The sequence below is a fragment of the Erinaceus europaeus genome, chromosome 17, assembly GCF_950295315.1.
Source record: "Erinaceus europaeus chromosome 17, mEriEur2.1, whole genome shotgun sequence".
In the NCBI taxonomy this organism is placed as follows: Eukaryota; Metazoa; Chordata; class Mammalia; order Eulipotyphla; family Erinaceidae; genus Erinaceus; species Erinaceus europaeus.
This window is the reverse complement of record NC_080178.1, coordinates 49792984-49865072: the sequence shown is the minus strand read 5'-3', so window position 1 is coordinate 49865072 and position 72089 is coordinate 49792984. Positions and strand designations below refer to the sequence as shown.

The 72089-nt window shown below is 45.9% G+C and overlaps 1 pseudogene; it reads left to right on the top strand.

Annotated features, from left to right (window-relative positions):
- The first annotated feature begins 24419 nt into the window (after positions 1-24419).
- LOC132533982 (NADP-dependent malic enzyme, mitochondrial-like) lies at positions 24420-61736 on the top strand (annotated as a pseudogene).
- The last annotated feature ends 10353 nt before the right edge of the window (positions 61737-72089 follow it).

The window sequence follows — 72089 nt, the reverse complement described above, 5'->3', positions numbered from 1 at the left end:
GGTCATTTGCTTTTTTTGTGCTAAGTTTGCTGAGCTCTTTATATATTTTGGTGATTAGTTTCTTGTCTGATGTATGGCATGTGAAGATCTTCTCCCATTCTGTGAGGGGTCTCTCTGTTTGTTTAATAGTTTCTTTGGATGTGCAGAAGCTTTTCAATTTGATGTAGTCCCATTGGTTTGTTTCTGCTTTAGTCTTCCTTGCAATTGGGTTTGATTCATCAAAGATGTCCTTGAGGTGTATGTGGGAAAGTGTTTTATCAATGTTTTCCTCGAAGTATTTGATTGTTTCTGGTCTGACATCTAGGTGTTTGATCCATTGGGAGTTGATTTTTGTTTCTGGTGAGATAAAGTGGTTCAATTTCATTCTTCTGCATGTTCCAACCCAGTTTTCCCAGCACCATTTATTGAAGAGAGCCTCCTTTTTCCATTTAATCCTTTGGGCCCCCTTATCAAAGATTAGATATCCATAGGTGTTGGGATTTATTTCTGGGCTTTCAATTCTGTTCCACTGGTCTGTGTGCCTATTTTTGTTCCAGTACCATGCTGTTTTGATGATGATGGCTTTATAATATAGTTTAAGGTCTGGGAGTGTGATGCCTCCATTTCTGTTTCTTTTCCTCAAGATGGTTTTGGCAATTCTAGGTGTTTTCACGTTCCAGATAAATGATTGTAGTGTTTGTTCTATTCTCTTAAAGAAGCTTGGTGGAACTTTTATGGGTATTGCATTAAATTTGTATATGGCTCTGGGGAGAATATTCATTTTGATGATATTTATTCTTCCAATCCATGAGCATGGCTATTTTGCTAGCTCTTTGTGGCTAAACCCACTGTGCTGGCTCCTGATTCTGGGGTGTCCGCATCAATAAGGATTGTATTATCACACTGCCACGAGTTCCTCGTCTCTTTCTCCAGTGAAGCAAGCACAGCAAGTTGGGGAAGACAGAAAGAGGGAGAGAAATATATACACCTGCATACCTGCTTCACCACTTATAAGGCTACTCCCCTAGAGGTGGGGATTGGGGGCTGTGAACCATGATATTTATATGCTTTGTGCCATGTACACTTAACCCACTGCACTACTGCCCGACCCCCTTCTTTCCCTCTTTATCCCCACTGGCCCTTTCAATTTCTGTGACTGCATTCAATAAATAAATAAATAAAAAGTTGAAAAGGATTTATAAAATATTTAATTTATTTCACAAGGTAGTGGTGGGGTGGGAGATCCAGAGCATCCTATTGTTTCTGAGTGACACTCTCAGTGTCTCAGCAGATTATGTTCAGAATACAAATAGTAGAGCTGTCTTCACAAACTATTGAGTTCAGTTTAGCTACCATGTACCTGAGAGAGAAAGAGATGTCTGATTCTCTCTCTTAACATCTGGAAAGAAAAGTCAGGTGATCACAAAATACAAAGACTGATTTTTTGACAAGTTTTTTTTTTTAGGCTTATGGCCCTTATTTATATAACAACGATCATGATAATACACCATCTTGCACATTTATTTTTCCTTTTTGAAAATTGTGATTAGTAGTGGTTTACAAAATTCAATGCACTCTCCCACCGCCCAAAGAAAATCACGATAGGTGATTGTGGAAGAGCTTGGCACATGCCCCTGAAGTACTGGTCCCCAGGGCAGGTAGCTAGTTGTGAGGGAGGTCAGAGGTCATGCACTGGGTGGCCCTGTAGTGTGGGCCCTAGAGCCTCCTGCATCTGCTGGACAGAATTCCTCCCCTCCTGGCCTGGCGTATCTGCGACTCATCAAAGGTTTCAGTTGCCCGACAGTTGGCGCAGGGTCTCCACCTTGTTCACTGCTTAGTGGCTGGGAGACTGGTGAGGAAGGGCGGGGTGGGGGTGGTGGTGAAGCCAGGCTGGGCGGGGAGCAGGGATGTCTGGCCCCAAGCCTGGCCTCTGCAGGTGCATCCTGGCTGGGCCTTTCTTTGCTCATCACCCTCTCCAGGAGCTGCAGTTCCCACCCAGGTCAAGCTGCGTGGCTGGCAGTGTAGACGTCTGCTGGAGCTCCTGTCACCCAGCGGGCAGTCGGGAGTTCTCATCTGGTCTGAGGACCCTGTTTTTTTAATGACCCCGGTGCTCGGACGGTGTAGACCTACCGGGCCGTGTGTAGCCTGGAGGACTCCAGGGCAAGCCGGACCTGAGGTTCTCCCCAGTCGCCCGTGTTGGTCGGTAGCAGGCCTCCTTGTAAGGTCCCCAAAGAGGATGCCCACTGGGCTAGATTGTGTGACAGGGGCGAGGTCACCCCCTGAAATGGTCAGGAATACTCTGGAGGCAGCCTGGCTCGCCACCTTGGAAGACGCCTGGAAATGTCCCAGAGCTCTGCTTTCTTGCTGCTGTTCAGTGTTGCAGCCTTTTTGTTGAATGGTGTTAAGGACCACAGTAGCGTGCCTTCCTACAGTGCACTGGGCCAGGCCTCGAACCTGGATCGTGAGCATGACAAAACTCTGTACTATCTGAGTCAGCTGTTTTAGAGACTCCTTGGATACTTATAAATCTGTTTTTTATTTAAAGATTTCATTCACTCGGTGATATCTTAAATACTTATTTTAGATCACCTGGGACTTCAGAGCCTCAAGCATGAGTCTCCTTGCATAACCATTATGCTATCTACCCCTGCCCTGTATGTCATTTTTTTAAAAAAAGGTCATTGTACACCTGAGAGGTGATGTTGTTGGACTCTCATGCAAGAAGTTTTGAGTTCAAGCCTTGGCATCTCATGCCAGAGTGATGCTCTGGTTCTCACTCTGTCTCCCTCTCCTCCTCCTTAACCTCTGTCTTACTAATAAATAAATAATTTAGGTTTTCAGAAAAAGTACAGAAGTTGAGTTCATTTCCGTTTAACATCCTCCAAGAATAATGCTTCTTTTAAAGTATTGATATGAAATTATGGGTATATGTTATGTGTGCGCATGTGTATTCATAGCCTCTGGTATACTGTCTGGTATACTGTCAGCATCTGTTGAACCATTTATACATAAGGGAAGATACCAGTATTTTAGGAACTTTTATGCAAGGAGACTCAGTAATACAGTGTCTGCTTTCTTTTTTTTTTTCTTTTGCTTTATTTTAGTTTTCTTATATTTTATAGGACCGAGAGAAATTCTGAGGGGAATAGAAAGACACCTGCATCACTGCCTTACTACCCCTAAAGCTTCCCCCCTCCTCCACCTCCTGCAGTTGGGGGCTGAGATCTTGAACCTGGGTCCTTGTGCATGGTCATGTGTAATCCAAGTGTGCCACCTACCCGCCCTTGATGTGTATATTTCTTTTTTTTTAAATATTTTTAAAAATATTTATTCATTTTTCTTTTTGTTGCCCTTGTTGTTTTTATTGTTGTAGTTATTATTGTTGTTGTTATTGGTGTCACTGTTTGGATAGAACAGAGAGAAATGGAGAGAGGAGTGGGAGAAAGAGAGGGGGAGAGAAGACCTGCTTCACTGCTTGTGAAGTGACTCCCCTGAAGGTGGGGAGCCAGGGGCTTGAACCAGGACCCTTATACCGGTCCTTGTGCTTTGTGCCATGTACGCTTAACCTGCTGTGCTATCCCCCAACTTTCAATGTGTACATTTCTTAACCTGCCCTGATAATCTTAGTTGTCATGGGTCAAGAAGCTCTGTTGATAGAAATGCAGTTGGCATCAGGTTCTGAATTAATCTACTGTGACTTTCAGTTTGACTGAGAAGATTATTTGTAACATTTGGATTCTGAAAAGGAATTTTATGATGGTTTTCTTTTCCAGTTAACGGTAGTTCAACTCTGATAAAGCTCATTGGCTATGATACTCCCACAGCTCAAAGTTTGATGAAATTGCATTTTTATTTTTATATCTGCACTCACTTCTTTACTATTTCATTTCATTATTCATTTGTTGGATAGAGACAGACATTGAGAGGGAAGGGAGAATTAGAGAAGAGAGGGAAGGAACATCTGCAGCACTAACATACGCAGCAGTAGCATCAGCAGCACTGCTTCATCACTCATGACACTTCCCTCCCTGCAGCAGTTAGGGTCCAGAGGCTTGAACCCAGGTCCTTCTACACTGTCATATGCACTGTACTGGTGTGTCACCACCTAGTTCCTGAATTACATTTTCAGACTGAAAATAGACTGGAATAGTCAGACTGGAATAGTCTGGGCATGATGATTCAAAACTACGATGAGGGCCAGGCGCTGGCGCACCGGGTTAAGCGCACATAGTGTGAAGCACAAGGATGTGCACAATGATCCCAGTTCAGTTCCCTGCGGGGGGTAGGGGGGAGTCATTTTGCAAGCCATGAACCAGGTCTGCAGATGTCTGTTTTTCTCTCCTCCTCTCCAACTTCCCCTCCTCTCAATTTTTCTCTGTCCTAACAGCAGTCATAACAAGAATAACAGCAGCAACAATGGACAAAAGATGGCCAACAGGAGCAGTCAATTTGTAGTGCCAGCACTGGGCCCCAGCTATAACCCTGGAGGCAAAAACAAAAACAAGCAAACAAAAACTGAAAAGGTGCCTGCTTTGCCATAGATTCAAGATCTGAGAGAAAGGAGGAAAAAAGCTAGAATTCTATGCACTACTACACAGAAGCCCCCAGCTTCTAGCAGAGCTGAGGGAGCAGAAAATTGTTCTTTGTTCCCACGGAGCATGATGGTATTGATTCCAAAAATTTTTGTTGAAAAAGGATGGGGGAGTTGTACCCCTATTATCCTATGGTTTTATCAGTGTTTGATTTTATAAATAAAAAAATTGAAAAACAACAACAACACAAAGCTGTCTTTCGGCTAACTGCAGAAAGATAAAGGTTTTCCTAAAAATGTTTTAAGTGGAAAAAAATATTAGTTTGCTGCAAAATATATACCTGAAAGCAGAAGTACACTAGAGTTTGCAGTGAGTATCCCCCTCACACTTGCTCTCCACTATTCCAAGCTTTGGGTCCATGATTGCTCAACAATTTGTTTGGCTTTGTATGTGAACTCTCTTTTCAGTCATCAGGTTCCAGATGTCATCAGGATGCCGGCCAGGCTTCCCTGGACTGAAGACCCCACCAATGTGGCCTGGAGCTCCACTTCCCCAGAGACACACCCTACTAGGGAAAGAGAGAGGCAGACTGGGAGTATGGACCGACCAGTCAACACCCATGTTCAGCGGGGAAGCAATTACAGAAGCCAGACCTTCCACCTTCTACTACCCACAATGACCCTGGGTCCATGCTCCCAGAGGAATAGAGAGTGAGAAAGCTATCAGGGGAGGGGGTGGGATATGGAGATTGGGTGGTGGGAATTGTGTGGAGTTGTACCCCTCCTACCCTATGGTTTTGTTAATTAATCCTTTCTTAAGTAAAAAAATAAAAAATAAAAAAATATTAGTTTGGAACAGAAAAGGATAGAGATTCTTTTCAACTGTATTCTGTCAAGGTATCCTCCCCCCCAAGAAGTTGATAACTATTGTATAAAGGAGAGAGGAGACCTCAAAGACAGGGTGATTGTGTACAAGGGGAGAGAAAAAAAACAGAAAAAAATAAAGACTGCAACTAGCTCCCAGGGACAGGAGAAAATTTAAAAATGCAGGAATTAATCAGTGTTTCATTAGTCATCTCCTTCATCTTCCTCTCTTTCCTCCCCCTCATCACCATCTTCTTCTCCTTCATCCTCGTCTCCTTCTTCATATCTTCTTTTTCTAAAAAAATATTATTTTTATTTGTTAATTGGATAGAGACGGTCAGAAATCAAGAGGGAAGGGAGGGATAGAGAGGGTGAGAGACAGAGAGACAGCTGCAGTACTGCTTCACCACTTGTGAAGATCTCCCCCCTGCAGGTGAGAATTGGGGGCTTGAACCCAGGTCTTTGTGCATTGTAACATGTGAGCTCAACCAAGTGCACCACCACCAGGCTCCCACTTCTTCATATCTTCTAATCTTTCTTCCTCTTCTTCTTCTTCTTCATCATCATCATCATCATCATCTTCCCCCTCGCCTTATTCATCATCCATAATAGGAACCAAGTAGTATTGTAGTGGATTTGGCCAGATACCATCTTTAATGACCTCTCTTAACTCACCTGCATCTGCATGAGAATGGTCAATAAAGCAGGTGAAGAAGGTCTCTGGTTCCTCATGTTGTCTCTTCCTGTTGGTTTTATATTGTGTTTGACTTGAACATTTGATCAAATCCTTTCCAGATTTCCATTTGATTTCAGTGGATCCTTCAAAAGAAGGATCACCACTCTCATTCAGATAAAATTCTTTGAAGAGAACTTTATTTTCAAAGTAAGGGTTTTCAACAAAATAAAATTCTGTTCTATTACCTGATTTACTATCTTTGAATACTGCCACTTCAACTCTTGTCAAGTAATGCAGTGCCTCTTCATCCTCTTCCCCAAGCAGTGTAGACACTTGTGGGTGGTTGACAAATGTTACCCCAAACTTTGGCATATTGGCCAACAATTCTGATCTCTTCTGAAAAAGTGGTTGGCAGAGTTTTTTATATTTCTGTTCTAACTTCAAAATTGTCACTCCCCAGAAATCAGCTTGGTAAAAAATCAACAGGATTCAATTGAATATATCCACGAAGTACAGAATGAAATAGACTTAAGGAACAAGCCAGCTAGGAGATTTCTGGAATTTTCTATCTCACCTTAACTCTAATACCTGAGAGCCTCATCTAAGACTCTTTGCTGACTCTCTGCTACTTAAAAGAGTCAAAGTTCAGATATCTGCTAGGTAAGGAGGATGGCCTAGGTAGATAAAAGCAATTCATCAAGTGAGCTGAATGTACTGTGTTCCATTATATATATCTTGAGTTGTAGTTCTAAACTGAGCTATGTGGCTTAATAGAAAATAGTAGGGTCCTCATGTCTGTGGCTCATATGACTTTGCTTGAAGTTTTTTTTTGTTGTTGTTTGTTTTTTTTTAAGGTGCTCGAGATACCTACAAGTTGTCAGACAACCTTTTGATGACTGGTCCTTCGATTTAGAGATTTTCTTTGTTATCTTAAGTTGCTATTTATGCAATCTTCTTTCATTCTCTCCTATCTCCCCTATTTCTCTCTCTCTCTTCCTCTCTCTCTATCTCTCCCCCCTCTGCCAGGACCTGAACCTGTCACCTTCTTCTTCTTCTATTGTTTGCCCTTCTTCTGTAACCAGTAAACAGCATCAGGTTGAGCCTGATGTAAAGTTTCGAGACCTCCTTTGAATCTGGAGAGGTGGCAGTCGTTGACTATGTGGGTCATAGTCTGTCTGTAGCCGCAGGGGCAGTTCGGGTCATCTCTGGCCCCCCAGCGATGGAACATAGCGGTGCACCGGCCATGGCCTGTTCGATAGCGATTGAGGAGGGCCCAATCATAACGTGCTAAGTCAAAGCCGGGTTGACGCTTGCAGGGGTCTGTGATGAGGTGTTTGTTCTTTACCTCAGCTGACTGCCAACTCTGTTTCCAAGAGACTGGAACAGAAAAGTTCAGTGTAGGCATAGGGGACCAGATTGGGTGACGAGACGTCAAGCGTTGGACAGGGTGGGCGAAGATATCCACATATATTGGCAGGTCCGGTCGAGCATAGACGTGGGAAATGAACTTAGATGATACCGCATCCCGACGAATATCTGGTGGGGCGATGTTGCTAAGAACTGGCAGCCATGGAACCAGGGTGGAATGGATAGTTCCAGAAATTATCCTCATGGAGGAATATAATTTGGAATTGACCAAGTGGACATGGGGGCTATGGAACCATACTGGGGCACAGTATTCTGCAGTGGAATAGCATAATGCCAGAGATGATGATCGTAGTGTGGAAGCGCTCGCGCCCCATAAGGAGCTGGCCAGTCTTGCAATGATGTTATTCCTCGCGCCCACCTTTGCTGCAGTTTTTATGAGATGTTTGTGAAATGACAGAGTGCGATCGAGAGTAAAGCCAAGATAGACTGGCTGGGCTTCATGCCGGATTCTCGTATCGCCAAGCTGCACATTAAGCTCATGCGAGGCCGAGGCATGGTGTAGATGGAAAACAAATGATACCATTTTTGCAGTGCTAGGGATTAGTCGCCATTTTTTACAGTAATCAGATATCAGAGACATGTCTTTCGTGACTGTTTCCTTGAGGATGTCGAACTTTGATGCCTGAGTTGCACAGCAGATGTCACGTATTTCTCATCTTACAGAGAAATTCCTATCACCCGCCCAAGCTGGTTTCCGCCCAGGAAGATCTACCTGCGAACAAGCCCTAGCCCTCTCAACTTACACTGAAAATGGATTACAGAAGAATTTAAAGACGGGTGCTGTCTTTGTTGATCTCACAGCAGCCTATGACACGGTCTGGCACCGGGGTCTCCTAGTCAAGATCTCAAGATGCCTGCCTCCATGGGTGGCCAACACTATATCATTTCTTCTCCAAAACAGAAGATTCCGGGTGCATCTGGGTGACAACTCTAGCAGATGGAAACTTGTCTCAAGTGGCCTCCCCCAGGGCTCTGTTCTGGCTCCTACGCTATTTAATATTTACATTAATGACCTCCCAGAAACTTCTTCAAGGAAGTTCATCTACGCCGATGACCTGTCACCTCAAAGCATCAGACACAAAAAAGAATTTTGCATAGCCACTTATCCTCTCTCCTTGGCCCATTATGCATTATATTAAGCACTTAGCACTGTTGTTGTAGAGTAAGAATGTGTTATACGTTCCTATTGTATTATTCTCTCTTCAGTGTATCTATAGGACCTCTAAAGCCTCAAATAAAAAGATTGTAAGGAAACCAACTCTCTCTCTCTCTCTTAATTCTGCAGTCAACTTTCTACCTAGACTTCTAGGTTAAAAACCCATAGCAGCCTCTGGAAATATTGCACCTGTAACATTGCTTATCACATTGGAGCTTCATAAGTCTGTCTTTACAAAAACAAGAACCAAAAGGTAACAGGCTGTTTTTTTTTTTTTGGGGGGGGGGAGTGCACACTATACTAAATGTACTTTGAGTTGTATCTTGATTTAGGAATATTAGATATTTCCACTCATGCCTTCCTATAGTGTCCCAGCATTTGTGCTCCAAAATGAGGACAATAGGGATGTCCAGGGCTCACAGTCTCTCAGGAGGAAGCTAGGGCTGCATGGTCGTCAGCAGTTCCAAATACACTAGAGACTTCACTTACCTTGTTTAGTAACTTTGCTTTAGAATTTTAATTCCACAGGCAGAGTGTGTGTGTGTGTGTGTGTGTGTGCTCACTGCATTTCCTATGCCTGAGACAGTGTTGTCTGTAATGCTCAAAAGTCAATTGTAAGCAAGCATGCTGGGATTGAAGTCCAGGCTTATCAGACACATAGATCCCTAACCTCTGCAATGCAGATCCCAGAAAAGAACCACTGAGACAACTTCCATTGGCTATATTTGCTTCTAAGATGATCATTGCTCTAGATGTGAAATTGTATAGTTGTTGTTTTCCTATAGCATACAACAGTCCATCAAAGAACACCAAAACAGAACCTAAGACCTCTGAGACTACAACTTGTAAGGATCCTGAGAAAGCAGAACAGGTACTGGTCTCTCAAGACAAGCAAAGGATGGGGTGTCTGCCTCTGAACACAAATAGGGCTGGGAGAACAAGGAGTCTCAGTTGACATAGACCCTGAACTTCAAGCAGAATTGTGGCCACTCCTGCAACCGGAGGTCTCAGCCTATCAAACGCATTGTGCTGATTGTTGTTCATACATCTTTTTATCAAACACAGTCCTGGAGTAATCCAGTCTTGGGAGAGCACAGGAAGAATTCTGAAGGTAAGAAAGAAAAAGGTAAGAGCAGACCCTTGGTGTCATTGTAGGAGCTGTGCTATGGGTGCATGCATCGTGCCAAGGCCAACAGTCTGCTGTACTGCTGAGAGGAAACATAAAAAAAAGGATCCAGAGACCAAGAAGATTCTATGGAGATACCAGATAATGAAGACAAGGACGCTGTGTTAAGGAACCAGGTGGTGCAATGCTTTGACTGAGAGGTGGTGCAGCGGGGGCAGCAGACAAGACAAGGCCACTGCAGATGTCCCGCGCATGTCTGCCTGGCAGTGTGCCAAATCATGCATTTCATGTGAGAATTAAGTTTGGGTCATGACCTGGTTTCCAGGAAAAGACTAAAGGCATGTTTGATGCACTACATTTTGGAGCTGATGCTACTTTCTGATCTCTTCACAGCTTATATAAATGCATTGGGGAGGGGTTTGGAGAATGAATGGAGGGTTTACTCTACTCTGTTGCATGAGTGCAGGGAAGAACATAGACAGTCACACATTTTCAGGTGCCATTCTGCTTGGCTTGCTTGAGCCAGACCTTATGTTTGAAAAACAAATACCTTGACTGAAAAACCTCTTCTCAGCTAGGAAAAAAACAAAAAACAGAAAAGCTCATAATTTGGACTCCTATGAAACATAGCCTTTGTAGAGAGAAAGACTAGTAGTCCACAAAAAGAACTACATTTCCAGCATGTGATTTATTTATTCATTAATTTTTTATTTATTTTATTTTCCCTGTAATGTTGGGCTACAGTAAAAAAAAAAAAAAAAAACAGTTCATGAAGAATGCAGCTAAAAACCTCGGAATCCCAGATGCTGTGAAAGCACACAGGAGGGAGTCGGGCTGTAGGTCAGCGGGTTAAGCGCAGGTGGCGCAAAGCACAAGGACCGGCATAAGTATCCCGGTTCGAACCACGGCTCCCCACCTGCAGGGGAGTCGCTTCACAGGCGGTGAAGCAGGTCTGCAGGTGTCTATCTTTCTCTCCTCCTCTCTGTCTTCCCCACCTCTCTCCATTTCTCTCTGTCCTATCCAACAACAACAATAATAACTACAACAATAAAACAAAGAGGGCAACAAAAGGGAATAAATAAATAAAATAAATATTAAAAAAATAATAAAAAAAGAAAGCACACAGGAACCAGAAATGCCACTTTTACATAAGAGTTGTTTCTGCCTCTCTCTTGCATATAACCCTGTCTGGGAATGTTTGAACCCACCCTCTGGAGGGAAGATTGAAGGGATGCCAGTGGGCTTTACAAGAGTGACACTTCCTCTCTGGGTGGGAAATCATTCCATAGAATCTTGGGCCCCTCCCGCACCCCCAGAACTGAGGTCTCCACCTGAGTAAGACCCTCAGGTGAGCTGTAGGTGCAGAAGGTGCAAGAAAACTCATTTTAGATGTTTGACCATCATTTTCATGTTTTTAGTCACTATGGCTTCTTTTTTTATTTGCCTAAATTGTCCTATTTTCAAACCATTATCTAGTTAAACTGACAATTCTGGACATACTAGATAGTCCAGAGTATTGCCTTTGTTCAACATGCAGGGCTTTGGGCCAGCGGAATAGCTTAGTGGAAGACTCTGTGGTTGCGCACCTGTGGACTTGAGGTTTGATCACACACACACACACACACACACACACACACACACACACGTACAGGCACAGACACACATGAACACACACACGCACACACATACACACACACACACACACACACCATAGGGAAGAAAAAAAAAAGAACTATGACCTCTGATCAGTTTTTCTCAGAGTCACATTTGAGCAGGTGAGCTCAACATGTAGCTGCTTTATTGGCACATATAAACATTATTATTTTTTCTTTTGATAGAGAATGCAACCAGAGTACTGAGGCTTCCTTCAGTGTGGAGGGGACGGATCTGAAACCCAATTCTCACCAATGACAAAGCAGCCACTATAAAAGCCAGCTATTTTACTAGCCTATCAGTTGTTTTCTTGCTTAACTCAAAGAAATGAACTGCCCCTCTTTTATCCTAGAATTTATATATCTTTGAAAACCGATCACCAATGCTGCTGTCATCTCTACAAAAACAAGAAGACTATTCTCAGAATCTGCTAATACAAGATGCCAATTGTGAACTGACCAAGAAAGAGCAACAAAGCCAGGAAGTCTTGGAGCAAGTAGAACTGCTGCAACTCAAACAAGAGTGAGTTTTGGTGGACTTGCAGGGAGACTCCAGTGGGGAAGGTTGGGGCAGCACAGCTAGTGCTTCAGCACATCTCAGCCAGCCAACTGGGGTCTCCACGCAGCCCTTCATCGCCACCATGCTTAGCGTCAGGACAGCCTTCGTGGCCAGAAACAGTTGTCAATCAGCTCCATGGCCTTTGGCTTTGTGGTCAGTGGTGTTAGTAGAGGAATAAGGGGCCAGTCTGAAGCAGGAACCCATCCCAGTGTAGGTTTATCATCAGTAGGTTGGGAACCCAGGACCCAGGGTCAGGAGTGTGGGGTCCCAAACTGGAAGCAGGGCTAGGCCATCATGAAAAGCCTTCCCTATACTCATACCTGCCATTCTCCTACAGCTCAGCCTGGGATGAACATATCTCTCATTTCCATTTCCTGAGGAAAGAGAGTGTTTAGTTGCTCTTGGCCTGAGGCTGAGCATTTGGGTCAGGGAGCAGGTTAGGAGAGCAGTGAAAGAAACTGCTGTGAGAAAGACTCCCCCAAATGGAGGTAGTTCCTTCCTCCATAAAGCTAGTCTCTCTCTGTCTTCCTCCCTTGCTCCCTTTTTCCTTCCCTACCTTCATTCCTTCTGTATTTACTACTATATAATGTGGGGCTTGGTGTCCTGATGCTCCACTATTTCGGGCAGTCCTTTCTTTGATAGAATGTATGAACTAGAGGGAAACAGAGAGCAGGAGAGGCACCTGCAAAACTGTTCTACTACTTGTCAAATATCTCCATTGCGCATGAGGACCTTGAACTCAGTCTTTGCAAATGGCAGAATGTGTACTCTTCTAGATGAGACACCACCAGGTCCCAAGTCCTGTCATCATCAAGTGCAATGGAATCTGCCCACTATCACCAGTACTATTCAACATACTATTGGAAGTTCTTGTTATGGCAATCAGGCAGGAACAAGGAATTAAAGGCATGCATATTAGAAGAGAAACAGTGAAACTCTCCCTATTTGTGGAAGTCATGAGAGTATAAATAGAAAAACCTAACCGGGGAGTTGGGCAGTAGTGCAGCGGGTTAAGCTCACGTGGCACAAAGGACAAGAACCGGCATACAGATCTCGATTCATGTCCACGGCTCCACACCTGCAGGGGAGACTCTTCACAGGTGGTGAAGCAGGTCTGCAGGTGTCTATCTTTCTCCCCCCCTTTTGTCTTCCTTTCCTCTCTCCATTTCTCTCTGTCCTATTCAACAACAACGTCATTAATAACTACAACAATAATACTACAACAATAAAACAAGGGCAACAAAGGGGAATAAATAAATATTAAAAGAAAAAAACTAGGGAGTCGGACTGTAGCGCAGCGGGTTAAGCGCAGGTGACGCAAAGCACAAGGACCGGCATAAGGATCCTGGTTCGAACCCTGGCTCCCCACCTGCAGGGGAGTCGCTTCACAGGCGGTGAAGCAGGTCTGCAGGTGTCTATCTTTCTCTCCTCCTCTCTGTCTTCCCTTCCTCTCTCCATTTCTCTCTATCCTATCCAACAACGACAACAACAATAATAACTACAACAATAAAACAAGGGCAACAAAAGGGAATAAATAAAATAAATATTAAAAAATTTTAAAAAAAGAAAAAAACTAAAAAAAAAAGAAAAACCTAAGGAATGCAACAAGCTTTCAGATGTTAACATGCAATACAGTAAGGTGTCAGGCTACCAAATTAACATTCAAAAGTCAGTGGCATTCCTCTATGCAAACTCTAAGTTAGGAGAAGTTGAAATCCAGAAGTCAATTCCTTTTACTATAGCAACAAAAGCAATAAAATATCTAGGAATAAACCTAACCAAAGAAGTGAAAGACTTGTATACTGAAAATTATGAGTCACTACTCAAGGATATTGAAAAAGACACAAAGATGTGGAAAGATATTCCATGTTCATGGGTTGGAAGAATTAGCATCATCAAAATGAATATACTACCCAGAGCCATACACAAATTTAATTCTATTCCAATCAAGATGTCAATCACATTTTTAAAGGGAATAGAAAAAATACTACAAATGTTTATCTGGAACCAGAAAAGACTTTGAATTGCCAAAACAATCATGAGAAGAAAGAACGGAAGGAGGCATCACACTCCCAGATCTCAAATTGTATTATAGGGCTATTGTCATCAAAAGTGCTTGGTACTGGAACATGAATAGACATACTGACCAGTGGAATAGAATTGAGATCCCAAAAGTAAGCCCCCACACCTATGGACATCTAGTCTTAAACAAAGGTGCCCAGACGATGAAATGAGGAAAGCAGAGTCTCTTCAATATATGGTATTTGAAAAAAAAATGGGTTGAACCATGCAGAAGAATGAAACTGAATCACTATATTTCACCACATACAAAAGGAAATTCCAAGTGGATCAAGGATTTGGATATTAGACCAGAAGCTGTCAGATACTTAGAGGAAAATATTGGCAGAACTCTTAAAATTCTTCTCAGCATAAATTTTAAAGACATCTTCACTGAAATGAATCCAATTACAAAGAATATGGCAAGCAACAGACCTATGAGACTACATCAAATCAAAAAGCTTCTGCACAGCAAAAGAAACCACTGCCCAAACTAAGAGACCCCTCACAGAATGGAAGAAGATCTTTACATGCCATACATCAGACAATAGGCTAATAAACAGAATATATATAGAGCTTGCCAAACTCAACAACAAGAAAACAATAACCCCATCCCAAAATGGGGAGAAGACATGGACAGAATATTCACCACAGAAGAGATCCAAAAGGCCAAGAAACATATGAAAAAGTGCTCCAAATGTTTAATTGTCAGATAAATGCAAATAAAGACTGCTATCAGATACTATCGTCACTCCTGGGAGAATGTCATACATCAGAAAAGGTAGCAGCAACGAATTCTGGAGTGGTTGTGCTGTCAAAGGAACCCTCCTGCACTGCTGTTGGGAATGTAAATTGGTCCAGAATCTGTGGAGAACAGTCTGGAGAACTCCCAGAAGGCTAGAAATGGACCTACCCTATGATCCTGCAATTCCTCTCCTCGGGATATAGCTAAAATATGAGAGTATAAACAAGTAATTAATAAACAAATTACTAAGATCCCAGCAGTAAACCAAGTTCTAATATTGCACTTAAACTTTTTAAACAGCCTTAAATCATACTAAAAAAAGAGCTTCCAAAATTATAAAGATATTTAAACCAATTCTAATTATCCAGTTATCAATTATAGTAAACTTCTAACTTGGTACAAGTTTTTTTCTTCACAAGTAAATGCTTACAGCTATGTCAAGCCTTCACATGAAGAACCAGCAGCTCATACGGAATCCCCAAGACCATTTGGACTCTGCCCTCTGACATTGTCCACAAGATGGCCCAACCGGGAGTCAGGCAGTAGTGCAGCTTGCTAGTCGCACGGGCGCAAAGCGCAAGGACCCGCATAAGGATCCCGATTCGAGCCCCCGGCTCCCCACCTGTAGGGTAGTCACTTCACAGGTGGTGAGGCAGGTCTGCAGGTGTCTGTCTTTCTCTCCCCCTCTCTGTCTTCCCTCCTCTCTCCATTTCTCTCTGTCCCATCCAACAATGATGACAACAACAACAACAAAAAATATATGGCACAACTACAATACCCTGAAACCCATGATGTGACCTGGCCCAATCTGAAGAACCTGATTCACAGAGTCCAAGGACAAAACTTTCCTACTGCCCTTCTCTTGCCCATCACTGTCTGCCCTTCCTGCTTCTGCATCACCTGTCACCTTTTGGCAGTTTCAGCACACTCTCTAAAGAAAAACAAAATTCCAGTGTCTGTCTTCCCCCTCCAAGTTAAGATGTGTGGTGTTTCTTCCCCTGGTTGATGGCATTGGACAGACACTTCTTTTTTTTTTTTTAATTTTATTTTTTTAATTGGGGAATTAATGTTTTACATTCAACAGTAAGTACAATAGTTTGTACATGTATAACATTCCCCAGTTTCCCATATAACAATACAACCCCCACTAGGTCCTCTGAATCCTTCCTGGACCTGTATTCTCCCCACCCACCCAACCCAGAGTCTTTCACTTTTGTGTGATATGCCAATTCCATTTCAGGTTCTACTTCTGTTTTCTTTTCTGATCTTGTTTTTCAACTTCTGCCTGAGAGGGAGATAATCCCATATTCATCCTTCTGTTTCTGACTTATTTCACTCAACATGATTATTCCAAGGTCCATCCAAGATAGGCTGAAAACGGTGAAGTCACCATTTTTTAGAGCTGAGTAGTATTCCATTGTGTATATATACCACAACTTGTTCAGCCACTCATCTGTTGTTGGAAACCTGGGTTGCTTCCAGGTTTTGGCTATTACAAGTTGTGCAGACAAGAGTTCAATAACCAACATATATAAATAGCTTGCAAAAATCAACAATAAGAAAACAAACAACCCCCTCCAAAAATGGGGGGAGGACATGGACAGAATATTCACCACAGAAGAGATCCAAAAGGCTGAGAAACACATGAAAAAATGCTCCAAATCTCTGATTGTCAGAGAACTGCAAATAAAGACAACAAGGAGATACCACTTCACCCCTGTGAAAATTTCATACATCAGAAAAGATAATAGCAGCAAATGGACTGACAATTCTATCAGATTTGCTGGTGGAGCTCTTAGAAACTCCCTTTACTCTGCTATTCTTCTCGAGGACCAACTGTAGCAGTCCATGCAATTTACAGCCAGCTGTCTCAGGACCCTGCAATGCCAGATCACCCCTCTCGCCCCTTGGCCTATCAGGCTCCTGCTCCTCCACCTAACAGGAAGCGCTTCTTCCACCCACTAGGCAGCCCCTCTCCACCTACCAGGCCTCCCCTCAGCATCACACTGGCCCTTGCTACTCTTACTTATCACTCCCTGTCTTATCCCAGTTCTTTTAAAAACACCTGCACTATATCACTCAGGTTTCTACACAAAAGGTTTCTGTTCACCCCTACACTGCTATTCCTCTGAGAGAAATGGAGTCTTTTACAACATTGACCCATTTAAATATGACCATTAGATAAAATGAAAGGGGAGATGTCAGAAAATTGTGAGGATGTGGTTGAGCTTGGCAGGGCTTGATATGAGGAGTACATCTATACTGTCAATCTCTCTCTACCAAGAGGTTGAGCAAGAAGGGACAGGAGTAAGCCCTAAGGTTTGCCCCATCTTAGCAGACTATGGCCATACTGATACTATGGCCATTAGATAAAAAGAAAAGGGGTGATGTTGGGAAATTGTGAGGAGCCTCACAAAGCACCCTGCATTTTTCTGCCTCCAGGAACCTGGCATTCCTCAAAACATTAAGCCAGCTCCACCTGTTCCACCCTGAATTCCTGATACTATGGCCTCTCTACATAATCATTGTTTTGGCTGAAAGATCCCCACCCATTCCATTCCTTAGATCTATTTTCTTTCAACTCTCAAGACCCTTCCTGCCTGCATGGTAGCATTACTCCTACCAGATAAAACTTTCACAACAGTTGCTAAGGGAAGTTCCTACCTTTCCAGTCCCTTTTGCCTTTCTCCACCCCTTTCATAGCCATTTCCGTTTCCGAGTTGCCACTTCCGGGTCTGCCCTTTAAAAACCTGGGCTCTCTGGTCAATAAATATATTGCATTGCCTCACCGACAAGTGTCTGACTTGAGTCCTTCAAGTCGCTGAGTGAGTAGCAGCCCAGGCACGCTTCAGTTGAGTTCTCTCCAACCTAGAGATTATGCATTCAGGAAGAGGTACTGCTATGCTAGCCTTGCAAAAAAGATCAGAAGGGAAAAAACAAGTAGAACCTGTACTGGAATTGGTGTACTGCACAATAGTAAAAGATGTGTGTGTGTGTGTATGTGTGTGTATGTGTGTGTGTGTGTGTGTGTGTGTGGATCAGGCCCAAAAAAGATGACACAGGAACCAGTGGGGGTTGTATTGTTATATGGAAAACAGGGAAATGTTATGCATGTACAAACTATTGCATTTACTGTTGATTGTATAACATTAATCCCCCAGTAAATAAAAAAAATTCTTGTGTGGAGGGTAGAATACTGGGCACCCACAAACCCACCTGGTTTCCTCATGTGAGTTTAGGATGCCCTGACTCTTTCCTATAAATAGTGGGTCTGTCAGTGTACCCCAATCCTGCATCCTTCACTGTGTCTCTCTCTGTTCCAGCTGAAACACAGACCTTACAGACTGCCTGTATATGAGCCCATGAGCACCTTCACTATCTTTGGGATGAATGAGATGACCCTGGAGGTGAGAAATGGCAGTGAAACATAGATTGTATGAAAGAGCAGATAGAAGACACTACAGGTGACAAAAGAAAGACTATCCTGAGCCACATTAAAAGTCGTCAAAAAGGCAAACACATGCTACAGAAAAAACAAGAAAAGTAAGGGGCCTGGGCCTTCCTTCCCCACCACAATACTCTCCTCCCTTTCCTCCCTCTCCTCCCCGCTCCCCCTTGACACCTTACTAGAAACATGGGTGGACACATGGAGAGTTCATGACTGGCCCTTGCTCACCCCACCCTGCTTTCTCATCTCACTCTCCCCAGTCACCTCTGAGGCTGTTGCATGCCACAATCCACCCTATGATATGAGTTTTTGTGGGACTATGTGAAAGCTTGGTAGAGCTTAGGGAAGCTCTCCCATCATTGGATGGAGGTCTGGAAAGACACCACACTTGTTAGCCTCTCTCATCAAAGAGATGAGCCAATATGGAAAAGTCTCCCAGACTCAGTTTCTTCTTGTTAGACTCTCAAGCTCGCAGAAATTTTACAGTTTCTCCCTGCTAGCAGCAGACCACATAGCTGCCTGATTTAAGGTTCATTCAAAGTTCACATACTCACTCAAAGTTCACACATCCACTTCACCATTTAATCAAAGAGGAGAAAACACTCTATCATATACCTCCCCAACACCAGACAGAGAAAACCCCAAAACTCCATTTCCTGATGGTTTTGGATATCCATGGTTTACATCAAGCCTTGATTCTCTTCTCTCTATCTTACCTTACTGGTTAACCCCTATGCTTCTCTCAAATGCCTTTGGATAATTAACTTGACTGAATCTTGGAGGAATAGTTGTCTTGACCTTTATGTATCACATCAATTCTTGTCATACTAGCCCCCTACCATAAGGGCAAGCTGACCTTTAAAAACCTGTAATTTCAGACGTATTTGAAAAATGTTCTTTGTTTAACTTTCTATATATACTCAAGCCCACCCTCAAATAAAACAAGTGTTTGTACCAAGATGCTCCCTGAGCCCTTTTTCTTTTTCTAATCCAGCGTGACATAATTTTATTTTTATTTTATTCGTATAGATCTACAAACTTATAAGGTAACAAGGATATAATTCCGCACCTTTCCCACCACCAAAGTTCTGTTTCCACATTCCTTCCATTGAAAAATTTTACTTGTTTTCCTAAGATTATAGATATGGATTGACTATTACTTCTATAATTATACATCTATACTTTTCTTTATCACGCAGTCACTAGAACTGGTGAGAGAGGAACGGTAATCTTACTTCCTGGCTGGATCCACCCAACATGAGCCCCAACAAGTTTTTAGATCAGTTAAAAGAAATGAACAGCTTTTGGGTGGGGATGGATTGACCAGAAGAGGGTCTTTGCTGAAAGCAAGCAGTCCTGGACTCCTCAGTTATCTGAAAGCTAGGGTTCTTTGTATTTGCTCATGCTATTGACTCTTTTTCTTTCATTCTTCCCTTTTACTTTTATTTATTTATTTTGGATAGAGATAGGGAGAAAGGTAGAGAGATACCTGCTGCACTTCCATCCTGAAGCTGAGGAACTGAGGCTTGAACCTGGGTTCTTGCACACTGCAATGTGTATACTTCAAGTAGTTGCACCACCACCTGGCCTCTGCTTTTACCTCCTGTTTCAAAGAGTGAGAGCAAAACCAGATTTCCTACTGAATCGAAGGGTACAAGGACTTTGGGACGGTGGTGGTAGTGGATGGAGTCAGACTCTTGCCTTCCCTCCAGGTATTTAGCAGGAAGGTGTGCATAACACGATTGAAGGAACAAAATAAATTTAAGCCTACAGAAAGAATGGGATGAAGATGTGCAGAAGCAGCAGCGAGATGAAGATGCCAAGGCTTTTGACAAGTAATTGCCCTCTGGGGTTGCAAGTTCCCTCCTCTCCCAGTTTCCTCCCTCTGATCTCGGGGTCTATAGAGCTTCATGAAAATATATGGGGATTGCCAATGGAGCTCCATGAAGGATAGAACTCTGGGTTTAGTGTGGGGACAGTTGTGTTGCCTGTTAAATGTCTACCAACAGTGCTTTGGTCTGCCTCTACTCAAGAGATCCTTATTTTCCTTTTGTGGAGGGTGGGAAAACCTGGGTGGAAGAAGGGGCAGCACATTTCTCTTTGGAAATAACAAGTTGGAAACAGGGCGAGTGACTTTGCATCCCAAAATTATGGAGTTGTCAGTCAAGAACAGAACTGAAGAATCTTGGGTAAATGCATGGACAGTTAAGAATGGATCTGTAATGCACCAAAGCAAAAGACTCTGGGGTGGGTGGGGAGAGTACAGATCCTGGTACAGGATTGCAGAGGATCCCATGGGATTGTATTGTTGTGTGAAAAAATTAGAAATGTTATACATGTATAAACTATTGTTGACTGTAAAACATTAATCCCACAATAAAGAAATAAAAATAAAAAATTATAAAAAGAAATGCAATTTCTCCTCCTCCTCCCCAATTTCTCACATAGACTGCCCCCAGATCCCAGGCTTATCTTAGCTTAAGATACAAAAGATACAAGTTCTGCCTTCACATCATCTCAATGCTAAATTATGAGAGAAAGAATAGGATACTCCAATTGGAAGGAAGGACCACACATCTTGGTGTGACATACTGGAGTGTGAGCTGGATGGTGGTGGAGACCCTGAGCTGGCAGACACTCCAAGGATGTCCACTACATTTACAATAGGGCATTTTTATTTCCGCCTATCCACAATGCATCTGAACACACAGAATACTTGGTGACTGCTGTTGAATGGGAATATCCATCAGAGGTACCTATGAAAGGGACTATTGGGGGCTGGATGGGTGGTGCCGCTCATAGAGTGCACATGTCCCTGTGCATGATGTCCCTGGTTCAAGATCCCAGTCCCCACCTATGAGGGGCAAGGAGGTTTCAGAAGTGGTGAAGCAGTACTACAAGTTTCTCTCTCCCTCTCTCTCTTTCTCTTCCTCCTCCACCTCCTCCTCTCCTGTTTTTCCTCCTCTTTATCTCTTCCTATAATACATTAAAATTTTTTTTAAGGATTCAGGCTTCACTGGGTTAAGTGCACATGGGGAAAAGCACGAGGACTAGCGTAAGGTTCCTGGTTCAAGCTCCCAGCTCCCCACCTGCAGGGGAGTCACTTCACAAGCAGTGAAGCAGGTATGCGGGTGTCTCTCTTTCTCTCCTCCTCTCTGTCTTCCCTTTCTCTCTCCATTTCTCTCTGTCCTATCCAACAACAACAAGAATAACTACAACAATAAAACAACAAGGACAACAAAAGGGAATAAATAAATATTTTTTTAAAAAGTAAGGGTAAAAAAGTCCTGGGAGTGGTGTACAGGCACTAAACCACGGTGATAACCCTGGTTAAAAAAAAAAAAAAAAAAAGATTGAGAAAGGGAGGGAGGGAGGGAGGGAGCGAGGGAGAGAGAATGTAAAAATCAATTGATTGAAATGCAGGTTAAGTTGTCTTTATTTATTTATTTATTTATTTATTTATTTATTTTTGTCTTCTGTGCAAGAACACTGTTCAGCTCAGGCTCAGGCATAAGAGTCTCTTTGCATAACCATTTTGTTATCTCTGCATAAGCTGTTATTTCTCTAACAATGCCCTGGTTGCTTGACTCTTGCCTGACTGGTCGCCTCAATAGCATATAATTAAAACTAACAATAATAGCAAAGAATCATACAGCACCTTAATAGGTCATATCCTGTCCTAAGTTCTTTGATTTTTGTCAATCCTTTCAAATGATATAATGCATACAATGATGATGACATAGTTCAGCAGACAAATGTCTTTTGCTCCTTTCTAATATACCTGGAAAAAAAACCAAATTCCATGAGGTGATGCTATTTGCAAAGTGGTATGGTCATTTACCCAGGTCACACTTGTCAGTGACACTGTGGTCAAGATTTCAGTGCAACAGCTAGAGAGTCAGTGCTTCAGAGCCAATGCCTGAAGGCTTCAAATACAAAGCTGGAAAACCACACTGGCTGGGCCACTTTACCGAGTTTGAAAAAAATATCCCTATCATGGGCTGATGATGGAGATCAAAGATGAATGCCAGAGGTCACAGATGCTACCCCAGCATTGCCATATGCCAGAGCTGAGCAGTGTTTTGGTGTTTTGGTGTTTGGGAGTCAAGAACAATAGGCTTACAAACAGACTCTTGGAAAGCAGGGAGCTGGCCACAGGGAATTCTGTTTAAGGAATGATTCACCAGCCTTTCAGAGCACTTCCTTTGTTTGGACAGGACACCATCCCAGCAGTGCCAAAGATTTCAGGGACAGACTCAACCTTTCTTTCCACATTGGTTCACAACCAACAGCTTTGCAAAACAAGTCATCTACAGGCAAAAAAATGAACAAAAAATAAATAAATCCTCATTCTCAAGTGCATTTGAACTGCCTGTGCTAACCATGTGACTTTGTAGTACTGTAGACAGAGATGAGCCTCAGTTTACTCTTCCATAAGTGCTGTCAGAACCCCTCTGTCCTGGTTGGGGTCAAATGGTCTGAATGGCAGGGGCCTGGGCACACCCAGTAGAGCACATACCACCATGAGCAAAGACCCTACTTCAAGCCCCAGCCCCCACCTGCAGGGGGGAGCATCATGAGCAGTGAAGCAGTACTGCAGGTGTCTCTCTTTCCCCCTCTACTTCCCTGTTCCCTCTCAATTTCAGTCTGTATCATACACAAATAAATTTAAAATGAAACTGTAAAGCAGTACAAAGCTGCAAGGCAGCTTTTCACATCTGCAGGGAGATGTGGCAAAATCCTGCAGATACTTGCACACTGAGTTTTAATTTTACAAAACACTTAAATAAATAATAGAGAATATACGGTGTGCCAGTGGTGCAGTGGGTTAAGCACACAAGGTGCAAAATGCAAGGACCAGCATAAAGATCCTGGTTTGAGCCCACAACTTCCCACCTGCAGGAGGAGTCCCTTCACAAGCAGTGAAACAAGTCTGAGGTGTCTATATTTTTCTCCCTCTCTCTGTCTTCCCATTCTCTCTTGATTGCTCTCTGTCCTATCCAACAACAATAACAACAATAATAACAACAGTGATAAACAAAGGCAACAAAAGGGAAAAATAATGGAGAATATAAAATCAGTCTGCTTTTTGACAATTAAGTTCATGCTCTCTTTCTTTCTTTCTTTCTTTCTTTCTTTCTTTCTTTCTTTCTTTCTTTCTTCTTTCCTAAAGTACATCTTTCCTTGTTAGTATAACTCTTTCTCTCTCTGTCTCTTTATGTCTTCATTCTCTCTTTTCTCCCTTCACCCTTTGCCATCAGTGTTATTGCTGAGGCTTTACAATCCCCAGTGGCCATTTTTTAATAGTGGTAAGACACAGAGAGAGGAGAGAGAGAAAGAAAAGGACAGATACCTGCAGCACTGTTTCACTGCTCCTAAAGTTCCCCTTCCCCATCCAATGCAAGTGGGGGCAGAATTTAAGCCTCTTGTGTACATAAGAGGCTTTCAAATGCTTCTGCTGTGCTAGCTGGACTTCAAATAGCACTGAACACCCAGGAGATGTTTAGTGGTATTGTAAGGGTAAAAGAAAGTTCACTTGGATAGTGTGCTGCTTTGCCATGTGCACAACCTGGATTCAAGCCCAGCCCCATCACACTGGAGGAAGCTTTGGGATTACGGTCTCTTTCCCTCTCTCCTTGCTTCTCTCTCTCTCTCGTAAAAATTATCATATTGGAGCCAGTGAAGCCCCCCAGCAACAGCAATACATAAATTATCATGTTTTTTTTGAGAAGTAGTGGAGCCCCAGTAATAACAAAAAAATAAATTAATTAAAAACAAATGAAAGAGAGTGCCAATCTGTGTGTATCTTCTATCCTATTCCTCTCTCTCTCTCTCTCTCTCTCTCTATATATATATATATATATGTGTGTGTGTGTGTGTGTGTGTGTGTGTGTGTGTGTGTGTGTGTGTGTGTGTATTTCCTTTTTTTTCTGTAAAGCTAAAAGCTATATCAAGATCAACTAGGTACAACACAGTGATGACCCAAACCCCAGGCAGTTCACAAGCAGAGATGGTGCCCCAATTCCCAGGAGGAAGCTAGGGCACAGAGTAGACCCTGACTTACCTGTGCCAGGTGGTTGAGTCAGCAGAGCTGGAGTTCAAATGCAGCTCCAACTCCCCACCCCCACTCGGAATCTGCAGGGAATTCAGGGCTAGATGGTGGGGTTCTAGATACCCATGGGTCTGCCTCTCTTCCTCCTCTCCAGGGCATGGCCTTCATGCTAGAGGAGCAGCTGCAGCTGTGCATACATGGCTTGACTCCGCCCTGCTTCCGGAGCCAGGACGTGCAGCTGCTCTGTGTCATGAGGTCCTACGAGCGGCAGCAGAGTGACCTGGATAGATCAGTGGTGTCCTCTGGCCAACTGCTTTCTAATACACTCCTGCAGGCACCCCAAACCCAACCTGGCCCCCAGAGCAGTGCAGGTCCCCCTAAGGTTCTATCTGTTTGACTGGGAAGGATTCCATCCATGAAAACCCAGAAAGCCCCTTAAAAAGAGGTGGCATTTGAGTCAACCAGAGAGAAGCATGAATGAATGCCTTCATTGAACTGTGTGGATTTTCTGGTGGGACCCTCGGCTCCTGGAATGAGGAGAATGACGCTGTGTGGGGTGGAGGGAGAGAAGAGGGTTCCTTGCCTCCAGGATCCTACTGTCACATGTGATACTAGTGAAACCTGCCCCCAACAGGACAGATGGGGTTCTGGGGACATCAGTGATCAGAGTGGTAAATGGAATTGAAGCTTACTTCCAGCCACTCAGAGACTAAAGCTGAATCTTGAGACCAAAGCACAGCCTCAAGGACTAGAATCCTACTGGTCTTTGGACAGATAACTCAGCTAGGTAATCTCTGCCATGTGAGTCACCCAGGTTTGAGCCTGGCCCCCAATCACTGGACAAAGCTTCAGTGCTGTGGTCTCTCTCTCTCTCTCTCTCTTTCTCTCTCTCTCTCTCTCCCTCTCTCCCTCTTCCTCTCCCTCTGTCTCGAAAGACAGAAAGTCCACCTGATGGTTTTACCCTCTTGAAACAAACAAACAAAAAAATCAAGACCCTTTGTGAACTGAAGTCTAGGGGGAAGTTTTGAGACACTCTACTCCCAGAGGTAGGAAAATGCAAGGTGTTTGGCTTCTCTCTGCTTGCCCTAAATCAGGTTAAAATCTTTCCAGTCCTTCCCATGGCCATTCTTAAGGGAGGGGGAGGTGAAATGGGGTTTCCTGAATGTCATGTGTGAGTGTGTGTGAGTGTGTGTGTGTGTGTGTGTGTGTGTGTGTGTGTGTGTGTGTGTGTGTGAAAGAGAGAGAGAGAGAGAGAGGGAGATTCAGACAGAGAAAGAGGGAGACACACCACAGCACCAGAGCTTTCCTGGTGCTCTATCACCCTCCTGTGTGGTGCTGGGACTCCAACCTGGGCCACATACATGTCAAGGCAAGTCCTCCCCAACCAGTGAGATATTTCTCTAGCCCCTTCCTCTATTTCTACCTACCTAGAAGGAGCGAGTGCGTCAGGTAGTGGATTTCATGGACTCTATCTCTGATTTCCAAGTTCAAGTGACAATAATGCAAATATCTTTTCATGTCAAAGCTGGCATGTGACAGCATCCAGCTTTCAGGAAGGGAAATGTTTGCTGCCTACATGAATCCACCATCCTGACCACCATTTTTTATAATGAGTGACAAGTAAGAGAAGGAAAATAAGGGAGATATCTGCAGCACTGCTACACCACGTGGAAAGCTTCCCCTTCAGGTGGGGGCAAGAGAGTCAATCCTGGACCCTCACAAATGGGGATGGGATGAGCCACCACCAGAGCCCTCAGCCTGGTTCTTGTCTTCCTTCCTGAGGTACATCATCCCCATGACGCTCCAGAATCAGAATGAGAAGCTCTTCTACCGGGTGCTGACGTCTGATGTGGAGGGTTCATGCCCATTGTGTACATGCCCACCATGGGGCTGGCCTGTCAACACTATGGCCTGACCTACCGGAGGCCACAGTGGGTCCTGGGGATAGTAGTAGAGGTGGAGACATCTCCTGGATAGGACCCCATTCCTTCTGCTGGCTTTGGCCACTGGACTTCTACTTGCCAACTCCTGATGTTAAAAATAGTTCTTATTTTCTTTTCACCATGCCTGGGGCTTCTCCTCTCCATGCCACCTTTTTCAGAGAGAGAGACAGACAGAGACAGAGAGAGACCACAGCATTGAAGCATTGTCCAATATGTTGGGGACCAAAATTGACCCTGGGCCACATACAGTACAGGGCAAAGCAGCTCACTATCCAGGTGAGCTCTCTTGCTAGCCCAAGACATCTACTTTTCAGCACTACCCAATAAATAAAGAAAGAAATAAAAGGGAACAAGGAAATAAACAAATTTGACAGCACTGACTATACTAAATGCATCACATCCCAAAGACAATGTCTCTATGGAACTGTGGGCTGCATCTGCAAAACCCCACCACCTCCTCGGCTGATGGAGGCAAGGGTTGGGGGACCACTGGAGGCCCATGGAGGTACCAAGGGCCAGGCGTGGTCGTGTGGAGACACGAACTTCTGGGAGTACTTCAGAGAGACAACTCAATTTTATTGGGGTGATAACAGGTATATATATATAACAGGTATATATATATATATATATATATATGGTTAGAAAAGGAAGAAAAGGATTTGGGCGGTAGCACAGCAGGTTAAGTGCAGGTGGTACAAAGACAAGGACCAGCATAAGGATCCTGGTTTGAGCCCGTGGCTCCCCACCTGCTCACAGGGGAGTTGCTTCACAAGCAGTGAAGCAGGTCTGCAGGTGTCTGTCTTTCTCTCCCCTTTTCTGTCTTCCCCTCCTCTCTCCATTTCTCTCTGTCCTATCCAATAATGATGACAACAGTAATAACTACAACAACAACAACAAACCAACAAGGACAACAAAAGGGAATAAATAAACAAATAGAAAAAATAAAGAAATAAAAGTGGCAAAAAAGGGAGAGAACTAATAGAAGAGGATCACTCCAAATAAGGACTATTGGGGAAAGGCCCATTGCTAGTATGCTGAACAAAGTGGCTAGTAAAGGAATTTATGATCAGGCTGGTCCTGGAGAGTAGGGCTAATCTTATCTCTGGCCAGGGGGAGGGCTTCTTTTATTGCAGGTCAGTGGTCCATTCAGCTTCTTGTAAGCTGAGGCTGGAAGCACATGCTGATCTCTTTGTAGAGGGAACCTGGGGTTCAACCCCCTCAAGGCTTAAGGACCACTCTCCACATGGAAGTAACAAGTTGAGATGAGAAAGTTTTGACAAAAGCACTGCAGAGCTCCCCCAGCCCTGACTAAGATCTGACCTGCAAGTGCCTCATTCAGAGCTGTGTTGCTGTCTGTTTTTCTCCCCGTATCTCCCTCTCACCTCCCCACCGCCTGTTTCCTGGTCATTTCTGAAGGAAGGGAGGTGAGCTTGCCTGCCTGCTGGGTGTCACTGATGGATCACTGAATGTTTGGATTCCAAAGACAAGAGTTCTCAGGCTGACTCAAAGAGCCAAACACCCTCCTTTGTGTTTCACTCTAATTTCACTTCAAATGTGATTTTATTAGGGTGGGGCAAGAGGGGACAGGGGTTCCAACTTCTTGCAGAAACAAAGATTTCCAGGAACATTTCCTAAAGCGATCCCTCATGGGGGGTTTGTGTGTGGGGGGGTTGTTTTCATAGTGTATTCATGCCCCTGCCAACGGGACATGAACATGGGCTAGGAACCCAAGAACCTGAAATGAAAGGAACAGGAGACACAAGGAATGACAGCAAGACAGGATTCTGATCAAGCTGCAAAATTTTATTGTGTTCACAGGCATTATAAGGCTTTGGGGAAGGGGAAAGTACTGGAGGAGGAGGAGGAGGGGGAGCAATCATCAGGGTGGAATGTTCCTTGCAACATACAATAGCCGAAACCATGTTTGTTACCACAACTATGTGGTGTGTCACTTGCTTTCTGATAAATGGCCTACCTGAGGGGAAATTGCCTGCCCGTGGGGGAAATGAAAACTTGTCTTGAGGGCTTCCATTGTTTCAAAGCTTCTCAAGCAGAGAATGGCTCCTGGCATCTCCTCCCTTCGTTACAATTTAACTGAGGCAGGCAATCATGGGTGAGGTATAGAGACCTTAACAGCAGTTTTGGTGGGCATTAACCAGAGGGAAGAAGTATTGACCTGATTCCTTCTGTGGGGTGAATGTAAAACCAGTCTTCCCGCATCTTATAAGGCTCTTGGTGTCTTTTTGGGGAGGGGAGGCAGAGCCAAAGTTTTCAGGGTGTAGACAACTTCAAGGCAGAAGTTTGTTCTTGCTGACACCAACCTCCATGCAAATCAGGTTTGCTTCACGGGGGACTTAGAGGTGGACTATAGGGTCCTCCCCCTGAAGTGCTTTGCCTTTCACCCCTTCCTGGTGCCCTTTCCCTGCCAAGGTTGGATGTCTCAATTTATAATTCTGAGTTTTATGCCCTCCGAAAAGGAGGTCTGTCACCCTCAGGTTCAGCCAAGCCTCTGTCAGCCAAATCAAACCTATCATAATGTATTTGTAAGGGTTTTGATGCCAAGGAGTCAATTTGCCATTTTATAAAATCAGTAATCTTATTAAAAATAAAGGGTCCTAAGGTAATCATTAACAAAAGACTAATCAGGGGTCCCACGACTGAAGGCAGCCAAGAAGGGGGAATTCATCCATGATTGTGCAGAGGAAGGGTCATATCTATTTCTCAAATCTCGACTAAGTGTTTGTAGGTTTTTAACATTTTGTTCTATAATTCCTGATTCATTAATATAAAAACAACATTATTCTTGTAAAGCTAAGCAGGTTGCTCCCTTTTCTGCTGTGAGAAGGTCAAGGACTCGTCTGTTCTGTAAGTAACCTTTGTCAGAGATGTGATCTGTCTCTGTAGTGACTCTAGACTGTTTGTGGTGGAATCTATGACTTGTTGTAATTTGTCAGAAAAGTCATGGGAGAAGTAAATAGAATGTCCTACTGCCCCACCAACTATGCCAGTAGAGGTAGCTAAACCTATGCCAACTATCAATGGGAGGAAAACAGATCTTTTATGAGTGGAGTGTAGGAGCCATGCAAACTCATCAGGTTCATATAAAGTGAGTTGGGGGACTATAGCTACCATGAGGCAGGGCCCAAGGGTAGTGGTATTTATGCTAGTCAGAAGTGTCCCACAGCACCAGAAGTAAGCTAATTGTGGTGCTTCATGGACAGTGCTTACAGAAACATTATGGGTGCAAGTGAAATTAACAGGGCCAGTGTTGTTGGTATAAAGGAATACCAGTATAAATGAATTGCCTATGTGTTCTAGAAAAAGTGGGACTGAGGAGACGGAGGGATGGGGCCCCATAGGGGGTTCATTTGTGGTTGCATCTAGAAAAGTTGGCAGTGTGTTGTTTAAAGGTTCTGCTGCAAGAATGGGTCGTGAAAGGGATGCACATAGCAAGCAATGGGAAATGTTGAGAAAAATCTAAGAATAACTTAAAAGGTTAATTGCATATTGGAGATATAGGGGCCAAGTAGCCCATTTTTTAGTGACTTCCATGGCCGAATTTGTTTGGAAAGCCGAATGGAGCTTATTCTCTGTTTCTATAATGACTTGATTTACTTGTTCTCTATGCTTGGCCAATGCCAATTGTCTGGAGATATGTATAGTTACTGTAGGATATGTGGAGTATCCATTATTATATAATTTACCTGTAACTCCCTCTTGCCAATGGGTATCCCAGGGATCAGAAATCTGAATAGTAAACTGGGACCCTTGTAATCTGAGACTACTGGGCTTTCCTGTTTTGGTTCTTGGCAAGTGGGCATCATGGAGAATGCAGGACCAATAGCGGCAGCCTCCACAAGTGGAAACATCAGTAAGGCATCTGCTCCGGTCCTTATTATCAAAAAGAAAGCAGGCATAAGGCCGATGGGTCCTAGATATAGTCTTGGGAGAAATATTAATGACAACAGTCTCCCGGAAACCTTTAGGAGGATAGCGTGCTGTGCCAATGTTTTGGACTGTAGTGTGAGAGTCTTTGGTTTGTGTCTCTCTAACCTGGAATTCCCACTGATAAACAAGGGCTGTACAAGTGGGAATGGCCAATATTAGGGGCATGTAGAGAAGACAAGGAAGCATCACACGGTTGGACTTCTTTGGAACCATCTTCAGATTTTAGTGTTGTTTTCCTGAAAGACAAAAGAAGAAAAAAGGGCCTCAGGAACTCACATTCTTGGGCACGGAATACATTAGTAATTCTTGGGGCTTTAGGGAAGTGTATCAACACTGTTTTTAGGAAGAGCAGGGCAATCTCCCCTTGTGGGTGAGATTCCATTGACTTGTCTAACAAGCCTTTCAGGAAGCCACGTAGGAGCTCCTTCATTTTGATCATATATGCAGGCCGAGCCACGTCCCCAGATGAGGACAGGGTCAGGACCTTTCCATTGTGAGGGGGTCATACCACCTGAACATGGCTTGTCTATTATGGGTCTCAGGATGCCAGAGATGGTTAGCAGCAGATCTTTCTTGTGCATCCAGATTGAGAAAATTAAGAACAAAAAGAGCATGGTTGAGGCTATTACGTGGCACTCCACGAGTTTCATAGACGGAAGTCTTTTTGAGTTTATGTAGAGTTGCCTTAAGCATTTGGTAGGGTTCCCATCAATACGTAGGCTGCAGTTCCATTAACAGAGCCGTCAGTAAATACCAAGGAGGCCTTATTAAGAGGCTGGGTAGCTGTTATCTTGGGGAATACAAAGGGATGCACAGCAGCAAATTGTAGCAGGGGACTGTTGGGATAATTATTATCAATGGTGCCTGAGAAGGAGGCACATGCAATAGGCCAGTCATCAGAGGCTTGGAGCAACCAATCAAGCTGATTTTTAGTGTAGGGTAAGATAAGAGAGTCAGGATCTTTTCAAAAATATTGACGGCTCAGTTTTCATGCTTTTATAATCAGCTGTGCAACCAGGAATGGATATGTGGCAAGCACCTTTTGAGGGGAAGCAGGCAGATGAACCCATAGTAGGGGGTGCCCCTTATCTTTGGCTTTAAGTGAGTTTTGCCAGAAAACACCAGTGGGTGTATGAGAAGTGGAACAGATAACAAATAGCAGGGGTGTATTATAGTCAATTTGAAAAACAGTCTGCTCTTGTATAGTGCGGTTTAAGGAATCTTGGGCTTCAGTGGAGAGCTTTCTGGGAGACAATGGGTTTGGGTCACCGTTAAGGACTTCATTTAGGGGGAGAAGGGCATGAGTGGGCAATTTTAAATATGATCTAAGCCATTGAATATCACCTAGAAGTTTTTGGAAGTCATTTAAGGTCTGTAAATGGGAGGTGCGTAGTTGAATTTGAGGGGTTAGCATGCGATGGTGAAGTAATTCATATCCCAAATAAGTATAAGGGTCAGCTATTTGTACTTTATCGGGGGCAACTTGAAGTCCTCTATTTGAAAGACTGGCTGTCAGGTCTTCTAGGCATTGAAACAGGCTGTCCTTTTGGTCAGCAGCCAAAAGTATATCATCCATATAATGTAGAATATATATGGAAGGCCATTTTTGTCTAATTGGAGCAACAGCCTCATCAACAAATTTTTGACAAAGGGTATGGGTATTGGCCATGCCTTGTGGTAATACTTTCCATTGATAACGGGGCATAGGGCCCTGAATATTTATTTGGGGTATGCTGAAGGCAAAATGGGGCCTGTCATCAGGGTGTAAGGGAATAGTGAAGAAACAATCTTTGAGATCAATAACTATTTTAAGATAGCCAGAGGGGATCGCTACAGGGGAGGGTAGACCTGGTTGAAGGGTCCCCATAGGGAACATTACTTTGGTAATAGCTCTTAAATCTTGTAATAATCGCCATTTTCCTGATTTCTTTTTTATGACAAAAATTGGGATATTCCACGGGGAGGTAGTTGGCTCTATGTGAACTGCAGCAAGCTGCTCCTGCACTAGCGTCAGTGCTGCTTTGGCTTTTTCTTGTGTTAAAGGCCATTGATCAACCCATACGGGGACACTTGTTTTCCAGGCAATTTTTTCTGCTTGGGGTGCAGGCATGTCAACGGCCATTAGGAAAAAGGCAGAGGGGGAGGGATACCCAGCCCAGACTGATCTGTCCTTTGGACGACTGTAAGGGGTTCTCTAATTCCTTGAGAGTTTTTTTACAAGTCCACTTCCCGGGAGAAAACCTTGATTTAACATCTGCCGGGACACCTTTTCGTTGGGGCTGCACATAATGACATTCATTTGAGATAAAATATCACGGCCCCAGAGATTAACTGGCAGCCCAGGGATAACAAATGTAGTAACAGAGCCAGTATTGCCCTCTTCATCTGACCAAGTAAGAGCCTGGGAGCTGACTTTGGGGTCAGTGGACTGGCCTATGCCTTTTAAGTGGGTGTCAGAGGCCGTTAAGGGCCAAGTGTGTGGCCAGTCTTTTTCAGAAATGACTGTGGCATCAGCCCCTGTGTCTATAATACCAGTAAAAGGTTTGCCATTTAAAAATAGTTTCAAGGAGGGGCGGTCGAGAGAAACCTGTTGGACCCAATATGCGTCTGAGGACCCGGGGGGGGTCATCGAGATGGGACTGTTTATGGAAATTACTATTAAGGTGCTGTAAGGGAAGTAATATTAGTTGTGCTAAATGCTCACTGGGTGGAATGACCTGTGTGCCTTCTTGAGAGGAGGCGATAACTTTAATTTCTCTAGTGAAGTCATTGTCAACAACTCCGGGGACCACATGTAGACCTTGGAGGGTGGAACTAGCTTTTCCTAGTATTATGCCGAACAAATTTTGAAGGAGGGGGCCAAAGAATGCAGTATTTATGGTCAGAGGGCCTGTATCAGGGGTTAATACTGTGAGGAAGGTGGCACAGAGTTCTAGTCCTGCGCTGCAAGTGGTGGCTCTCCAGAGACTAGAGGCCGATCTGCGGAGGCATTGGGAGTTGGCTGAGGAGGGGGAAGCAGCTGGGCTGGAGCCGGAGGGACAAACCTGATAGCCCCAGGGGTTATCCTTTGTGTGGGGGCCAGGGGCCAGCCCCGCAGGAAGTTTCCCAACGGTCGGGGGCTTAAGAATTGGCCCTGGATCTTACTTCTAGATCTACATTCAGAGGCCCAGTGTTTGCCTCTTTGGCAGCGCAGACAAACTGTTGCCGGAGGAGGGTGCCCCAATACAAGAGGTTGGACTTGGGCGGTGGCCATACACTCTCTGATAAAATGACCAGGCTGTTTGCAGTTAAAGCAGGTCTTGTTTTGTTGGCTGGCGCCTGCAGAAAAATTATTGTTACGGAGGGTGACACCAATGACAAGCCCAAGAGCATGTGTAGTGCCGATGCCAGAGCAAAGCTTAACATAATCAGCAAGAGTGCCACGCTTGTGAAGACAGATGGCATCTTGACGAGCGGGATTAGCATTTTCAAAAGACAAATGTTTAACACAAGGATTATCAGTTTCATCACCTCTGAAAAGCCTTTCTGCTTTTGATTTAGCCTCATTTAAGCGGCTAATAAAATCACTATAGGGCTCTCTGGGCCTTGCCAGGTGCTTTCATGCTTTTAAGCCAGCCTGTTGTATCTGGGTGAGCAAGCCGGGTGGGAAACGGGCTTGAACCTCGTTGGAATTATAGGGGCTCTCACCTACGAGTTTTTTAAGAGTCCAAGTCTTTGAGGAATCTTTTTTTTTCTCATTGCGCTGAGCCAGGTCCCTACAGTTTTCTATAAACTCAATTCTCCAGGAGACATAATTTCCTCCATTAAGAGCAGTGCGAGCCAGCCGATTCCAGTCATTGGGAGTGAGCCATTTATCACTAAATCCTTCTAACAAAGCTACAGTAAAAGGAGCGGTCGGACCATAGTTAGCAACCACCGCTTTAAATTTTTCTAAGTATTTAAAATTTAGATTTTTATGTTTTTGAGAACAATTATCATCATTATCATCATCTGAACTTGATTGGGCTTTGTCATTTTTGGTTTTAGAGGGGGTGGAAGATTGTGGGAGATTATTGTCGCTATCAACATCTGAATCTGGAGGTTCTTCAGGGTCTTCTATTTGTATAGAAACCTTATGTGCAGGGTCAGTTTGAGTCTGGCTCCGAGTGACAGGGAAAGCCAAAACTGGTTTTGATTTGGATGATTTAGTTTTAGGGATTGGGCTTAGGTTTTTTGGTGAGGCTAAAAATGTAGGTTCTTCTGTAACTGCAGCTATTTCTTTCATTAATTGAAGCTGCTCTCTCCAGTCAGCAAGGACCTTGTGGAGGGTGGAAATTCCTGTAAGGGCTCCTGAGCGTGCCTGCCTGATGGAAGGATCATCAAGGAGGGGGTCAGGCTGGAGAGCAGGGGCATGAATGTAAGGAGGGGGATTAAAGGGAGGAGGACACCAATCAGGATTGTGGTATTTGGCAGCCTCTCTTTCTAGCGAAGCCTCCTCCTCCACGGGAAGTGCTTCAGGAGAGGGAGGGGTTTTGTAAAACTGGATAGAGGCGGGGGAAAGATTGCAGGGTTTTATTCTCATGTGAATTAGCAATACGAGGGTCAATGGAGGTAACTTTAGTGAGTGAGGTGGAACCTGTAGGCAGGGGGACAGGGTCTTTATTTTGGCCGGATACGGGGGGATCAAGGTCAACAATTACAGAAGAGCACTGGGATGGGGTCTTTGTCCTGGAGGGCAGGCAAGAAAGTTGCCGGAGGACCTTTTCACCCTCTGTAATGAGGCTTTTAATATCAGGGTGATTATTATAAATTTTTTAAGATATCATTAATTAAATTCCAATAGGAAAAGGCTGAAACAGGGACATGTTCAGGACCAAAAGATTGATAGTAGTCATTAATACAATCACCAATTCTCCTCCAATGCCTCTCATCAATAGTGCCTTCCTGGGGAAACCAGGGGCAAATATCTCCAATATAGTCTAAAAACTTCTTTAAATCTTTCTTTTTAACCCTTGTTCCTCGTGTCTTGAAAGACTCCTTGAGTCCATTAATAAATAAATCCTGTTTGCTAAATGCCTGTCCCATGGTAATGCTTACCTTGTGCCTCTGTGACACTCAGATGTGACTCATGGCTGGGCAGCTCCGTGGTGATCTATGCGAGCCTGTGCATTACCTCCTCGGGCCACGGTGGCTCAGTGAATTTCGGATAGCAGCAGCATTCCAACGTCCAGAAGGCTTCTTCACCCCATGTTCGGGCGCCAGATGCCCCACCCAGCGGGGTGTGAATAGGGGCTAGGAACCCAAGAACCTGAAATGAAAGGAACAGGAGACACAAGGAATGACAGCAAGACAGGATTCTGATCAAGCTGCAAAATTTTATTGTGTTCACAGGCATTATAAGGCTTTGGGGAAGGGGGAAGTACTGGAAGAGGAAGAGGAGGGGGAGCAATCATCAGGGTGGAATGTTCCTTGCAACATACAATAGCCGAAACCATGTTTGTTACTACAACTATGTGGTGTGTCACTTGCTTTCTGATAAATGGCCTACCTGAGGGGAAATGGCCTGCCCGTGGGGGAAATGAAAACTTGTCTTGAGGGCTTCCATTGTTTCAAAGCTTATCAAGCAGAGAATGGCTCCTGGCATGTTCAAAATATCCTTTTTAAAAAAATTTTGCAATTGGGGGCTGGAAGTAGCCTACCTGGTAGAGTACACATTACCAAAAGTAAGGGCCCGGATTCAAGACACAGGACCCCAGCATGGGGCAGGGGTAGGAGGGACACTATATGAGCAGTGAAGCAGTCCTAAATGCTGTCTCTTTCTCCCTCTCTGTCTCTCCTTCTTTCCCTCTGTCATTCTACCTTTCACCTTCTGTTTTAAAGAAAAGCCACTAGGAATGGTGGAGTCAGGCAGGCATATATCAGTGATAACCCTGAAAACCCTAATGACAAAAAGAAAGGGCAGCAGTTGGGGGGCCAATTGGACATATACCTTGTCATCCCCATGACACAGGCACCACATGGGAAATGCTATGACATGACAGCAGAGGAAGCTCCAGTGCAATGGTGTCTTTATATGAAAGAAACAGTTGCCATGAATTATGAAACCATATATGTATAAAACTTCAGCTATGAAAAAATTTAAATTTAATACATAAATATAATGAGAGAGGAAGTCAGGCGGTAGCAGCAAAGCAAGTTAAGTGCACATGGCAGAAAGTTCAAGGACCTGCATAAGGATCCCAATTCAATCCCCAGCTCCCCACCTGCAGGGAGAGTCACTTCATAGGCAGTGAAGCAGGTCTGCAGGTGTTTATCTTTCTCTCCCCATCTTTGTCTTCCCCTCCTCTCTCCATTTCTCTCTGTTCTATCCAACAAAGATAATGACTACAACAATAAAACAAGGACAACAAAAATGAATAAGTAAATAAATAAATATTTAAAAACAATTTGAAAAGAAAAGGAACACCCACTGCCCTAGTTTCTCCCTGAGTTTCTTTCATTTTCTGCCTACCAAAGACTGGCTGACGCTTAATGCTATGGCTCAGCCACTGGCACTGGGCCAGAGCTGAAGAAGTGGCCTAAGGGGGATTTCGAGGGTCTTTCAGCAAAATTCCATCTGATCCCCCAATCACTGTCATACTCTGCAGGAGAGAGCTGGGTGCAAGAGACAGGATAGTGTGGGGCCACTTACCCTGGGGCTTGACTCATGGGTTTCAATCACTGGATGGACTAGCTCTTATTAAAGTACAGTTCTGTATGCAAGAGAGAGATCATCTGATCACTGCACTGACCCATAGAGAATTCAAGTCCTGCACTCTGCCATTTGAATATATTTCATTTTATTGAGAGAAAGACAAGAGCACTGCTCATCCCTGACTTTAGGTGGTGCTGGGTGTTGAACCTGGGACCTCAGAGACTCCAGCATGAAAGTCTTCTGCATGAACATTGTGCTGTCTCTCTTCCCCCACTCCCACCCCTAGTCAGTATTTTTTAAAGGCATGTGGAGATTTACATACACAAAATAATGTCTAAGATGTACATGAGTGGAAATTTTTTGGCATACCGAAGGAGCAGCTTGTATTTGGGGAGGCAGGGAACACCCTACATGCTCCTATGAGTATGGACACAGGGACTGGAGTGTCAGGGGACTGACAGGCCTCATGTAGATGCATTCCTATTTCCCACTGGAGCCAGAGGGGGATGAAGTTTCGCAACTCCAACAGGATGTCCTGAGCTTGAGACCCTTCAGCTAAAGGCAGTGCTCCCTGGCAATGGAAACAAATGGACCTGAGTTTCTTTTTGATCAGCCCTTGACCTTTTCTTCCCTTGGTCCTGGCCATCCTGGCTACAGCAATCAAAAGAAGAGGTGTAGGGAAAATTTCCTAACCCAAAAGGGAAATGTGTGTATGCAGGCATGTGGCCCAGACCTTTCCTCAGATAATCTTGCTCTCCTACTGACTTGTGAAATGCCCTCAACCTGATGTCCCCTCAAGCTGACCAAAGCCTCCATCCCAAAAGAGAAGCTTCTTGAAAGAGGCTGCAAAGGGCATAGGTGTTCTCAAAGGTTCTAGACTAGGGCGTGAGTGAAGCCTCATTGTAGAATAGCTTCAATGAAAGTACAGACTGCCTGTTCAGCAAAGAAGCTCAGCACCAACCAACTGGTCTACCCAGCTCCAACTTAGACCCCTTCTCTGTGTGAGTCCACTGCACTGGATGGGATTCCTTTAAATTCTCCTACTAGAATGTCCTCAGACGTTTAAAAAATGTTTTGTTTGTTTGTTTATTCATGGAGTTGAGAGAGAGAACCAAAGCATCACTCTGGATACTGCCATTCCAGTGATGGAACTTAGAATTCATGCTTGATAGTAGTGCACCTTATAGCAGCATCTTCTGAGACACAGAGCATATTTTCAGAGATCCCGGGCAAGCTGAGAGCACTGAGTGCAAAATGCATCCTGGAGCCTGTTGACCTCTCCCACCTGGTGAAAAGTCAGGGGGGAACGAAGGTCATGGTCCACTTCATCCTGACTTAAGAGCACTTTCACTGGGGCCAAGCAGTAGTGCACCCACTGAGCACACACATTACCAGGTGCATGGATCCAGGCTCAAGCTCACGGTGGTCCCAACCTGCACAAGTCATAAAGTAGTACTGCAAATGTTTTTCTTTCTCTAGCCCTCTCTATCCCTCTCTCCCTCTCAGTTTCTACATATCCAAGTATACATGTTCTAGTATTCTCTTTCAGTAACTGGCAGATACCACATGACCAATCAATTAGCTTGGTTTTTCCCCTCCTTCATACAAACTCTTGCTTCCTTTTTCAAGTCCTCCCAAACATCTTCACCTCTGGCCACCTGCCCCAGTGTCTGTCCTTCCCTGGCTATTTCTGTTTATCCCTGTGGTTCTACCTGGGCATAAGCATGGAACAGACAGATTCATTGGCTGCTAGTGACTTACAAGCTATGTCTTCTCTCTGTGTCACTGTCACTCATCTTTGGATCTCTGTTCCTACCTGTTACTACTACCCCATCACTACCACCACCATGCTCCTTCCCCACCCCTCCACTGCCCTGTACTATTCCTTTCCACACCATCACTGATGACCTCTGAGCAGGGGACCTCTCAGACTCCCAGTTCCACACATTTTGTTGTCTCTAAGTTTGGCTTCCTGTGACCAGGACATATGTTTCCTTCTCTCCTCACTAAGTACTTCACTCTGTTCTCCTTAAAACTCTAGTTCTTGGCACCAGGAGTCTGTGAGCTCTGTCTAGCCAAGCTTCTGAGATAAATTAAAGTGGGAAGAGCCCTCCCTCCACTCACAAATAACTTCAAGATTGTCCTCAGACCTCTGCATGGAAAACTGCCCCTTTAATGACAGTGTGAAATGGGACTCTGGGTGTGGAGGAAAGCAGTTTAACCTTGGCTCCCAAGCTGCTGCCTCAGTGGGTCTTGAGAGCATCTCCCCACACCTGTTTCACCCCTCAACAAATAATAAAAATAGAAAACAAAAAACTGAGGCACAAAACACAAACATGAATGACTAAGAGGACAAAAGTAATCCTGGTCCACTTTGTAAAAAACAAGCCAGTAGGGTCTTTTTCTCTCACTGTCTCATTCATACTTACACATAAGTCACCTATTTGAGTGGCCCACTGGGTCAGAAACATACCAATTGCAGGCTCTTATGTATAAGGAATACTTGCTTTGGATAAACCAGAAACTCATGTTAGAGCAGAGCTGTGTTCCAAAAGGCATAATGCCCAAAGGTCCATATTATGTTCAGGCTTTCTACATGTTTTCTTATTTTATAAAGTGGTGGTGTGAGGGGGTCTACAGCATAGCTTTGAAAGAATGTTGTGACATGTTAAGTGTGACTTCTTGAGATGGGAAGGGGGTATTCAAAGCCTCTGCTATTATTATTTTTGGAGTCATAAACATTACAGTAGAAAAAGAAAACCCTTTGTAACTCATTCTGAGTTTTCTTGTCACTTTTTATGGTTGTCACATAACAGCTGAAACCACATTGACCTCCCCTACTCTACATGGAAGCATCTGGGAGTTGCCAAATGAGGATTTTTTCAAATGCTGAAGTCATCTGATGTTTGGGCTGGGGTGTCAGGTTAAGCAGAAATTTTCATCTTTGGGAGCCTTTCTGATTCTTCTGTTGCTTATAAACTGTGCCATTGGCTGTGATAAGATCCTGTCAGCTTTTCAATGAGCATTCGCTTGTCTGCATGAGCACAACATGTTTCTTCTCCAGCTGTTTGCACACCTTATTCTCTCCAAGGAGAAGAGCTGGAAACATTCCCCCATAATCCTTAGAATTTGACTTCATTTTCTCTTGCAAGAAAAAAAATAGCACCTTAGGACCAAAGCCGCTAAAGTAGTAGATAATGTTTGCACATTTCAGGAAGGAATAAAGCATCAAAATGTCAAGAAACCTGTTTTAGCTTCTTCTGTGTTAACAGAGACGTATCTTCTTTTTTAATTTTTTATATTTTATTTATTTATTTTCCCTTTTGTTGCTCTTGCTGTTTTTGTTTTCAATTGTTGTTGTAGTTATTAATGTTGTTATTGATATCATCGTTAGATAAAACAGAAAGAAATTGAGAGAGGAGGGGAAGACACATAGGGAAAGAGAGAGACAGACATATGTAGACCTGCTTCACACCTGTAAAGTGACTCCTATACAGGTGGGAAGCCAGTATGACAGTCCTTGCACTTTGTGCCACATGCACTTAACCCGCTGTGCTACCACCTGATTTCCAGAGATCTACTTCTAAAGGGATTACTGTTTTAAGAGTAATTCCCAGGAGCTCCACTTCCTCAGAGCCCTGCCCTAATAGGGAAAGAGAAAGACAGGCTGGGAGTATGGATCAACCTCTCAACGTTCATGTTCAGTGGGGAAGCAATTACAGAAGCCGGACCTTCTACCTTCTGCACCCCATGGTGACCCTGGGTCCATATTCCCATGGGGTTAAAGAATAGGAAAGCTATGAGGGGGATGGGATATAGAGATCTAGTGGTGGGAATAGTATTCCTCTTATCCTATGGTATTGTCAGTGTTTCCATTTTATAAGTAAATACATTTTAAAAAGAAAAAAAAGTGAATAACTCACACCCAGGGACCAGGCAATGGCACACTTGGTTAAGAACACACATTACAGTGCACACAAACAAAGGTTTAAGCCCCTGGTCCCCACCTGTAGGAGGAAAACTTCACAAGTAGTGAAGCAGTGCTGCAGGTGTATCTCTGTTTATCATCATCATCATCATCATCATCATCATCATCATCATCATTATTATTATTTTACCAGTATACTGAATAACTCTGGTTTGTGGTGGTGTGGTGTCAGTGAAAGTTCACGGCACCAGTATGCTGGGCTAGCTTTGTAGAGGGAGACAGATGACCAGGGACACATGGCTGAGCAGGGAAGCAATATTTCTACAGGGCCCTCTGACTCTCAGGCATTAAAAACATTTCCTCACTGGTTCTAAGAGGACAGGTTCCCTTTTGCCAAAAAATGTGTGGAATGGAGGTTTTTGTCAGCAACAGAGAGCCTTTGTTGCAGAGTTGAAGATACAGACACACCCCTCCCCACCACCCCCCGATTTCATTAAGTTTTCCTTTTGTGTTTGACCCAATGTCAAGAATCCCAGTCCAATGTTTTCTGTTTGAGTGGGTTTTGTCAGTCTCTCTTGTCTAATTCTATTTGAGGAGAGTTCTAGGGGTCACTCACTCCTTTGCAGGCTTAGATAAGGCCTAAGGGACATTTACATTCTCCTAAGTGGAATGGTCTTGGTTTCTTTTTCCTCTCATGTAACTTCATTCTGAAAGTTGAGAGTTTTTTTCTGGCTCCTGATGGAAACTTCAGATGCTGCTGTGATTAACAGGCCTCTTTTGGGTGGAGATAGCATTGCCTGTAATTCCCCTTATGAAATCTCAGCAGACCAGATTCTAAGAAATGCACCATATGCCAGCACTTGAGTTCATAACCCCAGTCCCCACCTGCATGGGGAAGCTTCATCGGTGGTGCAATAGTGCTATAGGCTCTCGTCTAAGTATCTTGCTCTGCCTCCCTCCCTTCCTACTTATCTCTATCACTTTTCCTCATGATCTCTCTCTCATCTCTATCAAAAAGAAGGAAAGAGTGATAAGAGAAGAAAGAGGGGAAACTGTGGGTGCCTCTGCTCATAGCTGCCACATGGTTGTTGTATTCACTTCCTAAAGTTACCACAACAAAATGCCCAAAACTCTGGCCAGAAAGGTGGATCCACAGGGAGAGCATATGCCTCCAAGCATGAGGCTCTGGGTTTGATCCCCAACACTACACAACAGCACCATGGACAGAGACAAAAGGGATTCATGAGTAGCAGGGCATGACTTTACCCTCCCCCACACATACTCTCCTTCTCTCTCTCTCTCTCTCTCTCTCTCTCTCTCAAATATATAGTAAAAATTGGGTCGCATGCATGAGCAGTATTCCATTTTGTAAATAGACCACAGCTTTTCTAGCCACTCAACTGTCATTGACATCTATGCAATTACAAACTATGCAGCTGTGAATATATGTGTTGTTTTCGCCGGGGCTGGCTTCACGGTTGGGTAACAGACCACCAGAAACACACGGCTGAGCTGAGAATGCAGTCTAATCTTTATTTATGAGCGGGAAATGTGCTCCTCCATCTTTCTCCTCCAGAGGAAGCGTGGAACTCAGGAAGTACATAGGAAAGGGCATGGGGAGAAGGAAGAAACTAGCAAGGGCTAAACCAAATCTCCCAGTGGGGGAGAGTGAGACCAAAGCAATATAACAGAAAAGACTATGTAAATAGACCACAATGTCAAGCAATGTAACAGAAGCAGAACTAGATCCCAGAAGCAGAACTAGAAGCATACCAACATATATGTGTATAAAGATCTCTTTGGAGCTGGTGTTTCTGTGTTCTTTAGCTAGATCCCTAGGAAAGGAACTGATAGATCAGAGGACATATCTGTTTCTAGTGTTCTGAAGAGACTACAGGGGCTGGGTGGGGGCACACCTGGTAGAGCACACACATTACACGGAGCCTGGTTTATTTTATATGTGTCAACAACTATAGTGTACACCATTATCCCCCAATAAAATGATTAAAAAGATTTATAAAAAGAAAGATAAGAAGAATCAAAAGAATCTCCAAACTGCTTCCCACAGGGCTTGGATTTGCATTCTCCCAGCTGTATAGAAGGCTTTCCTTCTCCCCATCCCCTTGCTAGCACTTGGTGTTTCTGTCCTTTCTGATGTCTGACATCCTCACAGCTGGCATCTCTTTGTTGTTCTTACTTGCATTTCTCTGATAACCAGTGACTAAACGTTTATTCACATGTCTGTTGGCCATCAAGATCTCCACCTATCACAAGGAGATAAGAAACTGTCCTCAGGTGTCAGTAACTGTCCTGTAAACCATGATTTCTCCCAGGAAAATTGCTTGTGGTGGGGGATGGACTACAGAGCTGGCTCAGAGGCAGAGCACATGCATGAGTTTGATTCCTCAGTATCTTGTTTCTGAAAAATACATCAGAAACTTGTGGCTTCAAACAGTGAAATGTCTCATCTCACTGCTGGAGGCTTGCATCCTGGAATGAAGGTAATGGTAGGGTCATGAGCTTTCTAAAAGCTATGGGGGTGTCCTGTCTTGTCTCTGTAGCTTCTGAACTTCACAAGTAAGCCTAGTCCCTGTTTATTGTGGATTCTGCTGCATTCACCCAGTCTGCCATCATCACTACATGTCCATTTCTACCTGTGAGTCTCTCTCTTCCCCTCTTCTCAGGAGACAACCAATAGACTAGATGACAGTGCCTCTTACCTTGAATGTGTCGGCAAAAACCCAATTTCTTTTTTTTTAATTTTTTATTTAAGAAAGGATTAATGAACAAAAACATAAGGTAGGAGGGGTACAACTTCACACAATTCCCACCACCCAATCTCCATAACCCACCCCCTCCCATGATAACTTTCCCATTCTCTAGCCCTCTGGGAGCATGGACCCAGGGTCGTTGAGGGTTGCAGAAGGGGGTCTGGCTTCTGTAATTGCTTCCCCGCTGAACATGGGCGTTGACTGGTCGGTCCATACTCCCAGTCTGCCTCTCTGTTTCCCTAGTAAGGTGTGTCTCTGGGGAAGCAGAGCTCCAGGACACATTGGTGGGGTCTTCAATCCAGGGAAGCCTGGCCAGCATCCTGGTGGCATCTGGAACCTGGTGATTGAAAAGAGAGTTAACATACGAAGCCAACAATTTGTTGAGAAATCATGGATCCCAAGCTTGGAATAGTGCAGAGGAAGTGCTAGGGAGGTACTCACTGCAAACTCTAATGTACTTCTGCTTTCAGAAAAACCCAATTTCTAAGTAAGATCACTGGGATTAGGGTTTCCACATGTCAGTTAGCTGGATCCAGTTCCTCCGAGGGGTTCGCAGGAAATATCTGGCTATAGTATCACTCTCTAGCAAAAGTAACCCTCCTCCATCCTCATTTATGGACTGCTAGGTCATGCCCCTGGCACATTTTATCCATGTCATTCTCATTTTGAGGTGACTCTGATCATATGTCCAGAGGCTTTATTCACTCAAAACAAAAATACAAACAGAAACATAAGAAAAGATGCAGACCGGTGCACTTGTGTGTATGTTAGTGTCCTGGATCCAGAAAGCTCACAAGTGCCCTGTGGAGGGTGATTATAGGGTAGGCTATGGGGGTGGCACCAGTGAGAAGACAGGTATTTTCTGGCCCTACAGAATAAACAGTCTAGTGGGAGGCTGTTTGCACTCAAGATGTGGCTTCCTAAATGATAACCTCTAGCCAGGCCTGAGAACAGTATGGTGATGTGCATGCCTGGGTTCTGGTGCCCTCTGGTGACTGTGGCTGTGTCTCTTCTAGTGGGCTGTTCATCACCATTCATGACAAGGGCCACATTGCCACCATGCTCAACTCCTGGCCTAAGGATGACATTAAGGTAGGTTTCTTCTCTTCTGTGCTGTTGCTTTGTGGTGTACTGGGTCCTTTCAGCCTGGACCAGAAAGAAAGCCACCACAGCACTAAAAGGAAGAGTCAACACACCTGTCCCAGTTATGACAGGCTCACACACCTGTCATAACTACGCAGGGAAAGGCCTGACAGAGGGAGAGTGGGCCAGAGCAAGGCTTCCAGGGATATCAGGGGCTAAGGGTCTGAACCCATATCCTGGTGCATGGTAACCTTGGCTTCTCTGAAGGATGATGACAGATGGGTTCCCTCCACTGAGCCTGCAGCAACCAAAAACCCTCAGAGGGGAGTCGAGGGGACAGAGGACCACGCTGGCTCAGATAGGCTGGCATCCAGAGAAGGACCTCTGCAGGAGCACTCCCCTGTCTTGCAGGCTGTGGTGGTGAACACATCCTTGGCTTGGGGGACCTGGGAAGCTATGGCTTGGGCATCCCTGTGGGCAAACTGGCACTATACACAGCATGACGGGGGTGTCTACCCACACCAGTGTCTGCCTGTGATGCTGGATATGGGCACCAACAACCAGATAATGCTCCCAATCTGGGTCACAAGGGCAGGGATGCTTCTGCCTCAGGGCACCTCCTCTGCACAGGCCACACAGGAGAAGGATAGAGAGAGACACACAGGCAGAAAGAGAGAGATGCCAGGTCAGGCAACATATGTAGATGCCAGGCCAGGCAACATATGTGTCCAGCAATGAAGTAGTTACAGAAGCCAGAACTCCTTTGTTCTGTCTCCCCAAAAGAATTTTGGTTCATACTCCCAGAGGGGGCAAATGTTAAGGGAAGATGACCTGAATTCCACTGGGATCTGAAATGTTTGTCACCAAGAATCTTTATTTCTATACCATCACTGAGAGGGAAGAGAATCTCAAAAAACAGAGGAAGTCAGGTACTGTTTTGCTTCTCTGGGAGAAAAGAGGGAAAAGGAAGGACATTTGGAAAAAGTAATAGGTGTAAATGTGACTTAGAAAGGAAGTGAATAAATAATAGAAATGAATAAAAGTGGGCAAAAAATAAAACTACATACACACATATATAGACACACACACACATACACACACACACACACACACACACAGAGAGAGAGAGAGAGAGAGAGAGAGAGAGAGAGAGAGAGAGAGAAATATATACTCAACCCACACCTATGACCTCAGAACTATGGTAATTTCTGCAGTAGATGGATGGAAACACATAACTCTGGTGGTAGGGATGGTATGGAATTAGATCTCTATTATCCTATAATTTTGTAGCACACTATTAAGTCACTAATAAAACATCAAATTAAAAGGAATCAGGAAAAGAAGCCAGACCAAGTAAGACAAGGGCCTGGCCCAGGTGTGAGCCCCCACACCAAACAGGGATGCTTGGCACTAAGGGAAATTCAGGTGCTGTGGTATCTTTTCTCCTCCTTCACCACCTCCTCCTTCTCATTCCTCTCTCTCTCTCTCTCTGTCTCTCTCTCTCCCTCTCTGAAAAACTTGGTCCTGGGCAATGAAATTGTGCATGCCTTAGTCCTGGTTCCAAAAAGCTAAAGTCATGGAGAACATGGAGAGAAATGGTGAAAGTAGCATAGTGGTTCCCATTCTAGACTCTTTTCTTCAGTCTTTTTTCCACCAAAGCCATCCTTAAGTCCAAAGATACCTTTCCCAGCCACTAGAATTCAGCTGTTTGTTTGCTTGTCTGTCTGTCTGTTTGATTGTTTTACCAGGGCACCAATCAGCAATGGCTAAGGATTGAACCTGTGACCTTGGAGACTCAGGCATGGGGTGTTTTTGGTATTACTATTAAGCTGTCTCCTTTGCCTCCCCGCCCAAAGGTGTCATTTGATTGGATGCTGGGTGTATCCAGAGTTCCATAAGGAAATTCCCTCCCACAACCGGACTCAGGAAGTTTCTCATCTCCTGGCAAATAGAAACCTGGTTCTAGCACTGAGTATCTATGGATCAGTGTTTGTGTTCCATCCTGATTATCTTCTTACGATAAATTCTTAGAAACATAAGGCTGGGAGGGATAGCACAGGGATTCTACACAAATACTTTCCTGCCTGAGGCTCTGAGGTCACAGGTTCAACCCCCAATCACACCATAAACCAGAGCTAAGCAGTGTTGAAGGGGAGATAGAAAGAGAGAAAAGAAAGAAGGAAGAAAGAGAGAGAGAGAGACAGAGAGAGAGAGACACAGAGAGAAAGAAATGAAGGAAGGAAGGAAGAAATAAAAGGAGAAAGGAGAAGAAAGATCCTGCAGGTGTGGAGGGGAGGCAAACGTTAGAAGCTGTACTCCAGTGTCTCTCTTCTGTCTGACTCTCTCTACCTCTGAACCTGTATCTAAAAGAAAAACAGTTGTGGAGAGAGGCAGGCAGTGGTGCCCCTGGTTTAGCACACACTGCAGTGTGCAAGGTTCTGGGTTCAAGCCCCTGGTCCCCACCTGCAGGGGCAAAACATCACAAGTACTGAAGTAAAGCTGCATGTGTGTCTCTGTCTCTTTCCTTCTCTATCTCCCTCTCCCCTTTCAATTTCTCTCTGTCTCTATCCAGCAATAAATAAAAAAATGAAGTTATAAATTACAAAAAGGAAGAAAAACAATTGATTGCTGGAACCAGCAGTTTTGTTGTGCAGGAACCGAGCTCCGAAACCAATGCTGTGTCAAAATTTAAACAAAGAAACAAATAACTGAGCTGGCTTGGAGGTGCAGAGTAGCCCCCTAGGCTGGAAGCTTAGCCCCCAGGCCCCTTCAGCACAGATCATCACCTCCCAACCCCACATCCATCCTTCCCACTGGGCTGCCATCCTGAATAGTCTGTCAGTCTGTCTGTCTGCCCCAGGAGCTGCTGGGTGACCCCCTGTACATAGCCTGTGGCAGGAGCATGTACATGGGGAAGATTAGGATTAAGACCAGATGCTGGACGAGTTCATGGATGCAGTCACCCACAAGTGAGAGACACAAGCCCCTGTGATGTTGTGGGGCAGGAAGGGGCTCTGAGAACAAACTGAGGTGGGGGAGTGCTCAGGGGGGATGAGGAATGGAGACTGCCTCACCTTTGAACTCAGAGACAATCAGGGCCATCAATGGTGAGTGTGTGTGGGGTTTGGAGGTGAGTGGTTACTGAAACACATGGGGGAGGGAACCCAGCATCTAAAGTCCAAAGAGGGAAACCTCCAGGCCTGAGCTGTTCTGACTGGAGGCAGGCTATAGGATGTTATGAGTGGAGGGGAAATGTGTCCTTCCCACAGAAGGTTCTAGCATTTAGGATACCTCACCCCTACCTGGGGCCAGGTTGAGTAAGTGAGCAGGTCCTGTGGATGCTGGCTGTAAGATTAATGAGGGGACATCTCTGCCCTGGAATGATGGTGCCCTCACTTTGCGGAGAACTGCCCAGGGAAGTCCAGCTAAGGCCAGTGAGTTGCTCACTCTGTCTTGCCCCAAATCCCATCAACCAGCTACACACACATACTTGGAACCAAAAAGAAAGATCCAGAAAAAGGAGCTGAAAATGTACCTGAAGGGACGAGTATGCTGAAGAGGACACATGAGGCTGAGGCTCAAAGGGGCAGGAGTGTGGTGGATGTGTGGAGAAGAGCCAGAGGGATGTCATCCAGAAATGCCCACAGAGGTTGTCCTCTGGCCTAAATAAGCCAGCGCTGCCCACAGTGCTCTGGCTTCTCTTGGAGCAGAGCCCCCCGACACAGGATGAGGAACTGAATGAACTGCGTGTCTCAGTGGCTCTTCAGGGACTCTTCAAGGAGCTGGGAGTAGCTCAAAGTGCTGGGTTCAAATCCCAGCACCACATGGGTGCATCCCAACACCAGGGGAATTTTATGCCTGGTGGACCAGTGCTGTTTCTTTCTGTTTTATGCCTGACCCCCAACAAAAAACAGGGAGCAACAAGGCACTATGGGGCTTGTCTGGTAGAGTGCGTATGTTATAAGGCCAGAGGACCCTGGTTTGAATCCCAAGCCACTATCTGTGAGCACCTGCAGGGGGGACACTTCCTGTGCAGAGGAGCAGTGCTGTGGAGGTGTCTCCCCTTCTCTAGCTCTCTATCCCTTTTGGTATGTCACCCTTTCAACTCATTGCTGGGGCTCAGTGCCTGCACAGCTCCATAGCTCCCAGAAGCCATTTATTTTTCTTTCCTCTAGATAAAGGGTGAGTGACAGAGAGATAGAGAGGAGAGACACAGAGAGGAGAAGAGAAATCACAGCGCTGGTCCATTACTTGTGAAGCCACTCCCCCCTCCACTGGTGCCCCCATGTTGTGGCTGAGGTTCAAACCCAGGACCTCTTGCATAGTAGCATATACGCTCACTGACTTCTCCACTCAGATACGGAATCCACTGCCATGTCCAGTTTGAGGGCATCACCAATGCCAATGCCTACCTTCTGCTAAACAAGTACTGAAACAAGTACTGCATGTTAAATGATGACATGCAAGGTAGGTTCTGCCTTGGGACTGAGTATCTAGGACTGACTCCCTCACACAGGACCACCTGCTGCCAGCGTGCTACTGGGGCTCCACTGCCTCATGGCTCAGGTTTCACTGTGACCTGGGAGAGAGTTCTGGGGCTTTGCTAAACCACTGCTCCCTGGTCTAGACCTTGGAGACCATGGCTGCATCCAGGGAGATGAGTATTACATGACTGCATATATCTGTGACTGTGTACAAGGTCGCAGGGTCTAGCCTCTGGACACCACATGGGATAACCTACAAGAGGGAAGCTTCATGAGCAATGGAGCAGTGTTATGGTGTCTCTCCTCTTTCTATCTCTCTCACTCTTAATCTCTCTGTCTCTTGATGTCTATCATATATATATATATATGTATATATATATATATAGTAGGTATTGAGCCCTATCAAGAACACTGGTGGCAAAAAATGCAATGAAACATGTAAAGGGCATTCTAAATAATGCAACCAGCAAGTGCAAACTGGACTAGGACAGAGCACCTTTGTGAGCCACAGTTTCAGCCTCTCTCCACAAGAAGTAGCTAACAAAGACCTGAGGCAGATACAGTAAATGTTTAAAATGCTAATATATGGGGATCATATGGTGGCATGGCTAGTAGATCATACAGGTTATCATGCTCAAGGACCCAAGTTCAAGCCCCCAGTCCTCATCTGCTGCAGGAAGCTTCATGAGTACTAAAGCAGTATGGCAGATGTCTCTCTCTCTCTCTCTCTCTCTCTCTCTCTCTCAACCAGATGTCCTTCATGTTTACATTTACAGGGAATGATGAAGTGTGAGTAGTGGGTCCCCTTTCTGGTGGCCTTGAAGACCACAGGGGACGGGAGGGGCTGCTAGCAGACACTGTCAAGCACGTTCTGCATTGGAAGTGCCCAGGAGGGTCCAGACTGTGTCCAGGGGCCCTCAACAGTGGGGACTAGAAAGCTGTCCCCACAGCCAACACATGGGCCTGTGACTGCAGATAGAGGACACCCCACAGGGAAAGGACTCTCTGGGGAACAGTCCTGCTCACTGCCAGCCCAGTGTAAGAGCATGCTGCACCTGCTGCCCCTGCCTTTCCCTCTGGCTCTGGCAGAGCTGCTGTCATGCTGAGTCAGAGCAGGCCAAGTAAAGCAGTCCAGGGGTTGGGGTTGGGAGGTGGGGTGGGTGCCTGGGTCCTGCATCCTTGGGTAGACTCTCTTCAGAATTTAGGAGGAAATACGTGGCTACGACTCTGGGAACTATTGCTGGTCTGTCTGAGACCAGGAATGTCCCAGAAGACACCAAAAAGGAGGTGGTGATAAGAGAGTCCTTGCTGGAGTCCAGCAACTCCACACTAGGCTGGGGAGAGGGAAGCCCACCTGGTCTTCCCTGGTTTTGCCCTGGTCCCTGTGTCCATGGGGGTAGATGGGAGTGAGGGCACACCCGGTCCCATCACTTTTATGCCTCCCAGTGGCCACTTGTGGCTTCCATTAAGTGACCCAACTTAATGACACGGAGCTGACAATGGGCCCACAGGGACAGCTGGCCAGTCACTATGGCTAGCATCCAACAAGCCCACCTTCTACAATAAATGGTTAAACTGGAGGCCACATTGGCCCACTATTCAGCCCTCATTCCCTAGTTGGTCTGAAGGGTTTGTCAGGTGACCAAGAATCTGGGGCTTAGCATCCTGAAAAGACATTGCAGTTGTTTTGCAAAAAGGCTTTCACTCCTGAGCCTCTGAGGTACAGGTAGAATCCCAGCAGAACCATAAGTTTGAACTGAGCAGTGCTTTGTTTAAAAAATAAATGGATAAATAATGAAATCCCTCTTGAATATACATATTTGAAATACACACATACAGATATATGAAGTATTGGGGCCTGGGTGGTGGTGTACCTCGTTAAGGGCTTTATTATCATGCGCAAGGACCCAAGTTCAAGTCCTCAATCTGTTGCTACCTGCAAGGGGAAAGCTTCGTAGGTGGTGAAGCAGTGCTGGAGGTTCTCTCTACCTCCCCCCTCTCAGTTTCTCTCTGCTCTACCAGATAAAATAAATAAAGTAAATAAAAAATAAATGTTAGCAAGAAAGATAGACTACATATATATGAAATAAATATACATATTTGAAAGAAACATGGTTAAGGTGGGAGGCTTTGAAGGAGACAGGCACAACAGCTCATTCAGATAGTGCACTCCTTTCTCCTGTGCACAACCCAGGTTTGAGCCCAGCCCCCACACACTGGAGGTGCTATGGTCTCTCTCTCTCTCTCTCTCTTTGTCACCAGGGTTATCACTGGGGTTCAGTGTCTGCCTGACTCCACTACTCCCAATGACCATTTTTTGCCTTGAGATGGAGAATGAAAGACTTCAAGGGAAGGAGAGATACCACAGTACTGTTCCACCACTTGAGAAGCCCCCACCCCTCTGCAGAAGCTCCCTTAGGGTGGCTGGGGGACTTGAACCCAGGACCTTATATATGGTAATGTGTACACTCTACAGGGTGAGCCAACTTCTGATCCCCCCTTTCTAAGTCCTTAATATGTCACCCAAGAGCCACCCCCAACCCCCATGAAAGTCAATGTTGGAGAAAAAAACAAACCTTCTGTTGTAGAGCTCAAGACTTGTTGTTCAGCCTTTGAGGTTCTGGGCTGAACTGTGTGTTGTGGGGGGAGTAACTTTTTCCTCCAAAGGGAGCTTCCAATGGCACCCCAGGGAGAACACCCAAAGCCAGCAAGGCAGCCAAGGTGTTGGGGGGCTCAGGAAGCCACATACACTGCTGGGGTAGAGAGTACCAATGTTCAAAGGTCAAGGTGCTGCTCAGAGGTCTAGGAAAAGTATATTTGGTGACCTGGGGGAGCAAACTGTGTGCAGTAGAGCAGGAAGCAAGGTGGCAGTGGATACTATCAGGGTTAATCAGATTCCAGCCACCAGAGAGAACATTCCACTCCCAGGACCAAGGCCCAGCCTTGAGGCTGTTCTGCTGATGGTCTTTGAGCCATCTGCTGGTCAGAGCACAATCCCTCCTCTGAGAGGCAGAAGGCTGCGCTGAAATAGGTTCCCAGGCTGAGGAAACCCTGGAATTCTTCTAGGGAAGATTTACAGGCGCTCAAAAATCATCAGGTTGGCAGAAACACATCTTTATACTCCAAGAAATTAATATTAAAGACGGTTGGCGGGAAATACCTATTCAAAAAGGGGACCAGAGACTTCTTTGCTGGATTTTGAGGGCCTCTCGTCATTCAGGGAAAGATATCTATCTTTTGTGTCATAAGATCTGTGAGTTCAGATTTGTGACTCCCTGACTTGGCCTTGGAAGTTTCTTTGAGTTGAATATGATTTCATGAGCCCAAGAGACCTCCTACTACTAGGCCCCCAGACAATATACATGCGATGCAAACCAAGCTGTAAATTCATGTTCAAATCTATTCTCCCCTGTCTGCAGTAGTGTTAGGCCCTGGTGATCCACTAGGCATAAAATGTAGGCCAAAGACTGTGCTTGAGTCCCCACACAGCAAATCAATATAAAGGGCTGGTGTGTGTGTTTGGAGGGTAGGATGTTGGGAGAAAGAAAATCAGCATCCCTTGACCCTGATTTCCTACCTCTCCCCAAAGAGCCTCTCTTCCCTTCTGGTTCCCATTCATTGGCTTTAACATCCACAAGATTATCATTATTTGATCTGGTCCATTCCTGTGTTTGCTTCTGAGTGGGAGGGCTACACAGCAGCTTCTGTCTTTACATAACAGACTGCTACTTAGGTCTTCCTCGGTCTCTCTGGGAGCCAGCTGGACATATGGGGCACCCCCTACCCCCACCAAGTAGCTGAGCCCACTCTGCTCTGTCACAGGCACAGCCTCCCTGGCAGTGGCTGGGATCCTTGTGGCTCTGTGGGTCACCAGAAGCCGGCTCTCTAGCCATGTGTTCATCTTCCGCTGGGGAGGTAGGTACTGCCAGGAAATGGAGAAGCCTAGAGGCAGCCTGGCACAATGCCTCATCTGGACACTGCACTCCTTTGCCATGTGCACGGGCACTGCATTGGAGGAACCTCCAGACCTGTGGGCTTTTTGCATCCTCCCTCATTTGAGGATCCCTGCGTCCCCCAGGTGTGGAGGGAGGAGGGCTGGCTGCTACCTCCCTGGGTCTGAGCCTGTACTGTGTGGCACCCCCAGGCTGCCCTGGGCATCACTCACCTCCTGGTCATGGCCCTGGAGCAGGAAGGCATCCCTGCGGCTGAGGTCACCAAGAAGATCTGGATGGTGGACTCCAGGGGACTCATTGTCAAGGTGGGTTGGCCTGGGGGCAAGACATGGGGTATCTTACAGTAGCTGGAGATGGGGTGCTCATCTGTGAGGAGGCAAGTCTGGCAGGCAGGAGAGAGAGGAGGAGGAGGAGGGCAGGGCCTGCTCTTTATTTGGATTGATGGCTTGATTGATTTTGCCACCAGGGTTACCATTGGGGCTCAGTTCCTACACTGCTTCATTAGTTCTGGCTGCTTTTTTATGTAGAGAGGAAGAGATAGAGAGAAACAGAAAGGGGAAAAAGGAGAGAGAAACAGAGAGAAATGTAATTACCCTGCAGCACAGAGTGACCCCACTCAGATGTCACTTAGAGCCTGAACTCAAGCCCCAGATTCCACTAGCTTAGAAAACTGGGGAGAGGGACCCACAAAACTGTTCAAAGGTCAGAGCTGAAAATGTAAATACCGGGGCTAGGAGGTGGCACATCTGGTAGAGTGTTGGGACTATGTGTAAACCTGATAGAGCTTAGGGAGAACCACCCCTGTCCTTGGATGGAGGTCTGAGAAGATAACCTCTTGGTAAGTCTCTCTCAACTGAGATGAGCAAAAGGGGGGAAACTCAGACTTAGTTCTTTCCTTCTTGACTCTCAGGCCCACAGAAACCCCAATACTACCCTCTATTAACTGCAGGCCACATGGCTGCAGATTCACTTATTCAATGTTACCTTCTGATCACAGAAGAACACACTTCATCACACACCTCAGACCCCAGACAAGAGAAATTCCAAACTATATGGCTTTTTGATATCCATCTTCTCTCTGTCTCACCCTTCTGGTTTAACCCCTATGCTTCTCTCAAATACCCTTAGATTATTAAGTTGCTGCATCATGGAGAATAACTGTCTTGTATCTCATCAATTCCTGTGATACCAGCCCCCTACGATAGGGCCAAGCCGGCCTTTAAGAAACCTGTAATTTCTGACATATTTCAATAATTCCCTTTGTTTGGTTTTCTATTTAACTCATGTCCACCTTGCTAATAAACGAGTTATGAGCAAGCTGGAGAGCTCCCTGGTGTCTTTTACTTCATGTCACCCCTGTCGTGAGCGAGAAAGAACTGGTCCGTTACCTTTCCCCCCCGCCAGAGACGCGACAGTAGAGCACCCTGCCAGAGACGCGACAGTAGAGCACACACGTTCCCATTTGTGAGAACCTGGGTTCAAGTGCCTGGTCCTGACCTGCAAATGAAAAATTTCCCGAATAGCAGAACAGGCTTAAGATGTCTCTCCTTACTCCCTTTCTGTCACTCTCTGTCTCTATAAAAGAAGGGGAGAAAAAAGAAAAGTAAAGAAAAGGAGAAGAGGGGAGAAGGAAAGAAAGGAAAAAGGAAATAGAGACCACCAAGAGTAGTGGAGTTATGTAAGTACTGAGCCTGGGCAATAACAATGCTGGGTATAATAATAATAATAATAATAACATTAAAGTATAAGAACCATGGACACCTGCATCCAAGAGCCATATATTTCAGTGGGCGGGGTGTGTGCCTTGCCATGCACTTGAATCACATTCAAACCCTAGCACCACATGGGAGGGTGTCGCTGTACTGAGAGCTTTGGTGCTGTGATGGCTCCCCTTCCATGTGTGTGTGTGTGTGTGTGTGTGTGTGTGTGTGTGTGTGTGTGTGTGTGTGTGAATTTCTCTCTCTCTCTTTCTCTATTTCTCTCTCTCAGAAAGAAGTACAGAGTACTCTCTGTGGCTCAAATGCAGCAACTCTCCCCAGGTTCCTCACAGCTACACCCTTTCTTTCTGTCTTTGCAGGGGAGGAGCCATCTGAGCCCTGAAAAAGAGACTTTTGCCCAGGACTGTGCTGAGATGGGCTCCTTGGAGGAGGTGGTACAGCAGGTGAAGCCCACAACCATCATAGGTAGGAGGGTCGGCCAGGCTCGGAGGTATTGAGACTCCATGCTGGCAAAGCTCTCTCTGCTCAGGCCACAGCTTTTGTTGAGCAGCTACAGGGTAAAAGTCTTGGGACTATGGGGACAGCAGGAGCCCTCCTGGCAGAGTACACATGTGACCAGACTTGAAGGCCTGAGTTCAAGTCCCATGTCACCAAAGGGAGCTGCTACAGGAGGGGAGCTTCTCAAAGGTGGAGCTATTCTGCAGTGCCCCCCTTCCCTCTGTGTTTCTCTTTGGAGGAAATAGGGGAAAGGGGGCCACTGGGAGCGGTGGAGCTGTGCAGACATAGAGTCCCAACAAGAACCCTGATGGCAAAAAATAAAATAAAATAAAATAAAATATTATAGTATTATAGGATTGGACTGAGAAGAGAGAGTTTGAGTCACCTGACCCTGGGTTCAAGCCCTGGTATCCTGCCACCAGGAGAGCTCCATGGATAATAGGGTGATGCCATGGTGTCTTTATCTCTCTGTCTTTCTCACCTCTCTCTCAGATATTACATGGAGGGGATTGACTGGGGTGTAGGTGGTATCGCATGTGACAGTGTTCCCCACCCTGTTCCAAAGCCAGAGCACTGAGGCTTCCAGAAGGGCTCAGATACCTTCCATGCCTGAGGCTCTGAGGTCCCAGGGTCAAGCCTGGTGTCACCAGAAGCCGTAGTAGTAGCAGTAGCAGTAGCATTAGCAATAGCAGTAGCAATAGTAGTAATTAACACATTTAGCTATACTGGCCAAGATCAAATAATCTAGCTGTGACTCCTCCCTCGTGTGCCGGCTCCCAGGTGTGGCAGTCATGGCTGGTGCCTTCACAGAGCAACTCCTCAGGGACACGGCCTCCTTCCACGAGCGTCCCATCATCTTCGCCCTGAGCAACCCCACCAGCAGGGCCGAGTGCACAGCTGAGCAGTGCTACCATGCCACCCAGGTCAGCAGGCCCTTACCAGGTGGGCAGACGAGCTCTCCAGGGGAAGATGACGATGGGGCCTGGGAGCCTGGAGGAGCCATGGACATGGCCCAAGAGCAGTGGGACTGGCAGGCAAGTGGGTGGGTGTCCAAGTGGACAGGTGAATGGGCAGGCAGGTGGGCAGCTGGAGGGCAGGTAGGTGGGCAGGCTGAGATAGGCAGGTTCTAGGACCTAGCAAGGGGCTCCCAGCTCTGTCCCCCTAGCCCCACCCCATTGCTGGGGCATCTTTTCCAGCAGCAGCCCCTTTGAGTGCATGACCCTGGAAGATGGCCACACCTTGATGCCTGGGCAGGGCAACAACGCTTACGTGTTCCCAGGGTTGGCATTGGGTGTCATCGCAGGTGATGTGTGGAACATCCCTGATGAGCTCTTCCTCCTCACTGCAGAGGTAGGCCACCTGCTGGGGAAGCCCACAGAAACTTTCCAGAAGCAAAGGTAGGGTGCATGTCTGAGTATCTGTCCCAACTCAGAAAAAGGGGGTGGATACCCCTCCAGGTAAAGTGTGGACATGAAGGTCCTTTCTGTTCTTGTCACCAGCTTCAGCACATTGGGCTAACTTTTTCAGATAAAGGAGGGAGAGGGGAGAGGCCCCATAGCCCCAAAGCTTCCCCTTTCCCCCGTGCTGTGGGAGCTGGGCCTGGACTGGGTTTCACATCTGGGAAAGCCCCTATGTTCCCAGGTGAGTTAACTCCCGGCCCTGATATAGTCACTGTAGTTTGTGTGTTGGTTTGAATTGATTTGCTCATTATGGAACACTGCTCAGCTTTGGTTGATGGTGGTGGGCAGGGATGGAACCTGGGATCTCAGAGCCTCAGGCAGGAAAGTCTTTTGAAGCACTATGCTGTCTCCTTGGCCCCAGAAGATTTTTTTCCCACTTTTTAAAATTTCTGATTAATAGTAAATTATAAGATTTTACAGTGTATAGTTTCACACCACGCTCATCACCAAAGTTCTGTATCCCCACCCTTCCACCTCCCAAAGATAACCACCATAGTTCTCACAAGTCTTACAAAATCTGCTGCTTCAGGTGCTGCTTCTCCTCCTACTACTATTCCTCCTCCTCTTTCTTATCCTCCTCCTCTTTTCAAGTTCATCTGTACCCACTCTCTAGATTTCACTTATGAGGGAAACCATCTGATAGATATCTTCTATCTTATTTATTTCACTAAGCATAATCACCTCTAATTCCATCCATGTTGTCCCAAAGGTCATAATGTCAAGTTTTTTTTTGGTCATAGAGTAGTATTCCATGGAATATATATCTTGGAACTTGCTCAGTCCACCATTTCTTGATGGGCATTTAGTCTGCTTCCATTCTTAGAAGACTTTGCACTGGACGTGCTTCATGGATTTTTTTTCTGGACAACTCTGGGCATTCATAAGACCAGCTATATTTGACTAAATATTTATTTTGATGGTGGGGGAGAGGAAGAGAGGGGGAGAGAGACTGCTCAGCTCTGGCACATGCAAGGCGCACCCTCAGGCTTGGGGGGCCTGTACTCAACTGCTGGAGTGTCTCCCTGTTGTAGTGAGTGATGCTGAGTGTTTCTGAGAGTTTATTCAGTGCCAACCTCCCCCAAACACTCCCCCCCCCCAGAAGCCAAGGCTCAGACTTTGCCTTTGTTCTGGAAATGGCCAAACTCAGCTTATTTCTCTCTTCCCACTCCCTCCTCCCCTTCCCAACCTCACCGACCCCCCCCAAGAAATTTCCCAGGAGGTGTCTGAGCAGCACCTGTTGCAGGGGAGATTATATCCGCCCCTCAGCTCCATCAGAGATGTGTCTCTTCTTCTTCTTCTAGCGTTTGCCCTTCTTCTGTAATGAGTCAACAACGTCAGGTTGAGCCTGATGTAGAGTTTGGAGACCTCCTATGAATCTGTAGAGGTGGCAGTCATTGACTATGTGGGTCATAGTCTGTCTGTAGCCGCAGGGGCAGTTCGGGTCGTCTCTGGCTCCCCAGCAATGGAACATAGCGGCGCACTGGCCATGGCCTGTTCGATAGCAACTGAGGAGGGCCCAATCATAACATGCTAGGTCAAAGCCGGGTTGACACTTGCAGGGGTCTGTGATGAGGTGTTTGTTCTTTACCTCAGCTGACTGAAAACTCTGTTTCCAAGAGTCTGGAACAGAGAAGTTCAGTGTAGGCGTAGGGGACCAGATTGGGTGACGAGACGTCAAGCGTTGGACAGGGTGGGCGAAGATATCCCCGTATATTGGCAGGTCTGGTCGAGCATAGACGGGGGAAATGAACTTAGATGATGGCGCATCCCGATGAATATCTGGCGGGCCGATGTTGCTAAGAACTGGCAGCCATGGAACCAGGGTGGAACGGATGGTTCCAGAAATTATCCTCATGGAGGAATATAATTTGGAATCGACCAAATAGACATGGGGGCTACGGAACCATACTGGGGCACAGTATTCTGCAGTGGAATAGCATAATGCCAGAGATGATGATTGTAGTGTGGTAGCGCTCACGCCCCATGAGGAGCTGGCCAGTCTTGCAATGATGTTATTCCTTGCGCCCACCTTTGCTGCAGTTTTTATGAGATGTTTGTGAAATGACAGAGTGCGATCGAGAGTAACGCCAAGATAGACTGGCTGGGCTTCATGCCGGATTCTCGTATCGCCTAGCTGCACATTAAGCTCACTTGAAGCCGAGGCATGGTGTAGATGGAAAACAGATGATACCGTTTTTGCAGTGCTAGGGATTAGTCGCAATTTTTTACAGTAATCAGATATCAGAGACATGTCTTTCGTGAGTGTTTCCTCGAGGATGTCGAACTTGGATGCCTGAGTTGCACAGCAGATGTCATCGGCGTAGATAAACTTCCTTGAAGAAGTTTCTGGGAGGTCATTGATGTAAATTTTAAATAGCGTAGGAGCCAGAACAGAGCCCTGGGGGAGGCCACTTGAGACAAGCCTCCATCTGCTAGACTTGTCACCCAGATGCACCTGGAATCTTCTGTTTTGGAGAAGAAACGATATAATGTTGGCAACCCATGGAGGCAGGCATCTTGAGATCTTGACTAGGAGACCACGGTGCCAGACCGTGTCATAGGCTGCTGTGAGATCAACAAAGACAGCACCCGTCTTTAAATTCTTCTGGAATACATTTTCAATGTAAGTTGAGAGGGCCAGGGCTTGTTCGCAGGTAGATCTTTCTGGGCGGAAACCAGCTTAGGCAGGTGATAGGAATTTCTCTGTAAGGTGAGAAATACGTGACAGAAGCAGCCTCTCAAGGAGTTTGTAACACACAGAGAGGAGAGAAATTGGTCTATAGCTGGTGGCCAGTTTTGGGTCTTTCTTTGGTTTCAAAACCGCTATTTCCTTCGTACGACGCCAAACTTTGGTCATAGACTCAGATTCCAAGATGTGGGAGAGGAATGAAGTGAGCCACTTCTTTGCAGCGGGGCCCAGGTTAAGAATGAGTTCTGGGGTTATGTTATCATAGCCAGCAGCTGTTCCCGGTTTAACCCTCTTCAAAGCGTCTTCCAGTTCAGACAGTGTAAAGGGAGAGAGTTTTGGAGATGGACAAGATAACCGGAAGTGGGATGACCACTCATGGGAAATTTCTCTTTTCCAGACTGGGTTGATCTTAGCACGTCCAACTTGAGTTAGGTGACTGGCCACTGAGTTTGGAGATACGGGAGTCTGGGAGACTGGAGGGGGTTAGCTACTGGCACCCAGACTGTGAAGAAGCTTCCAGGCCTTCCTACTTGAGTGGGTGAAGTTCAGACTTTCCGTGAGTTGTTGCCCCTCAGCTATATCTGCCCCTCAGTTCCATCAGAGATGTGTCTCTGAGAATCGCCATCAAGGTGAGGACCTCTGCCCTGTGACACTGGCAGAGAGGCAAGTGGCCTTCTCTGTGGCTTGAGGGAGGAGGGGAGAATGGTGCAGAGGATGCTGGGAATGTGCTGCCTGGGCTAAACCCTCCTTGCTTCCTGTCAACCATGCTCTCACCCAGGGCTCCCACTTATGTTTGTGCACACACAGGTATGTGAAGACATGGCTGCACATGTGTATACATGTGCATCTTATGTATGCACATATGTGTGAATGCACACGTGTATACACAGAAGACTGTATGGAACCAGAAATGGAACCTGAGAGCCCAAGCCATAAACATAAATCAGAGGTGCCAGGTGGTGGCTCACCTCGCAGAGAGCACAAGTTACCCAGGTTCAGGCCACAGATCCCCATCTCCAGGGGGAGCTTCATAAGCAGTGTAGCAGTACTGCAGGTGGCTCCCCTTCTGTCTCTCCCTCTAATTCTGTCTCTTAATTCTATCTCCCAGTATCTCTGTCTCATTAAAAAATAATGGCCACAGGGAATAGTGGAGTTATGCAGGCACTGAGCCCCAGAAATATCCCTGATGGAAAAAACAAATGTGAAGCAGTGAAGTTAACTTTGATGATTCCAGGAGTGCTGAGGACATTATTATATTGTTATTTCTATTAATATACATATACATGTATATCTTTACATCTTTTTTGTTGATTAAACCAATTTTTTACTGTTTTGTTGTCTGGATAGTGGTTTACAGGACAGTTGTGGACACATGGGTACAATGTGTCATCTGCAGAACACTCTCAATTCTAACTTAGGTCCTTCTGTTCCACCGTGCACCAGAAACCCTCCCTCCAAGCTCCCCACAGCCCTTTTGCTGCCTCCTTCCCAAAAATCCTTTGCTGTTTTTGTGCAATACATGAAACTCAGTTCAATTTTACTTGTTTTCCCTTTCTGTCCTTGACTGTTAAGATCAGCCTGTGAGTGACAACATCCATTATTCATCCTTCTATTTGGGGCTGATCTCACTTCACATGATTTCTTCAAGTTCCATCCACATGAGGCAAAGGAGATGACCTTGTCATTTTTAACAGCTGATCAGTGTCCCACCAGTGCTCCACTTTCTTAGCGACTCATCTGTCATTGGGCATCTGGTTGCTTTGAAACTTGGGTTGATACAAATAGTGCTGCTATGAAAATACCTGTAGTATTTATTTCCCAAGTCATTTTTAATATTTGTAATATTTATTGGATAGAATGCGAAATTGAGAGGGAAGAGGGAGATGGAGACAGAGAGACACCTGCAGCACTGCTCTATCACATGTGCAGCGTGTCCCCTGCAGATGGGGACTGGGAGCCTGAGCCCTGGTCACTGCACATTACAATGATTGCACTTTTACCTGGCCCCATATTACTGTTTGTGTTTTTTCATTTCCTAGAATTGAGGAGCTTCATAGTATATAGTCCTCCTAACTGTCCCTGCTCCCCTACCTGTTGCCCTCCTTAGGGGCACACTAAAGGCCCTTCATCCTTCATCCCCACCATCTCACAGGTCCTCACATATGCCTACAAGCACAACCTGGACACTTACTACCCAGAACCTTTGGACAAGGAGGTGTTTGTTTGCTCCCTGGTCTACACTCCTGACTATGACTCCTTCTCACTGGACAGCTATACCTGGCCTAAGGAAGCCATGAGTGGACAGATGGTCTGATGCCATTTCTGCAGGGCTTGGGGCAGGGGCAAGGGAGGGACACCCACAATACAGATGACCTCTGATGGCTGTTCTTATCACTGTCTATCCCTAAACTCTCTGTGCAAGAGCAGAAGCCCAGAGGCATCTTGTCCCACAGGCCCTAAATGCCCATATTTTTAGAACCTCCCTCCACATCTGGCTTAAGGATTTCTCCAGACTTCCTGTTGCCAGCCCTGAACCTAAGCTTGTGAGAAATCTAAAAGCCCCACCTGGACCTCGGCCCTGGCAGTGCCCATGACTGCTGGTGGGGAGAGAAGTGTGGTGTGGGGAGTCACTTGGCCAGGAGGAGAGTGGTTCAGGGCATGCAGCTAAGCAATGAGAGAGCAGAGTGGTGGAGCAGTAACTAAAATACACGAGTCACAAGCATGAGATCCTGAGTTTAATCCTTGACATCGAGTGTGCCAGTGATGTCACTGCATGACACAGGAAGCAGACACTCAGGAAACCCCTGCTGCCTGCTCTGCCTAGAGCCACACTGCCATCTGTCAGCCACAACAGGCCCCTTTGGCCCAGGTCTTAGTCTCTCCATATCTCCCAGTGTGCTGACACTCAGTGTAGTGTCCCCAAAGCATAGCTCTGTCCCATGACTCCTGGATTCGGGCTAAAGATTCATGGGGGTTGGGGGTTGTTCCAGAACATTCATTCCTTCAGAAAAGTCCAGGCTTGGGGAGGCATGATCAGATTCACAAGTAACTGTTCTGGAGGAGAGAGGCAGAACATAGCTCTTCATACTAAGGCCTTGGGTTCGAACCCCAGTACCACATGGGAGCACCATGAATGGTAAAAGGGTTGGGGAGCTTCATGGTCAGGGGAACAGTGCTAGGGTAACTTTAGTCTCTCTCCCCCTCTGGACACAGTAAAACATTTGAAGCTGGAGGCCTCTGAGCAATGGAGTTACACTAGCACAGGGCCTTGGGCTTCTTGCCTTTAGCTACAGAAAGCTGTTACAAGCAGGGACCCAGGAGGGGGCTGTGATAAAGCCTTGATATAGGAGGCCCAAAGTTGGAGACCTACCACTAAATGGGAGCACCCTGGACAAAGGCCAGTGGAGGGCTGGCAGAAAAGCTTCCCTGAACAGAGGCCTGCTTGGCCCTACACTTAGCCCTGGCTAGAGCCCAACCCCTACCACACTGGAGGAAGCTGCCCTGCTGGGGTCTTTCCTGCTCTCCCTCTGTCTGAAAGAATTGCCTGGAGTGCTGAAGCCCTGGATGGGGCTCCATGGATGGTGGGACAGTACTTTGATCTTGTCTTCTCTCTAAAAATACAGACTTACAGATTGTCCGGGAAGGTAGCTCAGTCACAATGAGCAGGCATGAGGCCCTTGGTTTCCTCCTGGAACAAGGCACCACATTAGATAAAAAAAACTATGAACTAGAAAAATAGCTTAGTAGAACAGTGTGCTGCTTTGTCATGTGCATGGCCCTGGTTCAAACCTGACAACCACAGAATTGAGGGAAATTCAGTGCTGCTTCTGTCTCTCAAAAAGTCAGCCCATAGTGGTTAAGTCTTGATGAGAAAAAAAAAAAGATTAAGAGCAAGCAGGCACATAGAAATGCTTTATTATTTTAACATAAATTCCAAGAGGAGGTTGTACTTTTTTAGAAAAGGACGGGGGTGACACACAAGGAGGGTACATGCACAAGCAGGAATACACCCCAGGCTAGGTGAGGCTGGGTGCCTCTTCCCCAGCTTCTTTGGCAGATGCTGTGGGGAGCATGGACTGGGTGCCAAGGGCATGAGAATGAAGACAGCACTGCACAGCTAGGGGGTAAGGCTGGGGTCCCCCTCCTCAGCTGCCCTGGAATTAAGTGATATGAGTGAGCTTGGAGGACAGGAGGCTGCACTGGTGGACAAGAGGGGTTGGAGTGGACTGAGGGGAACGGGTGGAGTGGGGGGAAGGAGTTTGGTGGAGTGAGGTGGAATGGGGACAGTTGGAGTGGGGGGAGAAAGGTGGATTTGAGAAGGGAGTGGGTTGGAGGAGGGGTAGAATGTTGGAGAGTGAGTGGAATGGGGGACACAGTAAAGTGGGGAGGGGTGATTTGGGGGAGGGTTAGAGTGGGGGAGAATGAGTGGAATGGGGGAGGGCATGAAGTGGGAAGGAGTGGGTTGTGGGAGGGATAAAGTGGGGGAGAGGGATTGGAATGGGAGAGGGTTGGAGTGGGGAGGGGGTGGGTTCAGGGAGGAGTAGAGTGAGGGGGTGTGGAATTTGAGTGGGGGAGGGGTGGGATGGGGATGGGCTGGAATAGAGGAATGGGGAGTCTTGAGGGGAGGGGTTTAGACTGGCAGATAGGGGAGTTTAGTGGGAAGGATGAGAGTGGTCTGGTGTGGGGTGGGGGTGGGGATAGATGCATAATCCAGAGTTAGGCTGGGAGCACCCTCTCCATCTGTCCTGGTATCAGGGCTGTGAGGTTGACAGTGGTGCTGGACTAGTCCCAGGGGATCTGGGGCCAAGAGAGGGATGGACTGGTGGGTGTAGGGAGTGAGGAGAGCTCACCACATTCAGTATGAAGCTGGGTTCCTTCTTCCCAGCTGCCCTGAGGGTGCACTGGGAGGGTGTAAGGAGGGTGTTTTGGGTTGGGGGTGCTGAAAGGGGTAGAGGCAGGTTGAGTGGTGGGGGTAGGGGGTGGGGGTGAGGGTTTGTTGAGTGGGGTGAATCCTCCCTCTACCCCCCAGTCCACCCCTAACCCCCAGGACCTGCTACCAGGACTACTGAGGAGGAGGCACCCAGCCTAACTGGCTGTGATGTTCAGTCTTGGTCCTCAATGCCCACCCCCCCACCACTCCACCCCTCCTCCACACTCAACACCCCTTCACCCCAACTACCCTCCTTTCACCACCACCCCATCTCCTGTCCACCTTCAACCCCATGGCCTTGGCTGCCAGGGATGCTGGGTGCCTCCCAGCTGCTCTGGCAGCAGGTATTGTGGGCCTGAAGGTAGAAGGGAGATGGGGTGGTGGAAGGAGGGCAGGGGGTTGGAGGGGTTTTGAGTGGGGGGAGGGGTGCAGTGGTGGGGGCCGGGGTCAAAAACAGCACAGCACAGCCAGTGTTAGGGTGGGTGCCTTGTCCTCAGCTGTCCTGGTAGCAGGTGCTGTGGGGTTGTGGGTGGACTGGGGGGGGTGGGCAGAGGGTGGACTAATGGGAGATGGGGAGGAGGGGTTTGGTAAGAGAAGGAAGATAGACAGGTGGGGGGTGGAGGGAGGGTGGACTAATGGGAGTGGGAAGGGGGTCTAATGAGGAAGGGGAGAGCACTGGTGGGAGGAGGGGGTTGAAACATCAGTCAGGGTGAGGCTGGGTGTCTCCTTCCTGGCAGCAGGTACAGTGGGTGAGGATGGACAGGGAAGGTGGAGGGAGGAGGCTGGACTTAGAGAAGGGTTTCAAAAAGGGGAAGGTTGGTTGCACTGGTTAGGGCGGGGAAGCAATACACCAAAGCCAAATGGAGGTTGGGTGGCACTCCCCAGCCACTCTGGCAATGGGTAGCTTTACGGCTGAGAATGGACAGAATGTGGGGGTGTAGGGAGGGTAGAGTAATGGTTGGGTGCTTTGTAGGGGGGAATCCAGTGGGGGTGACCTGAATGGACTGGTGGGTCATAGTGGACTGGGAGGGGAGGGGTGCAGTAAGGGAGAGGTGTGGATTTGGAGAGAAGGGGGTAGACTGGGGGGGTAGAGTGAGGGTGAGGACAGCACAGCACAGCCAGTTTGGTGTGGGGTGAGGATGGACTGAGTCGGGTGGGTAGTGGACTCTTGAGTGGATGTGGACGTGAACTGGGGCAAGGGAGGTGGACTGCAGGGGAGGGTGGTGGATGAGGGGAGGGTGGTGGATAAGGGGAGGGCGGTGGATGGAGGACTGGGGTGGACTGCAGGGACGGTGGTGGATGAGGGGAGTGTGGTGGATAGGGAGATGGGAAACAGACTGCAGGGAGGATGGTTGGCTGGGGTAGGGTCAACTGGGGTATGAGGGGATGGCCAGAGAGGGATGAAGTAGACTGTGAGGAGAGGGGTTGTGTGTGTGGGGGGCGGGTTTGAGGGCAGCGCACCACAGCTCAGGTAAGGCTGGGTGCCTTCTCCTCTGCCACCCTGGCAGCAGGTGCTGTGAGGTTGAGGCTGGACTGATGTCAGGGGTGTGGGTGGAGGACAGCACTCCACCCTAGATTGAGGCTACATAACTCCTCCCCACAGCTGTTACATTATGCTCTGGGTACAGGTTGACTGGGGGGGAGGCTGGGGGTGGTCAGGCACACATGGATTCACAAAGGGAGGGAGGACAGACACAGTCTCCTCCTCAAGCTCCTAGTTGGCATCCAGCTGGAGTCCCAAGACAACTGGGAGGCGAGGACTGGACTCTGGCTTCACATGATCATGGGAGACCCTGGCAAGTGTTTGTTATAGGGCCAGAAGTAGGTCTTGCCCTTGTTCGATGGGTCTCGCTGACACTGTTTGCAGCGTTTGTAGTCATTACACTGATCCAAAATAAATAGTTTGTCTGGGGCCCTGGAGGGGAGGAAGCACAGGTGATGGTGAGAAACCTTCCTCAAAACTGTGAAAAGGAGAAAAGGATTGCAACCCCTCCCCAGTACCTGCTCCCTTAGCCTTCAGCCTGCCCTTCTCCTCTCACTCACTGCCACAAATGATGAGCCTACCTGGGAGAGGGGGAGGAAATGCCTTCCACTAAAATCAAAACATCTCTAGAAGAGATTGTATCCCAGTGGTAAAAATAGCATGGCAGTTCTGCAATAGACTTGTATGTCTGAGGCTCTGAGGTCCCAGGTTCAATCCTCTGTATCATCATTATCCAGAGTGAAGGAGGAGTAGAGACAGGAAGAAGAGTAGCAGGAGAGGAAGTGGAGGAGTTATTCATGGGTTACCCAGGATAACAATTGGTTAATTGGCCATTTAGAATATTTGGGGCTACTGACAGTGCACTGTGGTTCTGCAAGTGACTTTCATTTTCTTTTATGTTCCAGTTTAATTCCCAGCTCCACTATAAGCCTGACCTAAGGTCAGGGGAAAAAAAAAAGTTCAGTATATTGAGGCTTTGATAGCATCTGAAGGGACAGGCTCCATCTGATTTGGCAAGTTTTTCACCTTCTCAGTCAGGCACATGTTAACTTTCTGCATTGACAAATGAAAATAAGACAAAAGATCATCACTCTTTCTCAGGCTAGCTGTCAACCTCCATGGCCCCGGGACTAGAGGCTCTGCACCTGGGTGGTGAGTAGAGAGAGAGGGCGGAGGAGAGGGGAAAGGCATCTTGTGGAAGGATGGTCTGGGCCTGTTCCCTGCTGGGTGTCTCACTTTGTATAGGACCCATTACCCATGACTCCATTCCTAACTGACTATTCATTTACCCATGATTCTTCAGCTCTATTCTTAGAACAGTCCATAAGCCAAGGATGTAGTCACTCTCCCTGCTTCAAACTTGTTATTTCCAAAGGGAAATATCCCACACTCTGTTCCTCACCCTGCACAAAAGAAAAAACAAAGCTTTCAGGGAGCCAGGCTGTAGCGCAGCGGGTTAAGCACAGGTGGCGCTAAGCGCAAGGACCAGCATGAGGATCCCAGTTCGAGCCCCAGGCTCCCCATCTGCAGGGGAGTCGCTTCACAGGCGGTGAAGCAGATCTGCAGGTGTCTGTCTTTCTCTCCTCCTCTCTGTCTTCCCTTCTCTCTCCATTTCTCTCTGTCCTATCCAACAATGACAACATCAACTACAACAACAATAAAAAGACAACAAGGGACTGGGAGTATGGACCGACCAGTCAATGCCCATGTTCAGCGGGGAAACAATTACAGAAGCCAGACCTTCTACCTTGTGCAACCCTCAATGACCCTGGGTCCATGCTCCCAGAGGGCTAGAGAATGGGAAAGCTATCATGGGGGGGGGGGGGTTAAGGAGATTGGGTGGTGGGAATTGTGTGGAGTTGTACCCCTCCTACCTTATGGTTTTGTTCGTTAATCCTTTCTTAAATAAAAAATTAAAAAGAAAGACAACAAGGGCAACAAAAGCGAAGATAAATAAATAAAATAAAATAAAAACACAAAGCTTTCTTGAGTAAAGGCAAACCAAAACAGCTGAAACCCTCTTCCCGTCAATGAATCCCCACTCAAAAGTGGTTTGCTTCCTTTAACTCATCTAAAAACTCATCTCATGGACCTACACTATGATCCTACAATTCCTCTCCTGGGGATATATCCTATGGAAGCCAACACACCCATCCAAAAATCTGTGTACACATATGTTCTTAGAAACACAATTTGTTATAGCCAAAACCTGGAAGCAGCCCAGTTGTCCAACAACAGATGAATGGCTGAGCAAGTTGTGTTCTATATACACAATGGAATACTACTCAGTGTTTAAAAATGGTGACTTCACCATTTTCAGCCCATCTTGGATGGAGCATGAAGAAATCATTTGAAATGAAATAAGTCAGAAACAGAAGGATGAATATGGGATAATCTCACTCCCAGGCAGAAGTTCAAAAACAAGATCAGAAGAGAAAACACATATAGAACCAGAACTGCAGTTGCTCTATTGAACCAAAATAAAAGACTCAGGTGCAGTCCGGGGAGAGTTCATGTTCAAAAACGATGAAACAGCACCTAGTGGGGTTTGTATTGTTATGTGGAAAACTGGGGAATGCTATGCATGTGCAAACTATTGTATTTACTGTTGAATGTGTAACATTAATCCCACATCCCATAAGCTGAGATATATACTCATCCCATAAGGTGGCCTGTGATATGCAACAGCCTCAGAAGTTGACTGGGGAGTTGAGATGAGAAAGAAGCAGGCTGGGGCGAGGTAGGGTCAGTCATGGCTCTCGATGTGTCCACACATGTTTCTACTAAGGTCGGTGTCAAGGGGTGGGGGATGAGAGGGAGAGAAAGGAAAAGAGTGTTATGGTGGGGAAGGAAGGCCCAGGCCCCTTACCTGTAATGTTTCTGGGTCATTTCTTTCTTTTGCTGATGACTATTTGTTTGGCTGGGGATACTTTCTTTCTTGTCACCTGCAGCGGCTTCCACCGGATGTTGTACAAGTTGAATATTTCTCTGCCACTTCTCAGCCTCCAGAGTGTTCTTATTTTTGCCTCTTATAATAAAGTCTCCTATGGGCTCGTATACTGGAAGTATGGATGATCTTTTTTTTAACTGGAACAGAGAGAGCCAGTGTGAAGGCTGCAGCATTGGGGTACACTGACAGACCCACTGAGAGAGGAAGCATCACTCTTCTAAAGGCCACTGGCATCCCTTCAACCTGCCCTCTAGAAGGTGGGTTCAAACATTCCCAGACAGGGTTATATGCAAGAGAAGCAGAAGCAACTCTTACAAAAAAAGTGGCATTTCTGATTCCCCTGTGATTTTACAGCATCTGCGACAACAAGGTTATAAGCAGCATTCTTCTTTTTCTGATTTTAGTCTCAACTTTGCAAGGAAAAAGAAAATAAATAAAACAAACACACACTGGAAATATCATTCTGGTTTTGCAGGCTACTAACCTTTCCTTCTACAAAGACTGTGTTTCAAATGATTTCAAACTGATTGGGCTTTTCTATGTTTGTTTTGCTCCCTGAGAAAATGTTTCAAAGTCAAGAACTTTCTTTTTTGAACCAAAGGCCATGGTGGCTCAAGCAAGCCAAACAGAATGGCACCTGAAAATGTGTGGCTGTCTATGTTCTTCCCTGCACTCATGCAACAGAGTAGAGTAAACCCTCCATTTATCCTCCAAACCCCCCGCCAATGCATTTATATAAGCTGTGAAGAGATCAGAAAGTAGCATCAGCTCCTAAATGTAGTGCACCAAACATGCCTTTAGTCTGTTCCTGGAAACCTGGCCATGACCCAAACTTCATTCTCACATGAAATGCCTGATTTGGCACACTGCCAGGCAGACATGCGCGGGACATCTGCAGTGGTCTTGTCTTGTCTGCTGCCCCCACTGCACCACCTCTCAATCAAAGCATTGCACTACCTGGTCTTTGAATGCAGTGTCCTTATCTCTCATTATCTGGTATTGATGTAGAAATTGCTTGTCCTCCTCTTCTTCTTTGTTCTTCTCGATATGAGAATATAGTGCACTGTTGGCCTTCGTGCACTGCATACACACTTAACAAAGTTCCTACAATGACCAGGGGTTTGTTCCTGCCTTTTGCTTTCTTACCTTCACACTTCTTCCTGTGCTCCCCCAAGACTGGATTTCTCTAGGAGTGTGTTTGATAAAAGAACATATGAACAGCAATCGGCACAATGGGTTTGATAGGCTGAGTCCTTGGGTTGCAGGAGTGGCCACAATCCCACTTGATGTGCCGGGTCTATGTTCACTCAGAACCCTTGTTCTCCCAGCCCTGTTTGTGTTCAGTGGCAGACACCCCATCATTTGCTTGTCTGGGGAGACCAGTACCTGTCCTGCTTTCTCATGATCCCTACAAGTTGTAGTCTCAGAGGTCTTAGGTTCTGTTTTCATGTTCTTTGAAGGATTGGGTGGATGTGGCACGCTATAAGAAAACAACAACAGGGAGTCAGGTGGCAGCACAGCGAGTTAAGTGCACATGGCGCAAAGTGGAAGGACTTGTGTAAGGATTCCGGTATGACTTCCTGGCTCCCCACTTGCAGTGGAGTCACTTCACAAGTGGTGAAGCAGAACTGCAGGTCTCTATTTCTCTCTCTCTCTGTCTTCCCCGCCTCTCTCCATTTCTCTATGTCCCATCCAACAATGACGACAACAATAAATACAACAATAAAGCAACAAGGGCAGTAAAAGGGAATAAATAAATATTAAAAACAAGAACACAATTTCACATCTAGAGTAACAATCATCTTAGAGGCAAATACAGCCAGTGGGAGATATCTCAGTGGTTCTCTTCTGCATTGCAGAAATTAGTGTCCTATGTGTCTGATAAGCCTGGACTTCAATCCCAGCATTCTTGTCTACACTTGACTTTTGAGCATTACTGACTGCACTTTCTCAGGCATGGGAGGTGCAGTGAACACACACACACACACACACACACACACACACACACACACACACACACACACACACACACACCCTCTGCCTGAGGAATTAACATTCTAAAGCAAAGTTACTAAACAATGTAAATGAGGTCTCAAGTGTATTCGGTACTGCTGATGATCATGTACACCTGGCTTCCCCCTGATAGACTGTGAGCCCTGGACATCCCTGCAGTCCTCACCATGGAGCACAATGCAAGGGCACCATGTGAAGGCATGGATGGAAACATCTAACATCCCTGAATCAAGATAGGACTCAGAGTACAGTTAGTAAAGTGTGATCCCCACCCCTCCACAAAAGACCAGTGTGTTGTTACCTTTTGGTTCTTGTTTTTGTAAAGACAGTCTTATCAGGTTCCAATGTGATAGGCAATATTACGGGTGCAATATTTCCAGATGCTAGAATGGGTTTTTGACCTGGAGGTCTAGGTAGAAAGTTGGCTGCAGAATAAGAGATAGAGTTAAGTTTCCTTTGAGGCTTTAATGGTCATATAGATACAATGAAGAGAGAAAAAATACAATAGGAACCTATAACACATTCTTACTCTACAACAACTGTGCTAAGTACTTAATATAATGCATAATGGGCCAGGGAGATAGCATAGTGGTTATGCAAAAGAATTTTTTGTATGTGATGCTCTGAATTTGCAGGTTCAATCCCTGGCAGAAAGAGACAGAGAGAGAGACAGAGACAGAGAGAGAGAGAAAGGAAGAAAATGAAAGGAAAAGATTGCATAAATAACAACTTAAGATAACAAATAAAATCTCTTTATTAAAGGAACTGTCCTCAAAACATTGTCCAGTAACTTCTAGCCATCTCTATTAACTTAGAAAAAATAAAGAAAACCTTTGTATTTCTACGTATGTTTCAACCAAAGTCACATCAGCTACAGATATGAGAACCCTGCTATTTTCTATTAAGCCATATAACACAGTTGTAAAACTGGTACTCAGAATATATATATATATATATATATATATATATATATATATATATATATATATATATATATGGAACATGTTACATGCAGCTCACTTGATGCATTTCTGTTACCTACCTAGGCCACCCTCCCTGCCCCGGTAGCCATCTGAACTTTGATTCTTTTAATTAATAGAGAGCCAGCAAAGAGTTTTAGTTGAGAATCTTAGGGATTACAGTTAAGTAAGGTGTGATAGAAAATTCTAGAAGAGCTGATTCTTAGAAGAACATATTTCTTGGGAGTCAGGGGATTACGCAGCTGGTGAAACAAATGTAGCACAAAACACAAGGACTGGTTTAAGTATCTCGGTTCGAGCCCCTGGCTCCC